The sequence below is a fragment of the Nicotiana tomentosiformis genome, chromosome 8 (assembly GCF_000390325.3).
Source record: "Nicotiana tomentosiformis chromosome 8, ASM39032v3, whole genome shotgun sequence".
In the NCBI taxonomy this organism is placed as follows: Eukaryota; Viridiplantae; Streptophyta; class Magnoliopsida; order Solanales; family Solanaceae; genus Nicotiana; species Nicotiana tomentosiformis.
Genome location: NC_090819.1, coordinates 52074822 through 52146910, shown reverse-complemented (window position 1 = coordinate 52146910; position 72089 = coordinate 52074822). Strand labels below are relative to the sequence as shown.

The window sequence follows — 72089 nt, the reverse complement described above, 5'->3', positions numbered from 1 at the left end:
TAAATTATACTTTATTTGCGAATAATGAAATCTATTTTATGTGTAGGTGAATTGGAGATGAAAGTAGAGCAAAAGGGATACTTAAACGTTGAAAGTGTGCTCGAGAACAGTGAAAAGGAGAGACTTGGCGAGGCCAGCCAAAAGCCAGGATGAACCAGGCTTTAGCCTGGCGAGGCCAGCCAAAGGCCAGGCTGAACCAGGCTTTAGCCTGGCGAGGCCAGCCAAACTTCAGGCGTTAGGCTGGCGATGCCAGGTCTGAGGCCAGGTCCAATCCGAGTTTTAAAGACTTAATTCATTTTTGGGTTTGACTAGGACTTGGCTTACACGTTTAGGGTTTCTTCTACACATATAAATAGACCTAAAAACACCACTTGGAGGGACTTTTGCAGCCAGAGGCAAGAAGAGCTGGTGGAATCACCCGTTGGGAGTTAGAATCATCAATTTCTATATCTTTTTATCTTTACTCTGTATTTTAATTATACAAAATATTTGGGATATTGTTACTATGAGTATGAGTAGCTAAATTTCTATATCTAGGGTTTTGATGGAACCTATTGAAGAATGATTTTCTTGTTAAGTTAATATAGATTTGCCGTAGTATTTTCTCTATTTGTTCAACTATATTACTCTTGTGGTTGATTGAAGGGCCCTCAATTAGCTGTACCTATTTAATATGTATTACTCGGGAGAGAGTGCATATTTAGGTAGTTGTTGAACAACATCACTCCTAAACGTATATGAGGGATCAATACGGAGGTTTAAAAGTGGGTTTAGGGATAATGAAACCTTGATGCTATCTGAGTGAGCTGTACTTAATGCCAGCTAGCGTAATTCGGGAGAATATGCCTAGTAAATTATGGTAATTACTCGGGAGAGAGTTACGACAGTTAGAGTGCTCATGGTCGATAGAGAAGACTTAGGCAAATTTATAGGAAACGTAGCGGAAAAGATTCCGACAATAGGGGAAATCACAGCCTTAGATCATTCCAATTCTTGTTTACAACCCATTCGTAGTTAGTTGTTAATTATTACATTTTTATTACGTAATATTTAGTTAATAAAAACCCAATCTGTTACTTAAATATTTCTGAAGATTGATTGTGTGAATTTGTGCGAGTTTAGTAGCTGTGTTTGATAGGTTAATTCCCTATGGGATTCGACTCCGAACTTATTAGCCGGAATATATTTACAACGACCGCTTAGTCCTTTTTATAAGGCATAGTTGGGCGTGATGACAGGTCATCACAAACTTTCATCTTGTAAAAGTTAAAATTGGTAGCATTGATGTTGTATCTTTTGCATGTCCAAACTAAGTTTTTTGTTCATAGGAAAATATTATATTGTTGTCACTTTAGGAATGTGTATTTGTTTCTCATAATCTATCTTTCAAAAAGGAAAAATAATACACTTTTTTTTTGGTTTTTGACCTGCACAACCATGTTATTTAAGACATTCACACCCAAATACAAACAAATATCAAGCCAAACAATCAAGACAAATTCATTAAAAAAACATGCAATTTATTCATGAGACTAACATCGATGTAAAACAACTCGCATAAATCCACCGTTTCTCAAAGTGAAAGAGAAGGAAGAAGACTTTATACTCTTTCCTATTGGATGTATGTATGTTCTTTGAGTTGGCAAGCAAGACTCAATTTCATAGCTGCCCCAAGTTTGCATGTAATTTATATCCTCACCATTTTGTGTATTCTTCACAAGTTTCATTTTCTCTCTACTTGCAACAGCACACAAATCCACTATTGTTTCATGGTAATTAACAATGATGGCGCCTTCTTCTATACGCATACCAATGTGCCATTCTTTTGTGTTCTCTCGTTTTCTTTACTTTAACCACAACCCAAAACCAAACTTCTTCCCGCCCCGAATACCTAATTTCCCCCGTGTCAAAAGTTGCCTCAACCCTCCACCAAAGAACACAAGATAAGCTGTTGATGTTGCCTCGTGTTGGTGGGCAGTTATGATGGCTATTGATGTTGCTCTTTTGCAAGTTTAATTATTTCTATTATTCCAATAGTTGTAACCGTTGCATTATTTCAATTGTAGCAACGTTTCCTTAAGAGATTTTAAGTTATCGATTTTCTTCAAACAACTCCTAAATCACTCTATTACAACTTAAAAATACTCAATTTAAGTTTCTACCAATGGAAGGAAGAATAACTTTTACGAAAATATCATATTCTACTCTTAGAAATAAGTCATGTTTACCATTCATTTAACTTTTTTAAGATTTAGGGGCCTACCATTAATTGTACATTAAGCTATGTGCCCCTTACACAGGTAAAAAGTCCGGTCTCAGCTTATAAAATACGGACTCAATTTTAAACACCCACCCCATTTCAATGAAATCTTCCTAACCCATCTACCCACCCTCATTTTAACCGCCCCTCTCATCAAGATACCACCAATTATGAAGCCCGATAATGAACCCAACTAAAACAAAACAAACATACATTGGCCACAAATACCCTCATCCAAATTTCAACCAAAACCTCCACTTTAATCGCAATCTTTCAACTATTCAGACACAAAATTAGTCATATACTCAAACGCAAAACCAAAATTACTCATAAATTTATTCATAACATATCGATTCATACGCCTCATAACCCAAAAAGAATCCATCACAAATACGTATGAGTTATAAATTAACCATACAAGAAATGTGAAGAACTTAATCATCAAACTAACAAAAGTTATCAATAGATTCACTTGGAAAGTTGTCATCTTTGTATACGATCAAAATCGAGCTCGCCTGCGACATGGTAGATCAAGCTCAAAACGTGGCAGTAAAGGACTGAAGATCGACCCCAAGTCCCACCGGGTTAGAACCCGGGGGCAGAACGCCTGCCTTCGAAGAATATCAAGCCCGTGATCCCGGAATCGGTCCTAGCCTCGAACGAGTTCGAAGAAACATTGTTAGCATAGCCAACAGAAGGCCGAAATATCCGTGACCGGTCGGATATTATGGCGGAAATCACGACACACATCGATAAGGGATTGTCAATCAGTAAATCAAGAGATTTATTTACCGTTTATAGAATTGTACCTAGAGTAGGGCTCCTCTACTATATAAAGGGAGTCTGATAATTCATAAGACACATTGTAACACGCACTCAAACGCAATACATTATTATTTTTCTTTAAGCTATTATTCATTTGTATCTTAAGACCGATCGAAGTACATCCGGTTCGAGGGTGACTGGTCTTCCAAGACTGAAATTGTCCAATTCTTGTGGTTTGAACTTACTTTGTCGTTATTTATTTCAGTTGCAACTTAATTTATCACTTTGTATCAAGTTAATATGCATATCCTTAAAGTCACTTATAAATTCAGTTGTTATCCGATTTTGAGGGCAAACAATCTTATAGTTATACCACTAAACTAGCTAAGGATAATAGTGGTTATTTGATATAAATTTTTATAACACACACTACTTTACACTTGTTCTTTGAAGTGTATCTAATTGCAAGTTAAAGCTCAAAATGTCAAACTCTCAGTCAGCACCCTTACATGTTAACAATGAGTCCGGTCATCACGGTGAAAATAACAATATAGTGCCCAGTGATGAGGTACCGCTCGTTGATCCCATCGGAATTCCGGTCGCGGACCCGATTGATGCTAACTCACTTGTGGCCATCAATCGAAAATCAGGGTCAAAGATGATCAGCTTGGGGCCCCTTCCGGGTCTGTGTATCCCGTCAGAACCATCGACAGAGTCAAGAGAGACATCGATCGTGAATCAAAATCAAACAGGAATCGGTATCAGCCGTACAATAGAGACCGAAGAAGTAGTGGATCTTGGCGGAACCCTATAAGAAATGAAAGGAGAAATGACCGAGGTCAGAGCAACCGGGGACTCATGAGCAAAAATAGCTTCGACAAGCCCGTCAGACCTAAAGAAGCGCCAAGATTATCAGAGTACAACTTCAACGCCGATGTCGCCGCTATCGTATCTACCATCGGACGCATCAAAGATACCAAATAGCCTAGACCTTTATAGTCCGATCCAACCCAAAGGGATTCCAACCTAATGTACAAATATCATGGCACTCATGGCCACAGAACAGAAGACTGCCGACAATTAAGAGAAGAGGTGGCCCAGCTATTTAACAACGGGCATCTCCGAGAGTTCTTGAGTGATCGGGCCAAGAACCACTTCAGGAACAGGGATTCTAATAAGCAGACCGAGCAGGGGGAACCTCCGCACGTCATTAACATGATCATCAGTGGAGTCGACATTCCCTAGGGGCCGATGCTGAAGCGCACCAAAGTATCCATCACAAGGGAAAAATGAACTCGGGATTACGAACCGGAAGGAACCTTGTCTTTCAACGACGAAGACACTGAGGGGATCGTGCAGCCGCATAATGATGCACTGGTAATATCGGTACTCGTAAATAAATCTCAAATTAAGCGGGTGTTAATTGATCCAGGTAGCTCACCCAACATCATCAGATCGAGGGTCGTGGAACAACTCGGCCTACAAGATCAGATCGTACCTGCGGTTCGAGTCCTGAACGGGTTCAACATGGCATGCGAGACCACTAAAAGGAGATAACATTATCGGTTAACGTCGCCAGAACCCTACAGGAAGCCAAGTTCTATGTAATCAAAGGGGATATGAGATACAACGCTTTGTTCGAGAGGCCATGGATTCACAACATGAGAGAAATACCCTCGACACTACACCAGGTGCTGAAATTCCCAACACCCGAAGGAATCAAAACAATTTATGGGGAACAACCGGCCGCCAAGGAGATGTTCACGGTCGATGAGGTGATCCCGGCACCCATATTCTCGACATTGGAGGATCCGAATCGGATGGTCAAAGATGGGGCCAAATAGCAATCACCGATACCAGCCTCGACAAAATCGAAGGAACGAGGGGTAGACGAGGACGACGACTATGGAGTCCCCAGATCTTTCATAGCCCTCGACGATTCCGACGCTACAAAATCAATGTATCAGGAACTGGAGCAAGTCATACTAATTAAACACTTTCCCGATCGAAAGGTATGCCTGGGCACAGGGTTAAACTCCGAGCTTAGGAAAAAATGCATTCAATTTCTTATAGCTAACGATATTGTTTCGCTTGGTCCCATCTTGATATGACAAGGATCCCGCCGGAAATAACCACTCATAAGCATAGCCCGGACCCGAAGTTCCACCCGGTCAAGCAGAAGAGGAGACCCAGTTCGAGGTCAAACATGCTTTCATTAAGGACGAGGTATCTAAACTCCTTAAAATAGGGTCCATTCGGGAGGTTAAATACCCGGATTGGTTGGCGAACGTAGTGGTAGTCCCTAAAAAAGGGAATAAATTAAGAATGTGTGTAGACTATTAGGATTTGAATAAGGCATGTCCCAAGGACTCCCCTTTGCCCAACATCGATCGCATGATTGATGCCACGGCCGACCACGAGATTCTCAGTTTTCTCGACGCCTACTCCGGGTACAACCAAATACGGATGAACCCGGGCAATTAGGAAAAAACCTCCTTCATCACTAAGTACGACACTTACTGCTATAACGTGATACCATTTGGATTAAAAAATGCCAGTGCCACTTACCAACGCCTAGTAAACCGGATGTTCGATGAACAAACAGGAAAATCAATGGAGGTTTACATTGATGATATGTTGGTTAAGTCCCTGCGAGTAGAGGACCATTTGAAACATTTGCAGGAAACCTTCAGCATATTGAAGAAGTACAATATGAAGCTGAACCCGAAGAAATGTGCATTTGGAGTTGGATCCGATAAATTTCTCGGATTCATGGTATCCAACCGGGGAATCGAGATCAATCCTGATAAGATCAAAGCCATCGAAGATATCACAGTTGTGGACAATGTGAAGGTCGTGCAAAGATAACCGGACGCATAGCCGCCCTGGGGTGATTCATCTCGAGGTTCTCTAACAAGAGCCATCGATTCTTCTCACTATTGAAGAAGAAGAATAACTTTTCATGGACACCGGAGTGCCAACGGGCCTTGGAGCAACTCAAGCGGTATCTATCGAGCCCACCTCTGCTTCATACTCCGAATACGGACGAGCAGTTATACCTGTACTTAGCGGTATCGAAAGTAGCAGTAAGTGGAGTCCTAGTCCAGGAAGAGAAAGGTACGCAATGTCCAATTTACTATGTTAGTAGGACTTTAGGCGAGGCCGAAACTAGATACCCTCACCTAGAGAAATTGGCGCTCGCTTTGCTAAGCGCCTCTAGAAAGATGAAACCGTTCTTTCAATGTCACCCCATATGTGTTGTGACTACTTACCCATTAAGGAATATAATGCATAAGCCCGGGCTCTCGAGACGGTTGCCAAATGGGCCGTGGAAATCAGTGGATATGATATTGAATATCGGCCCCAGACAACCATGAAATCTCAAATTTTGGCAGACTTTGTGGCCGACTGTATGCCGGCCCTAATACCTGAGGTTGAAAAAGAGTTATTGTTGAACTCGGGGACTTCTTCGGGGATCTGGACCCTCTTTACGGACGGCGCCTCGAACGCAAAAGGGTCCGGACTTGGCATCGTATTGAAGCTACCGACATGCAATATAGTTAGACAATCTATTAGGACTGTAAAAGTGACTAACAACGAGGTCGAATATAAGGCCATGATTGCAGGTCTCGAACTAGCCAAAAGCTTAGGGGCGGAGGTGATCGAAGTTAAGTTCGACTCCCTCCTTGTGGTGAACCAAGTTAATGGGACGTTCGAGATCATAGAAGAACGAATGCAAAGGTACCTGGATAAGTTGCAAGTAACATTACATCGATTCAAGGAGTGGACTCTACAACACGTACCTCGAGATCAAAACAGTGAGGCCGATGCCCTTGCTAACCTGGGATCGTTGGTCGAGGACGATGAGTTCAACTTGGGGCGGTCGTACAACTCATGAGATCAGTAGTAGGGGAAGGCCATGCCGAGATAAACTCAACGAGCTTAACTTGGGACTGGATAAACAAATATATAGAATATCTAAAGACCGTAAAACTGCCCTCGGATCCAAAAGAATCGAGGGCCTGCGTACGAAGGCAACCCGATTTAGCTTGTCCGAAAACGGAACCCTGTTCAGAAGAACATTCGATGGAACACTTGCGATATGTCTAGGACCAGGAGATACTGAGTACGTTCTGAGGGAAATTTATGAAGGCACCTGCAGAAATCGTTTAGGCGCCAAATCATTGGTTCGAAGGATAATCAGAGCCGGCTACTACTAGATCGACATGGAAAGGGACGCGAAGGAGTTCGTACGAAAATGTGATGAATGTCAAAGACATGCTCCAATGATTCATCAACCCGGGGAGCTGCTGCATTCGGTTTTGTCACCATGGTCGTTCATGAAATGGGGGATGGACATTGTTGGCCCCCTTCCATGGGCACCCGGTAAGGCTCAATTTATATTATTTGTGATTGACTATTTTTCTAAGTGGGTGGACGCCCAGGAATATGATAAGGTCAGGGAGAAAGAAGTCATCGATTTCATTTGGGACCACATCATATGTCGGTTCGGAATGTCAGCTGAGATCGTGTGCGACAATGGAAAATAATTCATCGGCAGCAAAGTAAGCAAGTTTCTCGAAGACCATAAGATCAAAAGGGTCCTATCAACCCCCTACCACCCTAGTGGGAATGGACAAACAGAATCAACCAACAAAACCATACTCCAAAATCTCAAAAAGAGGTTAACCGACACCAAAGGAAAATGGAAGGAGATCCTGCCTGAAGTCCTATGGGCATACCGCACGACCTTGAAGTCCAGTACCGGTGCCACCCCATTCTTGCTGGTTTACAGTGTCGAAGCTCTAATACCAGTCGAAGTCGGAGAACCAAGTCTCAGGTTTCGATATGCAACCAAGGAATCAAACGACGAGGCCATGAATACGAGCCTGGAGCTATTAGATAAAAGGCGCGAAGCCTCCCTTGTCTGATTGGCCGGCCAAAAATAACGGATCGAGAGGTATTACAATTGAAGGGCCAACCTTCGATACTTCAATGTCGGGGACTTAGTGTTAAGGAAGGTCACACTAAGCATACGGAACCCAAGCGAAGGGAAGCTGGGGCCAAACTGGGAAGGGCCATATCAAATTATCGAGATCACCGGAAAAGGATCGTACAAACTTGGAGCAATGAACGGTGAACGACTACCAAACAACTGGAACGTAATTCATTTAAAGCGATACTACTGCTAAGGTACAACCGCATTCATTCATTTTTGTATTTCGAACTAACACTTGCAGGCAACCGTCAAAGAACGATACAATTTTTAGGCCTGAAAGCACGCATTGCACTCTTTTTTCCTTGAACCGGTTTTGTCCCAAATGGGTTTTCGGGCAAGATTTTTAACGAGGCAACAGTAAATTGTGCTAACTTAGAATTGAAGGCTGGTTACGAACCGGTGTTGAAGAACACAATAGCAGTATTCGAGGCTTCTCTATGGTCGACCTCGAACACTGGGGGGCATCACCCTTGGACAATGACTTTAGCAAGGAAAGAAACTTTGTGACTGAATAGTCTCAACTCAATCGATAGAATTTACTGTAAGGGCCAAAAGGTCGAATGAACCATGCCCACATAGACTACTCGAGCCCTGACATAAAGCTTATACACATGTGTAACCATATATATTACACATAGAAATAAAAAGAAGTCTCTACCTTGCGGATAAATATCTTGTCCCTTAAAAAATTTCTTTTCTTTCTTTTCTCTTAAAGAATTTCCTATGTTCGATCCACCAAAGGTATCGAGTCCAAGGGCCGCCTTTATCCGAGTTCAAAGGATCGCTCTCACTCGGGGACTGCCTTCTAAAGACAAACTCGGACGGCCTGGGCTATCAGAGCCCGGGGGCACAAGACCTATTAAGCAATGCCCGAACTTTAAAGGCTACGACCATCCCCACTCAGGGGTTGTTATCTTAGGCAAGTCCTAATAACTCGGGGTAACAAGCCCACTGGGCAACACCCGAACTAAAAAGGCTACGGTCATACTAAAGCGGCTAGGAGACGTTCGAGACCCGTAATAAAAAACAAGGCCTTCAAAATTTCTAAATCGGTTCTAAAGGCTACCCTCGACAAACTATAATCTAAAATATTATAAGTACTTTGGGGAAAAGTTTCCGGTCATACCGAACACCCATGATGCCTTAAACAAAATAATGTCGAAGGCAAGGCCTATTCGAACCTCCGAACATGATCTAACTATTTCATGCTAAGGCATTTCGATCTTTGCAAACATAAAGAATAAAGCAAAGGAAAACAAACTCAGAAATTGTCGAAGGGAAAAAAGAAGCCTTATATTATATATACATATAGTCTTTACAAAGGCTAAATGGCCTTGACAAAAAGTACAAAAGTACAAAAGCACAAAAAATAAAGGAAAATGTACAAGTCACTTAAATGGCCTGGTCTTCACCGGAGCCCGCTTCTTCGCCAGGGTCTTCGGAGTCTCCTTCACCCTCAGATCCACTCGAACCCTCGGAGTCTTCTTCATCCTCGGTATACGCCAATTTCTTGGCCTCGGCTTCGAGCCCCTTAGCACTCTCAATTTCAGTCGATAAGTCGAAACCTCGAGCATGAATTTCCTTGAGGGTCTCCTTTCGAGATTGCCGCTTCGCGTGCTCGACGATATCCTTCAGTCGATCCTGCGTCGCCTCGGCTTCGGCCTTATATTGGGCCACCATCTCATCGGCATTGGCTTTGACCACCACAACCACCGACTTGGCCATTTTGAGCTCCTTGGAGAGAGTTTCTTGATCAGAGACGGCCGAGCTTAGTTGAGACTAGAGCTCCTCAACCTTTTGGGCCCGCGCCTCGGCTTTCTCCTTTGCCACTCGAAGCTGGACCTCAGTTGAAGTCAGCTGCGGCCGAGCAGTCTCCTTTTTCAAGGCCAGGCGGTCTATCCTGCCTTTCCATTGTTTGGCCTCGGCCTTGACTACATCCAGCTCAGCTCGGAGTTGGTCGATCCGATCGATTTTCTGTTGGACTTGCGGATTCCGACCATTAGTCACCGAGTCTAGCTCATCGTCACTAACTTCAAATATTTTTACCTGTTCAACCAGGTCGGCATGCTCCTTCCGGGCCACCTCCAGCTCAGCTTGGAGACTCTTAGCCTCCCCTTCACGCTGCTCGCTCAGAAGTTTGTAAGTATCTCTCTTCTCAGTGATCTCTCGGACCTCGGCTTCAAGCTATTTCAGCTAGTCCCAATATTAAAGAAAAGTTTCATGATGAAGCACCGAGGCCTACAGACATAAATTTTTAGGGTTATCTATGAATTAGTCTAAGTAAAAGTTAAAGTCATCAAGAAATATCTGAAATTACTCGGTTTAGCGCCTGTTGTGCTTCATTGAACAGGCAGGGCGCATCTACCTCGTTCATCTTGGCTTGGTCTTCCTCGGTCAACCGACACCGAAAGTAATTGGCCACCCCTACGGGGGCGGAGAGGACGGCCCTCCTATTACCGAAGATGGACTCTCTTCGGTACCTCTAAGTCACCCAATCCGATGACGTCCTCTGTGGAGGTAGAATCCACGCCATCAAAATATCTACGGAAGGGGTCATCCGCTCTATGGGCCCCCTAGTTGGGACGTTCTTTCACCGTCTAAGCCTCGATATATATGAACTCAGTGAATGAAGGCAACTTAGTGATGTCTATCACACCGTGTACTTCCTTCGGGGCATTGCCTGCATCCCGGGAAGCCTCAGCCCCGGCCTCCTCGTCGGCCTCCCTAACCTGAGGCAGATCGGCCTCGCCTCTCTCCGGTTCGGAGGCCCCTTGCCCTTCGAGTTGCGACATCACGCGGGCCATCAGATCGAAGGCTTCACCTTCTTCTTCGAATTCGTCCCTCAACCGATAGAGTGAATCTGAAGATGGTGCTCGAGTGCTGGTGCTTTCTTTAGACTTGCGCACCAACCTTCTTCTTGTTTTCTTCTTCTCTGAGCTTGGAGAACTCGGAGCCCTCTTTCTTTTCTTCTCTTCGGCCTTCTTGGAGCAGGGGACTCGGTGGGTAAGTCCTCGCTACCGGCTGGAGGCTTCAGTTTGACATCGTTGGATAAACCCGCGAAAAGAAATAAAACAAGTGAGAACTTAATGACACAAGAGGAACCCAAAAATTACTTACTCAGGAAAGGAATCTCACCACGAGAACGGGCATCCCAGCGGGCCTTCGAAAGCTCGCGCCATGAGCGCTCAGAATAGGGCATTTGTGATACGATTCCCTCGACCCACTCCTTGAGTCGAGGGACTGCGTTCGGGACCCAAGCAACAACTGCACCATCACAAAGCACCGATAAGAAGGAAGGAAAAAAAGCGTAAAATAAAAATTTGAAAGAAAAATTATGCTTACGTGACGTATTCCACTTCTCGGGAAACGGCATACGCTCAGCTGGGATCAAATCCGAAGTCCTCACTCGGACGAAATGGCCTTGCCAGCCTCGATCCCGGTCTTCATCAATACTCAAGAATGGGACTTTGTTGGCCCGGCGCATGAGCTTTATCAGTCCCTCCCCGGAAGATTCGGGGAGTGTATAAGCACATAAGGTGGTTTACGGTGAACGCATCCATCGATCTTGCTCACGAAGAACCGGAGAAGGATCACGATCCTCCACAGTGAAGGGTGAATTTGACCGAGGCATACCTCGTATCTTTTGCAGAAGTCGATGATGATCAGATCCAATGGGCCCAATGTAAAGGGATAAGTGTAAACACTTAAGTATCCCTCGATGTGGGCGGTGATGGCTTCATCGGGGTCGGGAACCACTACGTGCTTGTCAACCCAATTACAATCCTTTTTTACCGTGGGGAGAACATCCCCAGTGATCGAGCAGATGTACTTCGAGACCTCCTTGCACTGGCCTTGTACGGAGGAAGACTTTTCAACCTTAAAATCAACATTGACTGGATACCCTCCCCGGGGATGAATATTTTCAGATGAGGTTCCGATACTGGTTCCTCGACGGCAGTACGCGAAGCGGTCTCCTCGGCCTCGGTAGCCGGCTGCGAGGAGGAAGGAGTTTCTTTTTGGGGAATGATTTTTGAAGTCTTCGCCATTTCTTTGAAAAATTGAGGAAAATGAGGAAAAAAAGGAAGCTAAAGGAATGCACTTGATGGTTTGAGATGAAGACGAACAAGAGTTCTTACAAAAGATCTCAAATAACCGGGATATAAGTGCCAGAAAGTTTTGAAATTTCTAAGGTACGAGGGTAGAAGGCTTGGATGTAAATTTTAAATGAACAAAGCAAGAGGTATTTATAGTTTTTCAGTGGCGGTTCGCATCCAGGAATGGCCGACCGGCGGCTGACAAGCATTTAGTGCCATTAAGACTTGACTGATGAGACGTTTTGTTTGTTTTGTCGTTTCTGTCACGGGGTATCCAAGTAAGAATCAGAAGCTCATGTCGTTTCTCGTCGTCTACTCTCCAAAAAATGATAGGACTATCTGTATACGATCAAAATCGAGCTCGCCTGCGATATGGTAGATCAGGTTCGAAACGTGGCAATAAAGGGCTGAAGATCGACCCCAAGTCCCACCGCGTTAGAACCCGGGGGCAAAACGCCTGCCTTCGAAGAATATTGAGCCTGTGATCCCGGAATCGGTCCTAGCCTCGAACGAGTTCGAAGAAACATTGTTAACATAGCCAACAGAATGTCGAAATATCCGTGACCGGTCAGATATTACGGCGGAAATCACGGCACGTATCGATAAGGGATCCTTAATCAGTAAATCAAGAGATTTATTTACCGTTTATAGAATTGTACCTAAAGTAGAACTCCTCTACTATATAAAGGGGGTCTGATAATTCATAAGACACATTGTAACACGCACTCAAAAATAATACATTATTATTTTTCTTTAAGCTCTTATTCATCTGTATCTTAAGACCGATCGAAGTACATCCGATTCGAGGGTGACTGGTCTTCCAAGACTGAAATTGTCCAATTCGTGTGATTTGAACTTACTTTGTCGTTATTTATTTCAATTGTAATTTAATTTATCACTTTGTATCAAGTTAATCCGCATATCCTTAAAATCACTTACAAATTCAATTGTTATCGATTTTGAGGGTAAACAATCTTATAGTTATACCACTAAACTAGCTAGATCTAATAAAATATTTGAACTTGAATTTTCAGCTTCTCTCAAATGCGAATCAATTTCCTCCAAGTTATCAGTAGTTTTTTGTTAATTAATGATATTTTATAAATGTATATACAGCTCTAAGACAATGGGTTAAAAATTACAAAGTGTGCAAAGCCTCTATCATTTCTAACATGGAATCTACATCATTTACAAAGTCCATGTTGCAACAATAAGCTAGCAAAGAAACACATTTCTGTTTTATGCTATGTATGTTTCTAAGTTTGCCTTCAAAGATTCTATTGTTTCTCTCGGTCTAAATTATCCACCAAATGACCATGGCAATAGTGTTAGGATTTTTACACAATTAGTCAGTCAAATTTATTGTTTACTTGTCTTATTAAATATAAATAGATTATACACTGATTATATACAACTATACATATATGATACATAAATATCTATATCGATTATTTTCAATTTAAGCGTTTGGGTAAGTGGCTATTCAGGTTAAATTTTCAATATTATTCCAAAGCTTGTGTGTCTTTCTATGGAGTTCACCTCTTCTCCAGCTATGTAAGAAATTCTTGGGCTTCAAGAAAGCCTCAAAATCTTTTTCGGTCAAGGATGTAACTGACACCCTTCAAAGAGGAGGAGGAAAAAGAAATTCATCGCATTCAAACACCAAATTAAAAGGATAAAAAGGAACGAAATCAAACAAATAAAAATATAGAGTCGAACAATAAACCACTACTAAAGCATACTAAAGAGTTGCGTCCTATCAGAACATTAATAATGGGCGCGTAGAGGGCTAATAAACAAAGCCACAAATGTAGCTATCTCAAAACAATGAAAACAATAAGATAAAACTGAAATTAAATATGGAGGCATTTTAACCAATTTGGATTATTACCTTTTACATTTCGACCCCTGTTCGAGGAAACATCAAGGTGATAAAATGAGTCGAACTTGACCCAGATAGATGTAGGTCCCATCTGTACAAAATGAATTTAATTTCCTGGACATGCACACGATCCATTCATTATGATTACCATATACAACTACTCTATAACTTCTCCCCAGCATGCCTATGCCTAGCCTTGGATTCATGAAGCAAAACAAACTCTACCAAACTGAAAATACTTATTTCAGACCTTAGCTTTTCTTCAGCTTTTGCTTTAAACTTGTCAACCTGCTCCTTTAATTTGCTGCGTTACTTACTTTCTCCTTTACCGAATGCATATCTTAATTCTCCTTCCTTTTGCCTTCTGCACTGTAGTAATATTGAGCTATCTAGTGTTGGGCTTGAAGCTATATATATATATATATATATATATATATATATATATATATATATCTTTTGCAATTTAAGTAAGGATATGTAAAAAGATAGTTATGTATATTTGTGGAAGGTGCCACGTGTCCTCCATGCAACTTCCCAGTTCTAGTTTGATGAAATATATTCAGTGGCGGATCCAGGATTTTAAGGTCGTGGGTGCTCACTTCCTTTAATATAAAGTTGCTATCAATCGCATAGTATAAGTGCATAACTATTCGAATGCAAGAGCAAAAAGAGTTAATGTGAAAACTACTAATAGTATTATCATTACCAAAAAATACTTTGTCACAAGTCATAATGAACTACTAATAGTATTATCATTACCAAAAAGGACTTATAGTCACAATTCACAACTGTGATCGACGACTTTTCATATGCTGAAAACGATGAATAATGGCATCATTGTTCACAGTTGAGAATATCTTATGCTCTACATAGCACACTAAACAACTATTTAAAAATTCATCACCTATGTTATTGCGAAACTCATGTTTTATGTAGTTCATGGATGAGAAAGCTCGTTCCACAGAAGCAGTAGCAACAGTAAGAATGAGAGTCAACTTGATAAGTAAATACACAAGTGGCCAAGTTTGATGCAGATCTGACTTAACCAACACTTTAGAAATGTCACCAATTCCCTTCATGTTGAAGAACCTCTTGTCACGACTACGAGCATAAACTATAAAACTGTCAAGTTGGCAACTAAGATCCCGGAGCTTGTTGCTGTCAAATTCATTCAGATAATATTCAGCCAATTTCATTATCCTGTTCTTATCAAAATTACCAAATGAATTAAGTGGATTTAAACTAGCCATACTGAGAAGTAAGTCGGTACTCACATCATCGAAATGACTGTTAAGCTCTTGAAGATGCAAATCAATAACATCATTAAATATCTCAAAATGCAAATGATGAGAGTATGTAACATCAAGAGCTCTACGCTTTGACTTCCCAGGAAAATAGCGAGCGTCCATCTTCGGGATCAGTATCTCATGTTTATCACAGAAGGAAGAGACATCAACCATTAATGATTCAAATTCACTATTCCTCGTCGTTTGTAATCTTTGCTTCGTATGAGTGAGGAGTCCCATAGAATTGACAATATCTTGATCCATCCTTTGTAATGAGGAGCTCAAATCATTTGTCATCATTAGAACTTTTCACATCACGTGCAACATAAAAACAAATTCAAATTCCTTAATCTTAGTCATAAGACTTTCAGCAACAAGTCTATCAGCATAATTTGGACCCTCACAAGCAATAAATTCAAGAACATGAATAATTGATGAAAACAGGACAATGAGGTTATCTAACATTCTATAATGAAAACCCCAACGAGTATCACCTGGTCGTTGAAGCCCACGTTCTTGATTTAATCCTCGCCCAGTATACACTTCACCTGATATGAGCAACTCCTCTAATTTTTCAGCTTGATATTGTCGAAGCAAATCCCTGCGCTTAAAAGATGCTCCAACAATATTTAACACATTAGTAACTATACAGAAAAAGTCATTCACATCTGAATGCTTCACTACAAGAGCCACAAGTGTTAATTGCAATTGGTGGGCAAAATAATGAATGCAATGAGCCAATGGAGTTTCATTCATAATCAAAGTCTTAAGACCACGTAGCTCTCCTTGCATGTTACTAGCTCCATCATAATCTTTCCTACGTATTTGGGATGAACTTAATGAGTGATACAAAAGAAAAGAGTCGATTTTCTTCTTCAATGATTGAGCAGATGTATCATTAACATGAATAATACCAACAAATCTCTCAATTACTTCACCTTCTTTGTTAACATATCTCAAAACAAATGTCATTTGTTCCTTGTGTGATATATCCTTTGATTCATCAACTAGTATCCCGAAAAAATTTCCATCTAAGTCTTCAATGATAACTTTGATTGTTTCTTTGGCACAAGCATTAATAATATCTTTTTGAATCATTGGGGAACACATCATTTCATTTTTTGGAGTATTTTCTAATATAATGCGTCCAATATCCCTATCAATATCTCTATATCATTGCAAGAGTTCAAGAAAGATACCTCTATTTGTAGAAGATTAACTCTCATCGTGCCCACGAAATGGCAATCCTAGTCTCAAAAAAAATCTTGCCACATCGATTGAAGCACTCAAGCGACATCGAGACTCGTTTTTTCCTTTCTCGGATTACTTTTCAAAAAAAAAACGCAAATTGATTGTGATTGATTCATTAAATCAATCATCCTATTGAAACACTTGTTGTGGATGTTATTTACCTCGAGCTTTAAATCTTTTCATAGCCTTGTTCCAACCTTTAAAGCCATTTTTTGTAAAAGCATCCCCCATATTTCCATGACTTTCATGTTCATTTTTAAACAAAGAATAACACAAATAATATGCAGCATCTTTTGATATGTTGTACTCCAACCACTTTGAATGTTGACCCTTAAATTAACCAAGATAAAACTGACGCATTGTCTTCTCAAACTTAGTTTTAGGAAAATCATGACTCGCAGGCTGGCAAGGTCCCATTTAAATATAATATCTTCTAACTTCATCTCGTATATTAGGGCTATATTCTGCAATGGACTTCCTATCTCCCTGGTCAATATCAAGAGATCCTAAATTATGATCTGAAAGAGATATATCCCTTTGAATTTCCGAAATTATGGATGAAGCAACAGATGGATGAGTAGAATTAGAACTTGGTTGCCCAACTTTTGATCTTGTGACAAACTTATCCATCTCGACACAAAAGGTTGATGAAAAATTCCTACAAACAAGATTTAATTTTATTTAATTTCACCTGAAATTTACTGCACATAAGTTAATTAATTTCTATTGGGGAAACAATGCCCTTCAATCGACAACACAAACAATACGGCAATAACGATATAACTATTTTATCTTTCGAAAGACGAGATGAAAACTTACAAATTTTTGAAGCAATGACGATCACAATTTCTTCAATCGCACAACCCACCAATATTAATAACCTGCATATATTCTCAAAATTAAGTTTTGGAATCAAATAAGTTGGTAACAAAGACAATATTTTTCATTGAATATGCTTTCAAAGAAAAAACAATAAGCATGAAAAAAATTCAAAATAAAATATTTTTAATCTCTTACTTTAATAAAAATACCAAATCTTATTATCTTGTGATATGTTCTGATTTTGATATTTTTGTGAATGACAGGATAGTTTGCTAATTGTTCCGTCTTAGTTTTTCTCTGCTCTGCGTTTCCAGTGAGAAAAGTCAAGAAGGGTTTAGTTTTTAAAATTTTCTGGAAGATGTCCTTTTTTATTCCTAAATCTAATTAATATACCTAAAGGTGAAAGGAAGAAGGAAAAGGAGAAAATAAAAATCAGAAAAGGAAAATTTAGTTGAAAAACGGAGAAAGGTTAAAAAGTCGGTTGCAGCCTTCACACTAAAACCTAAAGGGAATAGGAAAAGTAAAACTTTTCACAAAAGACAAAAAGCTGACCATTAAAAATATAGAGGTCATTTTGGTGTGGAATACTCGAACCTTGGTCTTTGTCTTTAGTTCAGCTTTAAGCTCCACATCACCCACTAGTCATTTTGTTTCCTGGGTGCTCGCTAAAATATTATATCCGCTTTCTTGTATTTTTATTATAGCTATACAAAATTTACGTCAAGGTTAATGGGTGCTTGAACACCTAAAACTAGCATGTTCATCCGCACCCGCATATATCTACCTAACAGATCATGTCGTAGCGCTTCACTATTTCTTTTCTTCTTTTCCTATAAATTCCTATACATTATTACTATTACTTTACTTTTACTTTTACTACTTTCCTACTATTAATAAGAGGGAGTTTGAGGAGCTTAGGGTTGTCCTGGTTGCTGACCAAAAGGACATCTTTGATATTTTATTTAATTTATTCTTAGTTCATGCTTAAATTGGCGTTGTACATTATTAAGTAGGAGTTGGACCCTTATAGTTGAATTGACATAAATACCCAAGGCCACGGTCACTTGAAGCCGTTTTTCGTAAAGCGTGTAGGGCCTATCCTACAACTTTTGCCCCTGTTCTTCTGATTATTCTATTATGTTTCTTAGCACGTTTTTGTAAATAAGATGAAGTTTAAGGAATTTTACATGCCCATATGTGATGTCATGCAACATACAAATAATTTCTTTAGAAAAAATGTGTAAGGGCTTATTTAACTGACATATGTATGTGGGCCATCATATTTGCTCCAACTCTGCATAGGAATCAGAATAGGTCCATATTCCAGTTACTAATCATATTATCTCAAATTTCCTGATTAAACATAATATACTCTACTAAAACTAAACAGGAGACTTTAAGTAATACATAACGATTAGGAGTAACTTAAATGAAATACTTGGATACATTATTATATCTATTGTATGGGTTAAAAATAGGTTAACTTCTTATTAACTTTACTCATGATTTTTTAATTAAGAAATCGTCTAAAGTAAATTAAAATTTGCTGACATACAAACAATTTTTGACTTATAAAAGTACCATTGGTAAAAAAACATGTCGACTCCATTTTAAAAAAATTTAAGAAAACTTTCTAAACTGCTTCTTAAATTAAATTGGCTAACATATAGTAACAATTTTCAAGAAAATAGAAACATAACAAATTTATAAGAAAGTGCCTGTAGAACTATCTTTTGATTTTTAAAATATTAAGAAAACTTTCTAAATTTCCAGGAGTACTTCTTATAGTGAAAAAAAATATTAACAAATAATTTTTTTACACTTAGCAGAGTCATGAAAATAACTAGTTTATTGGAGAGGCTGTTTTTTTAAATGCAGCAATTGCTAGCACATATTGCAGAAGTAAAAATAGTTTGGAATCAAGTAATCAGGGATATTTTATGAGCTTGTGGCTTATTGGCCTGAAATTTTCATACAAAAGTTGCTATATTTAATAGTGAAACATCTTATCCAAAAATCTCACTCACATAATTACCTGTGTCAATACTAATCATAACCAAAATGGATAAGTTTGCCAAAATGAAAATAAGACATATGAAAAAAGTTTAATTACAAGGTACAACCACATAATTTTTAATTCTGTACTCCGGTGATGATTTGAATCATTACTTTAACGTTATGACTACTCTTGTGTTGTGACTTGAATATGCATCAAAACTTTCATTTTTAGAACAACAATATGGAAAATTCACCACTAAAGCCCCAACTTTTTTTAACATCATCTAACCCTATGAAGATGGTAGCAATCAATTTTGTCGTTGCATACTTCTGTCCAGTTCGACTAAAGCTAATACCTTTCACAACCAGTAATTTTAATTTGTACTCAAATTTCACCATTATTCGTTATTTAGTAGTGTAAATGAGTATCTTGCAGTCATACAGATTCAATATTGCAGTATAGGAACATACACATACTTCAGGCAAATGAGCAAACACCTTACGCCCCTCTCTTTAAACTAAACAAATAACAAATAAATCTTGGTAAAAAACCTATCCCTTTGCACGCATGACCTGTTTTCCAGATTCCACAATCAATAGCAATTTTTTGCGGACAAACACAAAAAATAGTGGACCAACAATTTATCCAATTGAAACATTTTCTACCTAGCAGAGATTCCGAAAATCAGAAAAATAAGAAAGCAAAACTTACCTTATAACTATACAACGAAGCATATAAATTGAGCAACAAGAGAGAAGACTGGAAGCAACAAAGAAAACTAGAAGAGGAGTTGAACAATTATGCGAATCTGGAGGAACACGCGTGCCCCGTTTTTCAGAGTCCACAATCAATCGTAATTTTTTGCGAACAAACACAGAAAATAGTGGATCAATAATTTATCCAATTTAAACAATTTTTACGCAACAGTGATTCCGAAAATTAAAAAATTAAGAAAGCAAAACTCACCTTATAACTATACAACCAAGCACATAAATTGAGTAGGAAGAGAGAAGATCGGAAGGGACAAAGAAAACTGAAAGAGGAGTTGAGCAATTATGAGAATCTAGAGGAAGAAGTTAAAAAGGAAAGTGAAATACATAAAATTTGCAATTAAAATTTGCATTACTATCATACTATTGATATATAAACGATATAAGCGACTTTGTAGATTAATGCAATACTACTCATATGATTAAAAAAAGTTTAGCCTTATTGTGTTGGAGCTCAGCACGAGCCTACAGCCACTAGTACTATATATATATATATATATATATATATATATATATATATATATATATAAGTGAGCAAAGTGTACATTGTAGCGTAGATTGTACGGTAAACTTGGATTTCTCTCATTGGTGACTAAATTGTGCCCCCTCCTCTCATAGACACGTGTTCTTTAGAAAGTTCATCTTCACCCTTTTCAATATCAAACCCCAGTTTCCAACTTCTTTTCTCTGCGGCTGCTTCTTTTCTCGCTCTTTTTAAATGTTGCTTCTCGAATATCGTCAGGTGGTTCTCTGAATTTCACTAATTTCCTCGCCTTTTAGGACTTAGAGAGTGAATCTAATGTATTTATTTTTTTGGAGCCTTGGAGGTCTATTTTGGTGGTTCAACTCTTGCACGTCTTGGCCATCTCTGTTACCATTAATTGAGCAATTATATTCTCAGATCTTGGCAATGATATTCATATTGCACGGGCTACACAAAAATTGTGAATTTAAAATGAATCAGTTTGGGTAAGTTTTTCTTCATTTTGTCTGTTAGTGCTAAAGGAATTTTGGTGGATATCTCTTTCTTTTCTGTTCTCGAATAGCTATTTGTTGGATTTTGTACATAGACATCGTAATTGTATCTGATTTGCACATGCATGTTTGACGATTTATTTTTATATTGTATAGTCTCTGACTTCTGAATCCGCTTTTTGAGATTTGCGATATCCATAAAATGCCTGATAAAATCTTCTTAATTAGGAAAACTTTGCCTAATTCTAAATTGCTGTATTCTGATTTTAATGGATCTATTCAAAATAGTGAAAAACATGTCTTATTAGACAGTAATAATGAAATTCTGTATCTTTCTACGTGTATATATATGTTATCTTTATTCGATGCTTTTGATGAGTTTGTAACTTTAACAGTTAGTAGGTGATATGATTTTTTCTTTCATGTGCTGGAATTAGACTTTTTTGAGTTTAGAGTTTAAAGATCACGATTTTAGAATTCAGGTTCAAGGTTATGATTGTTTTCTTTATCGATACCTATTATATTTCGTTGTTGCCTATTTTGTCTTATATGAGATTCATACAGATGATCCTCGATCACTATTATAGCACCGCGCGTGCACATTCATTCACCCAACATCATGTGCACATTTATTCACCTAAGGTGTTTGATGGCAAGATTCCGTAGACTTCCTGTAACATACTCATCTATCATAGCTGAACAATAACATTTGCCTTATCACCCAAAAAGAAAATCATAGTTGAACAATAAGCTTGCTTCCTTTTTGTACTTCTGTTACTCAGTCTTCTTATTCTTACCCTGTTTCATACATTGTTTTTGTTGGCTAATGTGTTTACCCGAAAAATGGATAGAGTTGAATTTATACGTAGTTCCAAGGATATGTGGCGTAACTTAATATAAATTACAAGGATAAATAGAAATATAAATATGGATTGCAAAGAATGCGAAATAGATAAGGTTGTAAGGAAAAACGAATCTTAGGATTCAACAAGTAGAATCAATTTTAGAAACCTGAAAGAACGATTCTTTATTGTGGGGGAATATAGCGTTTTTATTACAATGTATGCCTGAAAAAACTTGCCATTTCATAAATGATAACCCTGCCCTTTATAATAGAGAGACCTTGCTCTAAGCATAATAAAACAATACTCAGTGGGAGACCCATGATAAATCAGCTTTTCCATAATTTTTGCCAAGATTCTTGCTAATGGGATTGCAATGGCTTTTGTCTGTGAGCTCGATCTTGCCTCGAGCCCTCGATCTTGGTTTGAGTTCGATTCTGACTTGAGCTCTCGATCTTGGCTCGAGCTCGATTCTGACTCGAGCTCTCGAATTGATTTGGGGTAAATGTTAGTTGGTCTCTAGATCATAAACATGATAGCTTTACTCTGCGCCATAGTTCGATTTGGATTCGAGCTCGAAAACGATGTCTAACTCGACATGGATCGGCCCCTCGGGTTTGAGGCTTGTTTGTTCCATCTTCGGAGTCAGTTCGATCGATCATCGTTCGGAGTCAGTTCGATCGATCGGACGTGCGAAGACCGAATTGTATTTCGACCGTATACAGATAGTCCCCTCGTTTTTCAGGAAGAATGTGGTGATAAACGATATGATTTTTTAATGGCTCGATCGGATTATAACCTGACGTCCCCATCGGGCTCGATCATGACGCATGTGATAGCTGTCCCATCGGTTTAGTCTTTTAAGGCATTTAATGTATGTCAGACGGTGGTCGGCCACCGCTGATACTGAACCGCCATCGCTTAAGCCTATAAATAACCCTTCCTCTTACCATTTAACACTTTTACATCTTCAATCTTCCAAATTTCCCAAGTCCCTTTTCGTATTTTCTGATTTACCCGCAAATCTGTGATTTCCCAAAAGCTCCTCTTCAATTCTAACAAATCTTTGTTACTTTCTTCTATTCCTCACCTTTGAATTCGAAAATGGCGAAAACATCACATACCATTCCTCAGAAAGAGAAGGCTTTATCTTTACAGTGTGCCGCCGATGAGACACCGGCAGAACCACGGCCTGAGGAGTGCGTTCCTGGGGCGTGTGTTCTTACTTCTGATTTAAAGGTCGATAAAGGTTCATCGGTCCCTGGCCGGTGTGAGCCGGTATCTAGGTACATGTGTTCGATAACCGAGAAGCACCTCAAACAGCTAAAGAAGGATTGCAATTGGGGTGAAAAAGAAATAATAGTTCCTACTCCTAACGAAGATATCACTTCTTACGTGAAAGGGTTTTTGAATGTGTATATTTACCCTTTCACTTTAGGTCCCCTCGATTCCGTTATTATTGACTTTTGTCGTCAATACCAGGTAACCCTAGGTAAGGTCCATCCTTCTTTGTGGCGAATCGTTATCCTGATCCGATATTTTGTGAGCAAAATCGAGGGGATGCCGTTCACCCTCGACCATTTTATCTGATTGTACCGTCCTTGACTTTTTCGAGGAGGGTTAATAAAACTTCAACGCCGGGCTACCAAGGCTCTGTTCTCGAGCATTGACGAGGACAGGGATCGGGGTTGGATGGGCAGGTTCGTTCGAGTGAGGACTTCGGACCTGATTCCGACTGAAAAGATGCCCTTTCCCGAGGAGTGGAATATGAAACGTAAGTGTGATCCTGCTGTTACTTCTACTTTGTTCTTTCATTTCTTCTCTCATCGACACTCCTCCTTTTGTGATGTAGCGGTTCCCTGGATGCCCGGAGCAGTTCCCGATCTCAAGAACTGGGCACGAGCTCTTGTTTCGACCTCCACAAACGCCGAGCGCTCATGGCGTGATTTGTCACAGGGTCAGTGGGAGGCCAAAAATCTTGGTAAGCCCATTTCTCGTACTCTTTGATAATTCGAACGAGGTGATTTTCAAATATTTTATTAAGATTTTCCATATGAAGGTTTGGGTAAAGACGCGGTTTTGAGGCCCTTGTCCAACGAGGAAGAAATCTTGGCCTCTGTCCCAAAACCGGTGAAGGGAAATAAAAGGAAAAGAGCCTCCGTTCCCGAAGATCCAAAACCGAAGAAGTGGACGGCTCGTAAGCCGAACAAGAATGCCATTCCTTTGACCGTGGAATCAGTTCTGCGTCTAAGGGATGAAGATGAAGATGATGAAGAAGAAGAAAATGATAGGTCCGCGTTGGTGGCCCGAACGAAGAGAACCACCGATGCCCCATCGGCAGCTGGATCGATGATGCTACATGAGGCTCTGCCTCGAACTGAGGATATACCGGAGAAATATTCGGGTGGAGTCCCCGAATTATCGGAGATCAGAGACGCATCTTATCGGAGCCAACGGATGGAGGATATGACTGAAGGGGCCCTCGAATCCCTTCGAACCGAAGAGAATGATCCAGGTGATTCATTTGGGGCAGCAGCAATCGAAGATTCACCTGCCTTTCCCGCTTTTTCCGCAGGGGTGATTCGGGAAGCCCAAGCTCTAGGGGCCCTCGATCTAGACATGCCTCACGATGGAGAGGATCCCTTTCTTGACCTGTTTACCGGTATCGAGGACGTTGCCGGTACTGATGATGAATCGCATCTTTTTCACGGAGTGCGGCAGGCTTTGAATCAGGTAAGCTTTTAAAATTATTTTGTCGGTACTACCTTTATGTTTACTTTTCGTTAACTTCGTTTTTTGTTTCTTTGTAGGCAGCGACAGTTCATCGGGAAGCATGTTCTCGGTCCCAAAACGAGCTGCGTCGATACGAGGCCGACCTTCAACGGGTTACTGATGAGAGGAACTCCCTAAGACTTCTCTTAGGTCAGAGAGAAAAGGAAATAAAAGACCTCCGAGCTAAGTTGGCCAAGGATTACCAAGATCAGACCGATTTGTCTGAGCTGGTAATGATACTTTTGAAAGTCTATAGGCTTGATACCGGAACGATGGCTAACTTTTCGGTCTCACAGCTACAGCAAAAAATCGAGATGATCGGGAAGCTTCGTGAGGAGGTCGATGTAATAAAAGCGGAGTCTTTGCAGTGGAAAGAAGATATGGACCTCTTTGCTGTAGAAAAAGAAACTGCTCGAGCCCAGTTATCATCGGCCGAAACCCAACTTCAGAAAATGAAGGAAAAAGGCCTGGTTCAAGCGAGAAGAATAGAGCTTGAGGCTCGGTTGGCCTTTGTACTTGCCAAGGCCGAAACTGATGCCGAAAAGGCAAAGGCCGATGCGGATGCACTCGTGGCAGTCTATCGGGTCAATGCTGAAGCTGCCTAGGTCCAAGCAAGAGAGGCAGCCGAGACCGCCGATACTCGAGCACATCGGGTAGCCGAACTAATTAAGTGCCGATCCCGAAGGGAAACCCTCGAGGAGATCTATGCTGGTGGTTTTGATCTCCCTGAAGAGATAAAAAGGGCCAAAGAGCTCGAAGCTGATGCTGAAGCTCTGGTTTCCGATGACGATGATGATGACGATGGTGATGATGGGAGCAAGAGCAGATCCGAGAACGGGGGGGAGCCCGATAAAGAAGAGACCGCTCCTGAGGATGACCAAGAAGTTTAGTCCTTAGTTTTTACGGTGTAATCAACCATGTAGATAATTTTGTATATTGATAATTCTGCCGACTTGCTTCTGTTTCGTGAAGACTTTATTCACGCCTTTATGAATGTTTTCACAAGGATCTAAACAACTTAATCAAATTTGGACTTCGTAGTCTCTATGATCGATCGAGTATTTTTTTAGACTTGAAGTGATGTAGCCCTTAGGCTTATTACTTGAGTCAATGATTCGAACTCGAAGAAATATAGCCCGTAGGCGTAATAGTCGAGTGAGTGCTTGCTCGAACTCGAAATGAAAGTAGCCTGTAGGCTTATTAGTCGAGTGAATGATTCGAACTCGAATTAATGTAGCCCGTAGGCGTAATGGTCGAGTGAGTGCTTGCTCGAACTCGAAATAAAAGTAGCCCGTAGGCTTAGTCGTCGAGTGAATGATTCGAACTCGAAGTAATGTAGCCCATAGGCGTAATGGTCGAGTGAGTGCTTGCTCGAAATCAAAATAAAAATAGCCCGTAGGCTTGGTCGTCGAGTGAATAATTCGAACTCGAAGTAATGTAGCCCGTAGGCTTAATGGTCGAGTGTATGTTTGCTCGAACTCGAAATGAAAGCAGCCCGTAGGCTTAGTCGTCGAGTGAATGATTCGAACTTGAAGTAATGTAGCCCGTAGGCGTAATGGTCGAGTGAGTGCTTGCTCGAACTCGAAATAAAAGTAGCCCGTAGGCTTAGTCGTCGAGTGAATGATTCGAACTCGAAGTAATGTAGCCCGTAGGCGTAATGGTCGAGTGAGTGCTTGCTCGAAATCGAAATAAAAGTAGCCCGTAGGCTTAGTCGTCGGGTGAATGATTCGAACTCGAAGTAATGTAGCCCGTAGGCGTAATGGTCGAATTTATCTTAATTATATTTGCGTAATAAATCTCCAAATAGAGGAATTTTTCTTGGGTATAAGATGTCGGTAAAGAGGAGAACTTTCTTTGCAAGTCACTACACATGTGTTCATGTTTCGCCCCTGGGTTTGGGCCAATCTACATAAGCATGGTTCGTTTTGACCATTTGGCTCTTACAACTTTTCCTATTGGAACCCTATTGTTGCGAAATAACTTTTTTGCATTTGAACTTGATATATTTGAGGGCCTAATGCCCCCCCAGTATTCGAGGTCGATTGTAAAGAGGCCTCAGATACTGTTGTAAGTGCATCACGATCATTGGTTGCCTCGTTAAAAACCTTGCCGAAAAACTCATTTGGGATAAAACCGGTCTAAGGGGAAAAGAGTGCAACGCGTGCTTTCAGATCTATGGCTTCGTATCGAAGGATCCATCTTAGCTCCTGATCGGACTTCTGCAAGGGTCATTTTTGAAATGTAAATGAATATGGAGGGGTCGTACCTTAGCAGTAGTATCGTTTTAGATGTGACACATTCCAATTGCTTGATAGTTGTTTGCCGTTTATAATACCGAGCATGTATGATCCCTTTCCGACGTTCTCGAGAACCTGATATGGTCCTTCCCAGTTCGGTCCTAGTTTTCCTTTGTTTGGATTTCGGGTATTGAGGGTGACTTTCCTTAGCACTAAGTCCCCGGGTTTGAAATAGCAGAGCTTGGTTCTTCGATTATAATATCTTTCAATTCATTGCTTTTGAGCGGCCAATTGGACGAGAGCAGCTTCTCGTTTTTCATCCGATAATTCGAGGCTAGTATTCATAGCCTCGTTATTTGATTCTTCTGTTGTGTATCGAAATCTGGCACTGGGTTCGCCGACTTCGACTTGTATCAATGCTTCGGACCCATATACTAAGGAGAACGGGGTTGCCCCCGTACTGGATTTTGACGTCGTTCGATATGCCCAAAGGACTTCAGGTAGGATTTCTCTCCACATTCCTTTAGCGTCGTTCAGCCTTTTCTTTATGATCTGAATGATGGTTTTGTTCGTTGATTCGACCTGTCCGTTCCCACTGGGGTGATACGGTGTTGATAATATCCTTCTTATTTTGTGATCTTTGAAGAATTTCGTCACTTTGCTGCCCACAAATTATTTCCCATTGTCACATACTATTTCGGCGGGTATCCCGAATCGACATACGATATGATCCCAGATGAAGTCTATAACTTCTCTCTCTCTTACTTTCTCGAACACCTGTGCTTCGACCCATTTAGAGAAATAGTCAGTCATAAATAAAATGAATTTAGCTTTACTTGGTGTCGATGGCAGAGGGCCGACGATATCCATTTCCCATTTCATGAATGGCCATGGGGATAGGACTGAGTGAAGTTGCTCTCCGGGTTGATGGATCATTGGTGCAAACCTTTGACATTTGTCACATTTTCGAACAAATTCCTTCGCATCTTTGCCCATATCGATCCAATAATACCCTGCTCTGATTATTTTTCGGACTAATGGATCGGCACAGGAGTGATTCCCACAAGTGCCCTTGTGCACCTCACGTAGGATGTAATCGGTATCTCCTGGACCCAAGCATACTGCTAATGGTCTATCGAATATCCTTCGGTATAGCGTTCCATCTGAAGCCAACGTGAATCGAGCAGCTTTGGTCCGTAGGGTCCTTGAATCTTTAGTGTCCGATGGGAGCTTTCTGCTCTTTAAGTATTCAATGTACTTATTTCTCCAATCCCAGGTTAAGCTTGTAGAATTTATCTCGGCGTGACCATCTTCGACCACGGATCTCGAGAGTTGAACGACAGTCCCCGAGCTCAAGTCACCTTCCTCGACCGACGATCCCAAATTCGCAAGTGCATCCCAAATCCCAAATTCCTACATAATTTCCATGCTTAAATCCGTATAATACACCATGTATTTAACTTACAATAGGTGGGAATAACTTACCTTGACATAGATGATGAAAACCCCCCACTTGAAGCTCTCCAAAAATTGCCCAACCAAGAGAGAATGGAAGAAAATGGGTCAAAACCCCGTTTTAAAGAAACCTCACTGCCCAGCACGAATTCTGCTTCTAAGGTGCGAAGGCCGCTTCTACGACAGCCGCTTCTGCGACTCCAAGTCTCGCACCTGCGAGAAACCAAGCCAAGGTCGCTGGCCGCTTCTGCGGCCCTCATGCGTATCTGCGCCCACGCTTCTGCGGCTCTTCGTGCTCAGGTGCGGTCCCAGCCTTCCCCAGCCAATTCCGCTTCTGCGCTGCCTCTTGGCCGCTTCTGCGGCTCCGCACCTGCGGCCAAAACCTCGCAGGTGCGGTTACACCAGATACCAGCTGCCTCATCATTCCTTTAGTCCAAAAGTTGATCCGTTAAACATCCGAAAAACACCCGAGGCCCTCGGGACCTCAACCAAATTTACCAACACGTCGCAAAATATGACACGAACTTGCTCGAGGCCTCAAATCACATCAAACAACGCCAAAACCATGAATCGCATCCCAATTCAAGCTTAATGAACTTTAGAACATCAAAGTTCTACATTCGATGCCGAAACCTATCAAATTACGTACGATTGACCTCAAATTTTGCACACAAGTCACATTCGACACTACGAACCTTCTCCAACTTCCGAAAATTGGAATCCGACCCCGATATCAAAAAGTCCACTCTCGGTCAAGCTTCTCAAAAACCTTCAAATTTTTAACTTTCACCAAATGACCCGGAAATGACCTACGAACCTCCAAATCCACATCCGGACGCGCTCTCAATACTAAAATCACCATACGGAGCTATTCCCAGACTCGGAATCCCAAAGGACATCAATAACATTGAAATGCACTTCAACCCAAATTTATGAAATTCTTCCAAAACGCCAACATTCCACAATAGGCGCCGAAACGTTCCCGGGTCATCCGAAACCTGATCCGGACATACGCCCAAGTCCAAAATCATCATACGAACCTGTTGGAACCTTCCAATTCTGATTTCGAGGTCGTTTACTCAAAAATCAAACCTTAGTCAATTCTTCCAACTTAAAGCTTCCGAAATTAAAATTTTCTTCCCAAACTAACTCCGAACTTCCCAAAATTCAATTTCGACCATACGTGTAAGTCATAATACCTGAAGTGAAACTACCCAAGGCCTCAAACCACTAAACGACGCGCTAGAGCTCAAAAATGACCGGTCGGGTCATTATAGTATGAATAAGGCCGGTGATAAAGGACCCCCTTGTTTAACTCCTCTTGTTGAGTGAAAGAAACCTAAAGCTTAGCCATTGATCAACACTGAGTACCAGTTATTAGCAATAAGATTCCACACCATGTTGATGAAACATTAAGCAAATCCCATTCTCCTCAACATATGTATTATATACTTCCAAAACACCCTATCATATGCCTTTGCCGTATCAAGTTTGATAACTACATTGGTAGGTTTACCCCTTAATCTTATGTCAGTGACAATCTCTTGTGTTAACAAGATGTTCTCAAAGATACGTCTCTCCTTAACAAATCCTGATTGATTTGATGATATCAAAGAAGGTAGAATCTTTTCCAACCTATCATGAACCACTCTAGAAATCACCTTGTTTCTAAAGTTGCTCAAAATTATTGGTCTGAGATAAGAGAATGTCTGGACCATGGGGTTTTTTGGCAGCAACACAAGGTTCGTGTGTGTTATAGATTTTGGCAAAGATCTTCCTCCATAGAATAGTTTCAGCATGTTGTGTATATCTTCCCTACTATGTCCCAACATTCTTGAAAGAAAATGCCAGTGAAGCCATCATGACCACTTGCACTCTCACCACTCAGTGCAAAAACAACTCCCTTTACCTCTTCTCTTGTAGGAGTTCTACAAAGCTCTAAGTTCTGCTCAATAGACACCATGGTAGGAACATTGTTTAGAAGTTCAAAGCTTGTAGGATCAAATTCTTGTGTGAACTGCTTCTGGAAAAATTCAACTGCAATCTCAGCCATAAGATCTTGTGAATCAATCCATACACCATCACTATTTTGAATTCTCTTCAATTGTAGCCTCTACCTTTTACCATTGACATGGTTATGAAAAAATCTAGTATTTCTGTCCCCTTCTGCAAACCATGACATACGTGCTTTTTTGTTTCCAATACTTCTCTTCAATGCTCAAATACTTCTTTAGCTCAGCTTGAGCCTTTTGAAGTACTATTCTATTCTCCATAGTTGGCTCTTTCTTAATCATCATTTCCTTCACTTTAACCACATTTTTCCTGATAGCCAATTGCTTGAAGATATCTCATAAGTTACCTTGCTCCATTTAGAAAGTGCAATTTTAACCCTCTGTTGCTTCTACTTGAATATAAGGAAAAGATCTCCAATGAAGTCAGCCATCCAATTCAGCCTAACTACCTCCTTAAAAGTTTCATGTTTAGTCCAAAATTCAAAAACTTGAATGGTTTGACAAATTGCAAAGCCTGATCTCCCCAACTCATCAGAAGTAGAGCATGATCTGAGCTTGTTCTAATGATATGCTCCACTTCTATATTAGGGAACAAAGACTAGAAAGGCAAATTAACAAAAATTCTGTCCAATCGTTTGAAAATACATTCAGCATTTGGCCTCCCATTCCACCAAGTGAAGAGGCAACCTTTATATCCAAGATCAAACAATCCACATGAGTTAACACAAAAAGCAAAATCTTTATATTCTGGGGGGTAGACTGGTAGTCCTTCTATCTTCTCCTCTTCACTAAGAACCATATTAAAATCTTCTCCAACCACCCAACGAAGCTCCATGTCACTAGCAAGATAATACAGATTGTCCCACAATTCTAATCTTTCCAGTGATGAGCATTTTGCATATACAAAACTCATCATAATGTGCTTACCAATATCCTGATGGTACACCTTGATAGTCAGATGCTGCTCAGTATCTATCAACAAATCCCATTCCACCACAATATCAAAGAATAACCATATTTTTCCATTGACATTTGATATTGTAGCTTCCATACCTAGCCTCCTCCTGTAGTTCTGAATATACCTGGGCTTTTGAAAAGGTTCCATAAGAGCTACAATGAAAAAAGCATGTTCCCTTTGCATGTTGACGACTCTCTGAAAAGCCTGTTGAGTCTTAACAGATCGTATATTCCATATTAATGTTTTGATCATCATTTATTCATTGAGGCTGCCCTCTTGGGCAAGATTCTTGTAGGTGGTAGTGGTTCCTTATTTTGTGTTTGCTCCTTCCCTTTCTTTCCCCTTCTAGCAGAAACTCTAGGTAAAAAATCTTCTCCCCTAACTACAACGTTAAAGTTCCCAGTAGTTGACTCATCATCACCTTCATCTTCTAATTGTTGTTGCTCCACTAGTGCATTATGAATGTCCACAGGCAGAACATTGTGTGTGATAATATCATTTAACACCTGATTGGGAGATTTCAATGGCACATTGATCTGAATTTGCATTGAAGATCCAGTGCCTGAAGCACATGCCATAGGTAGTGTCTCAATTACACATGAGTTCCTAGGGACTATAACTTTCTCAATTTCATCATGTGCCCTCATTGTTGCCTCCTTTAACATTTCAGAGTTCTTCTCCATGACCCCCAAATTCTCCTGCATCACTCTAAATTGAAGTTCATATACAGAACCAAGGTTAGGGTTTACTATAGCTGGAAGTATTGGAATTACTGTTCCATTAAGATTAGATGGATTCCCATCGGCTGTCTCATGTTCTGACCTCACTGAATCATGTAGCACCTTAGTATGAATTTCCCCAACCTACACACCACCTGAAACTTCCATCGGATCATCTTTAACAATAGCCAAAACCTCAACAACATCACTAGGGTTTACTGTTGCATTGGCCTTCCTCTTAGCCGAAGCTTCCACAACTGAATTTCCAGTAGTTCTAGCTTCTTTAGATGAACCTTTATCAACTCTAGCTGGTGGAATTGGTTGCTGCTTGTTTGAGCTCAAGCTACCATTAACCCTAGTTTGTAGAACCCTAGGGTTTACTGTAGCACTAGTGTTACTTGTGTTTGTTATTTTTTCCAGTTGTCCTTATTTTCTTTGCCTCCTGTAGTAATTTTTGTGTGTATTTGTGCCTCTATATTATCAACTTCATCACTCCACAAAGATTTCCCAGAATTAACTTCAATATTTGTATCCTTCTGCCCAGGATCCTTATAAGTTTGAGAAGGAATCTCATGACAAGAGTGGTCAACTGTAACATTGGGCTCCCTAAGTTCTTCCTTGCTCGTACCAAATTGCCTATGCACCCAATCTATAGTAGACTCCTTTCTAGCAGCCTCCTCAATCCCTGTAGGAGTAGGATTAGGAGACATTGCCTTAGCCGCATTTTGAACCCAATTCTTTCCTGGACTAGTTATCCCAATTGGTTAACTTTGACTTTAGGGAAATATGACTTTTATGGTCTACCTGCTACGTGAATTCTGTGTGGTGACGACGTATATGCAAGGTGACAAGTGTATATGCGCTGTCATGGGTTCAATAATGCGGGTGGGCTATTTATCATTATGTCATCATTTATTCCATGTTATATCTAGTTGCATGCTTTGATTGCTATATGTCATTACTTGTTATTGTTGCCTTTACTTGTTAACTGCCATTTATTTGTTACATGTTTCTATTTATTCATTCCTTGATTATTAACCGCTTTACCTGCTATATTCTCTCACCTGTATTAAATGAACGTCAATACTGTTTCGTGCCTTTACTTTCCTTTACCTTACTTGTTGCACTTGATTATGTTATACCCGATTATGTGAGCCCGTGGATATTCTTGCGTTAATGACTTGGCGAGGTTCGTGTTGGCTTACGATATGAGGGTACTTTGTGAATTTGAGTTGTTGGTTGTTCTCTGTTTGTACTCGTAGGTCCTTGGTGATTTAAACACCCCAATTCCTTTTTATGTTAGGATTTTGGAATTTGTTGTATTGAGTTGTTAATGTTATTGAAATGATATTGGGATAGGGTTGCTCACCGCAACATATATTGAAATAAAATTGGGATCAGGTTGCTCGCTTGTAATTACCCTACCGGTCATTTTGTGTATTTGAGCCCCATTTTCCCTTTTGATACTTCACACATGTGTATTTGTGGTTTTATGACTTGCGGGGTTGGTTAGTTTTGTTCCGGGAAGGTTTTGGATTGATTTGGACCCTTTGGTTCTTGGTTTAGAAGCTTAAGTTGGAAATGTTGACCGAAGTTTAGCTTTTATAAAAACGACCCCAGAACGGTGTTTAAATTCAGAGGTCCCTAGGTTGATTTGACTTATTTTACCGAAAGTTGGCAATTTGGGGCTTAGAAGTTTCCCTAAGTTTGACTGTAGGTTGAATTTGCGGCTATCGGGTTCGAAATTTGGTTTTGGGACTTGGAATAGGCCCATTTTTCTAGTTGGAACTTATTTGCAAAATTTGTTGTCATTTGAAGTTGGTTTGATAGGATTCAGACGCTTGGTTGTAATTCTAGAGGTTCTTGAGTTTTCTTTTGAATTTCATGCATTTTGATGTTCGATTCGTGGTTCTAGTTTTTATTTTGGTATTTTGATCGCGCGAGCGAGTTCATATGATATTTTTCGACTTGTGTGGATATTTGGTTTGGAGCTCTGAGGGCTCAGGTGAGTTTCAGACGTGTTTCGTAATGGTTTGGACTCAATTCCAGGTTGCTGGTGTGCTGGTGCCTCAGGTGTCGCAATTGCGAGCACCAACATCACAATAGAGATCATAGCAGGGGGGCCTCAGGTGTCGTATTTGCGATACCTAGATCGCAATTGCGAAGAAGTACCTGGGCTGGGTAGGTTCACAATTGCGACTATTTTGTCGCCTTTGCCATGGGAGAAGGCTTCGAAAATGCGAAGCCAGTGTCGCAATTGCGACTTCCCATTAGCCTGACAAGCACCGCAATTGCGAACCCAGTGTGGCAAATGCGACATCTTCGCCTTAACAAAAGGGCTGAGAAAACGGGATTTCGTCTCATTTCTCTTATTTTAGAACCCTAAACTCGATAGGAGGCGATTTGGAGAGGGGATTTTCACCTACAATCATTGGCTAAGTGATTTTGATCAATTTCCAACTATATTACATGATTATATATGAGATTTAACATCAAAGTTATGAGAATCAAAGAGAAATTTTAAAAAATTTTGTCTATATTTTGAAAAAAATGAAAATTTGGGATTTGAGAATCGAATTGGACTTGGTTTGAATACAAAACACATATATGGACTCGTGGGGTTATGGGTATTCAGGATCTACCCTTAGACCCGGGTTTTGATTAGCGAACCTGGGGTTGACTTTTGGGAAATTGTGTAAAGATCTTAGCCTTATTAATCGAAATTGATTTCTCTTGCATTGTTTCATGATATTAAGTCGTTTTTGGTTAGATTTGAGCTGTGCATAGGAAAATTTTAAGGAAAAGCAATTTTTGAGTATTGATCTGGCCTAGTTGAGATAAGCGTCTTGCCTAACTTTGTGTGGGGAAAACTACCCTTAGGATTTGGTTTTTTTTGTACTATTTGAATTGTGTGGAAGACGTGTACATGAGATGACGAGTGTGTACACAGGCTTATATGTGGTATTTGACCAGTTTAGACTCTTAGGTTACTTATAAACACTTAATTGAAGTTATTATTATTCGTTCTATCTTTCGTTGTTACTTTTACTCTCACATGCTTTAGTTGAAATTGTCATTACATGTTCTAGTTTCCATCGTCAAGTTACTCGTATGTGCATTTGCTTGTAGTAGTTGTTACATGCCATTCCTTCCATTGTTGAGTTATTGTCATGCATTTACACTTAGTCGCTATTTCATGCTATCTCTTTCATTGTTAAGCTTATGTCATGTATTTTAATTGAAAGTTTTCATTTCATGAGAATACCTTCATTGTTGAGTTATTGAAGTTGTAGTTGTGAAAGCTATTAACACATTGTGATTGAAGTTGTTAATTGTTGAGATATATTTCCTTGTTGAGTTGTTTCTCATCACTTTTGTTGTTATTGAGATTCTTGTACACATTGTGGTTGAGCCTTGGACCATATGTTGTGGTAACATTGGTATTGTTGATTTTGGCAATGTTATGGCATATGGGCACGTATGGTGCGAGTTGATTATTGTGTTGTGATATTGATGTGCATGTGGCGATATAAGGATATGGTTTGATGTGCATGCGGCGAGATAACGTGGGGTTTATACGCGTGTTTCTAGTAAGGGGATTACTTGAATCCACGTGGTGAGATAAGGGGGCTAAAGCGTGTGTAGCTATTTTGGGAAAAATATTTTTCAAAAATATAAATGCAAGGCTCACGCGGCGATATAAGGAAGATTGTGATCGTGACTTGTGAGGTAACTTAGTATGATTCTTGTTGTACATTCTATATTGGAAAGGCTTGATGATTTGAATGGTTGTTGTTCTTGTTTCCTTATTTCCTTCCATTTGTATTTTTTGATTGTAATTGGTTACTTGTTGTCTTTATCACATGTACTCTCTTATTGTCATTTGTTGCTTTAATTTCATTGTTAGCCTTGTATTGATAAATTGCTTTATTGTCCTTCCATTGCCTTTATTTTCCGTTGTTAGATTATATCAATATCTAACACATGTTTATATGTCTAGTAGATGTCTCGACCTGGCCTCGTCACTACTCTATCGAGGTTAGACGTGATACTTAGTGGTACCATTGTAGTGTACTCATGCTACGCTTTTGTACATTTTTGTGTAGATCCAGGTACATCTGCTATTGTCGGACGCCAGTGAGTGGACCCAGTTACTTTGGAGACTTCAAGGTATACCTGCTTGACACTCGTAGGCCTCAGAGTCACCTTCTTCTTTTGCCTTACGACTGTGTATCTACATTTCAAACAAAGTTGTATTTAGAGATTACTAGTACATTCTCTTTAGAGCTTATGACTGAGTTTCACCGATTTTGGAAACATTGTGATTGTTGTACCCTTTGGGTTTTATTATGATAGGTTACCAGTTTAATTTGATATCTAAATCAATATCTCTTCTAAATTCTCAATGTATGTTAGGCTTACCTAGTCTTAGAGACTAGGTGCCATCATGACATCATAAGGTGAGATTTTGGGGTTGTGATAAGTTGGTATCAGAGCTCTAGGTTCATAGGTCCTACTACTCCTAAGCAAGTTTAGTAGAGTCTTGCGGATCAGTACAGAGACGTCTGTACTTATCTTCGAGAGGCTACAAAACTATTAGGAAATTTCCACTTCCTTGATTCCTTATCATGTAGATTTGTTGATTTCGAAATTTGAGTCTTTGTCTTTTTATTTTATCATAGACGATGAGGACACACACTGCTTGATAAGATGACCAGACACCCGCGTCTCCTGCTAGAGCCGCGAGAGGCTGGGGCCGGGGTAGAGGTCGAGGAGGAGCATGTATTGCAGCCAGAGAACCTGCAAGAGTAGTATTTGATGAGCCAGCAGTAGCTCTGGTTGGGGGACAGGCACCCGAGTTACATGTTGTCACCCCTAGACTCCAGGAGACCCTAGCACACTTCCTGAGTATGTTGAGTACTCTAGCTCAGGCAGGATTGATCTCGGTTTATCCAGCTACATCTTAGGATGGAGGAGGAGCTCAGACTCCTGCGCCCGTACTCTAGAGCAGCGGGTCCATATTGATCAGGTTTCGGGTGTCATGCCAGCACAACCCGTTATTCCGATTCAGCCTGAGGTCAGGCTAGAGGCATCTGAGAAGGAGCAGAGGAGACTTGAGAGGTTTAAGAAGTATGATCCTCCTACTTTCAGTAGCGTAGTTACTGAGGTTGCACAGGGTTTTCTGGACAAGTGCCACCATATTCTCTGCACCATGGGTATTGTGGAGGTGAGCGGAGTTTCCTTTACTACATTTCAGCTGTTAGGAGCAGCGTATCAGTGATGGAAGGCTTACGAGAAGGTAAGCCAGCTGATGCAACCCTACTCACTTGGGCTCAGTTTTCAGAGATGTTTTTGAGGGAGTTTGTTCCCAGACCCTTCGGGATGCGTGGCGCATAGAGTTTAAGCAGCTGTGTAAGGGGACTATGTCAGTGTCAGAGTATGCCATCAGATTCAGTGAGTTGTCCCGACATGCACCTGTCTTGGTTTCTAAAGTCGGAGAGCGAGTTCGTAGATTCATCTAGGGGCTCAGTTATGGTCTTAGATTCAGCATGGATCGAGAGTTGGAGACAGATACTCTGTTTAAGCAGGTTGTAGAGATCGCTTAGAGGATGAATGGTATGCGGGGCCGAGAGAGAGAGAGAGGACAGGGAGGCCAAGAGGCCTCGAGGTTTTGGATGATTTAGTAGTGCCCACGCTGTAGTTTCAACTTGTCATGGCAGAGGGTATGTGAGCTGCCTAGTTCATTCAACACTTTTAGCTACCCATAGTGCTCTGGCTATTCCGAGGTCTCAAGTCGCCCATTATGCACAACCACTTTTCAGTGCACCTCATGCACGGAGTGCGTTCAGCGGTCAGTCTAGCCGACCAGGCTAGAGTTAGTTTCAGTAGCCGCACCCACCGAGAGCTTGTTTCAAGTGTGGTGATACCAGACATATGGTGAGGGACTACCCCAGACTTAAGATGAGTGCACCTCCATAGACTACACAGGCTCTATAGATTCTACAGGGTTCATAGGTCATGGTTACTGCTCCAGTTGCCGCTCTACCTGTGCCGCCAGCTAGGGGTGGAGGTCATGTAGGTAGAGGTCGCCCTAGAGAGAGAGGCCAGGCTTGTTTCTATGCTTTTTCTGGTAGGACGAAGGCAGTTGCATCTGAAGCTATCATCACAGGTATTGTTCCGGTCTGTCATATGGATGTATCAATCTTATTTGATCCAAGTTCCACTATCTGTGTCATCTTACTTAGTATTTTGATATATCTCGTGATTCTTTGAGTACTCATGTATATGTGTCCACGATTATGGGAGATTCTGTTATTGTAGATCGTGTTTATCTGTTGTGTTTAGTCACTATTGGCGGTTATGAGACCAGAGCTGATCTAGTACTACTTAGTATGGCACATTTTAATGTGATCTTGGGCATGGATTGGCTGTCACCCTATCACACTATTTTGGATTGTCATGCCAAGATTGTGACACTGGCTATGGAAGGATTTCCACAGTTGGAGTGGAGGGGTACATTGGATTATATTCCTAGCAGGGTTGTGTCCTTCCTAAAGGCACATCGGATGATTAAGAAGAGGTGTGAAGCGTATGTAGCCTTTGTGAGGGATGTTAGTGATGATACTCCTACCGTTGAGTCAGTTTCGATAGTGAGAGATTTCCCAGATGTGTTTCCAGCTGGGCATGCCGCTCGATAGGGATATCGATTTTGGTATTGACCTGGTGCCAGGAACTCAACCCATTTTTGTTCCACCATATCGTATAGCACTAGTGTATTTGAAAGAATTAATGGAACAACTTCAAGAGTTGCTTGATAAGGGTTTCATCCGATCGAATGTCTCGCCTTGGGGTGATCCAGTTCTATTTTTGAAGAAGAAAGACAGCTCTATGAGGATGTGTATTGATTATAGGCAGCTGAACAAGGTTACAGTGAAGAACAGGTGCCCACTACCATGCATAGATGACTTGTTTGATCAACTTCGGGGTGCTAGAGTATTCTCGAAGATTGATTTGAAGCCAGGGTATCATCAGTTGAAGTTTCGGGATTCAGATATCCCGAAGACTACTTTTAGGACTCGGTATGGTCACTACGAGTTTTTGTTGATGTTATTTGGGCTGACCAATGGCCCAACAACATTTATGCACTTGATGAACAGTGTGTTCCAGCCATATCTTGATTCGTTTGTCATCATATTCATTGGCAACATCTTGGTGTATTCTCGCAGCCGGGAGGATCATGAGAAACACTTGAGGATCGTGCTCCAGATCTTGAGGGAGAAGAAGTTATACGCAAAATTCTCCAAGTGTGAGTTTTGGCTTCATTCAGTGGTGTTTTTGCATCGCGTGGTGTCTAGTGAGGGGATCAAGGTAGATTCAAAGAAGATTGAGGCAGTTTAGAGTTGGCCCAAACCGTCTTCAACTACTGAGCTCCGGAGTTTCCTTGGTTTGGCCGGATATTATTGCCGTTTTGTAAAGGGTTTCTCGTCCATTGCTGCACCTTTGGCTAGATTGACCCAGAAGGGTGCTCCTTTCAGATGGTACGATGAGTGTGAGGTGAGCTTTCAGAAGCTCAAGATTGCATTGACTACGACCACAATGTTTGCGTTGCCTATAGGTTGGGAATCTTACACTGTGTATTGTGATGTGTTGCATATTGGGATTGACACAATGTTGATACAAGACGGTAGGGTGATTGCCTATGCGTCTCGATAGTTGAAGGTTCATGAGAATAATTATCCTGTGCATGACTTAGAATTGGCAGCTATTATTCATGCACTAAAGATTTGGAAGCACTATCTGTACGACATTCTATGTAAGGTCTATACCGAAAATCAGAGTCTCCAGCATCTGTTCAAGCAGATGGAATATGGAGTGATGTGGCTTTAAGTCAGAATTAAGTGGTTCTAGTAACTATGGAATGGTAAAGGAAGAATGCGATAAAATAAATGTGAAAGGAATGAGATTGTACTTATCCTGCAGATATTCTACGATTCCAGAACATTATGCAAACACGATGTCAAGGAAAGGAAGTAAGGGTTCCTACCCGAGATGTTATTGATAAATAAGGAGCCAGTGCAAGACGTAAGTTAAGACAAATGGAGTAACCCAAGAGGGATTGCGCGGAATACAGATATGAAAATGGACCAACGAGCAGTTAGTAGTTGATTCAGGAAGAGTCTAGTTATGGCTAGATAAGAGGTTACAGACAAATCAACAGATCGTGCAAGATAAACATAGTGAACCCCAACATGGGAATTCAGTCTCGCAGATATGACATCGTGATCCTTGAGATATATTCAGATAGGAGTTGGGGTAGTTAAAGGTAAATAAAAGAGAATGCCACTGGGAAGACAGTCCAAACTTCAGTTCATGAGCAACCCTAGAAGCACAAGGGCGTGGAAATAAGTAACTACGGATAATTATAGGCAAGGAAGAACATCAAAAATTTCGTCAAGAATACGATGCAATAAGCTTGCAGCTTTACAAGAGTCAGAGGGCCCTCCCTAAGTACTAAAACAAAAGACTAGATGAGGGAATAAGGAAGAAGGCTTCAGCCTAAGCACAGTGACCTAACGAGGAAATGGTCTTGTAATAACAGTCTTACCACAACATTGCATGCACTCCATAAGAAAGTGGCACCTACCGTGGCTAATGAACGGGAAGTAAAATCAGAAGTGATATTCAAGATCACATGAGTTGTATGGAATTCAATATGTGTTGGCACTAAGGTAAGCTAAGTATGCACACAACAAGGGGGCAAGAAGACCAGGAAAAATAATTGCTTACATTTAAAGAAAGCTGAGAAGGAACAGAAAGAATCATTCGATCAATGATCCAGAGTTAGTTACGTTATGAACACACTTAAGATTTAGGAGTATTATCCAAGAAGCATATATGTTGACAATCATACAACCGTAAAAGACTCCGGTGTAAGTTAAAAGAAAGAATTGAGTCCATGTCATAGACAAAGGATTGAATTGTTAAAAGATTGTATCATGGATATTCCATAGCGCCCATGGAAGGCTAAAGTAATAGGTAATACCAGAAGCCGTAGATCGGAAGATAGCTTAAGCCTACATAAAGGCTGATCAAAAGGAAGAGGAAACTACATCAACTAAGAAAATCGGGAATCTGATTATTGGATCCAGAAAATTATAGAGATCATGATTGAGAACATTGTAGAATCACTCTTAATATCAGAGGTACAAGAGAGATAGTACAACAACCATATTCTATAACGACCCTACGTTAGAGCCAGTTAGTAAAGTACCAGCCTCATAAGAATCAGTATGAAGCTCCCACCGGATTGTGTATGCACCTGAGGTGCAAGTGTTATAATTGAGCTTCAAGTTGTGGATGTGAATTATACCTATGTGGAATGAAGGTCATGAAAGAGATAGAAGATGTGATGCGAGATTTTAAGGTAAGTAAGGTAAAGGTGAACAACGTACGAAATACTCAAATGCAGAAGGGTGTGAATAGTCCATACTTAGGATAGAAGGCTAGAAGCACGGGGATTCAATATCCAGGAATGATAACGGCATCGTCAGTGGCATATCTTCCAACCTGTGGTTTCTAGGTATCGAAAAGCCTGATTAAGAGAGTAACGAAGGGTTAGAGACGATGTGATGTCTCTCTTGATGTCCCAGAATGACACACAAAAATCTATTATGCAAGTAAGTTGAAGGAAGGTTGCGAGTAGTATAAATAGATATGTGTAGGTTGCAAGCTAAAGAATGGTAAAGCGACAAGGTTTTAGGAAGACAGGAGTAAGGAATAGAAAGGGCGAGTGAGAAGGTGATGTGTTTATGCCCACAGGTGCAGATAAACCCGTTGACGTCCCTCCCCAGTAGGGTGTTCGTCCCAGCTGTTGGTCATTGCACTCCACTTCTTCGGAGTAGCTGTTCAGAAGTCAATTGGTACCTCAGTGTATGTTCCAGTTATTTTTGGTACGGTGGGGCGCTGTCCCGACCAAGTCATGTACTACGTTTTAGCACTCTTAGAGGCTTGCAAACTAGTGTTGGGTTGTATGTAATGGTTGCTTATGACCATGTTGGTAATTTTTGTGAAGTTGTACAAATGTTGATGTTTTCTTTCAAATTCAGGTCTATACATTTTAAATTTCTAGTATTGCTGCTTTGAGGCCTCGTTGGCCCAAGTTTTATGGTTAAATAAGTGTAAGCATGGATGACAGTTCCCACGGGCCTTCGGGCATCGTGTGCCGGTTGCACCTCCAGAGGTTGGGGTGTTACACTTTTGTTGTTAGATGTGGTGGATTTTGAGGTTATACTGGGTATGGATGGGCTGTACCCATATCACGCTATCTTGGATTATCAACCAAGACTATGACGTTAGCCATGCTGGGGTTGCCCAGGTTGGAGTGGAGAAGGGACTCTTGGGCACTCCACTAGCAGGGTATTCTCATATTTGAAGGCTTGACGTATGGTCAAGAAGGGGTGATTGGTGTATTTGGCTTATATCCGCAATTCCACTGCGGAGGTTCATTCCATGGATTCAGTTCCAATGGTGAGAGAGTTCCTAGAGGTATTTCCTACAGACTTGCCGGGTATACCGTATGGCTCCAGTTGAGTTGAATGAATTTAAGGACCAATTGTAATATTTGCTTCACAAAGGGTTCATTAGACCTAGTGTCTCGCCTTGGGCTGCACCGGTGTTGTTTGTGAAGAAAAAAGACAGATCGATGAGGATGTGCATAGATTATCGACAGTTGAACAAGGACAGTATCAAGAACATGTATCCGCTTCTGAGGATTGATGATTTATTTGACTAGCTTTAGGGTGCTATGGTGTTTTCCACGATTGATTTGAGGTCTGGCTATCATCAGGTGAAGATTAGGGCATCGCATGTCCCTAAGACAACTTTTCGGATTCGATATGGTCATTACGAATTCTTGGTAATGTTATTTGGCTTGACTAATGCCCCAACAGCCTTTATGGATTTGATGAACTGGGTGTTGAATCAAATGAGCATATAGTCAAAACAAGGCATACAAAATTCGAATTCTACCACGGTCATGACATAAACTCGGGAGGTACATATACGCTCACCATCATGTTTATACACCACCCCCAATATCTTAAACACATAGCTATCAAGTCAAATCCTAGGGGGATTTCCCTCTTAAAAAAGTTAGCCAAGAGACTTACCTCTACCTGGTAGCGTAAAGATCACAAAAATGCAAAATCCTCAAAAATCCAACTCCAAACAGCTCGAATCTAGGCAAATACAACCCAATAACATCAAACAAAGCCATAGAAATCTAACCTAGAAAATAAAGATTGAATCTTTAATCAAATAAATAGAGTCAACCAAAAAGTTAACCCGGGTTCGCTTCCTAGAACCCGATAAAACTCAAAAATCCCTAACTCCCATTCCGATATGAGTGCAAATATACAAGTTTCATCCAAAACTGACTCCAAATCAGGGTTTGAATCGTAATTATGCATTTTCCAAAGGTTTTGACAAACCCCCCAAAATTTCACATTAAAATCCAAGCTTTTAGGTGTAGAAATCCATGAAAAATGATGATATGAAGTTAAATCCAAGTGTAAATTTCTTACCTCCAATGATGTAGTGAATTTTGTCTTCAAAGTCTCCCACTCTTGAAGTCTAGGGCTCAAAATATGATAAAGTGGTTAAAATCCCGAAATTTCAACATAAAGTGGTCTACCCAAGCATACCCTTCGCGAACACGGCACCTTCTCGCGTTCGCGAAGCACACACTGCCTCTGCCCAGAAAACCTTCTTCACGAATGCGATAGGGGTCCCGCAAACGCAAAGGCCAAAAGCCCCTCCTCTTTGCGAATGCGGCCAACTCGTGAACGCGAATGTCTACATCCCAGCTTAGCTTCCTTCTTCGCGAACACGGTTTCCCCTCCGCGAACGCGAAGAGAAAAAACCCCCAGCTCCCAAATCCTTCATCGCGAATGTGGAACCACCCCCCGTGAACACAATGAACATCAGACGCCAGCAAAAATCTGATGCCTCAACTCATGGAAATGATCCGAAACCACACGAAAACACACCCGAGCCCCTTGGAACCCCATCCAATCATACCAACAAGTTCAAAAACCTAATACAAACTTATCCAAATTCTCAAACAAAGTGAATAAAATCAAAACCAAGAATCGACGGTCAAAACATATGCTAAGTTTCTCTTAAGTTCATCAAATTCCAAACTTCAAACCAAGCGTCTGATTCAAGCCTAACCAATTCGGATTACAATCCAAATTTTCCCACAAGTCCCAAATGTCAAAATGAACCCATCCCAACTTCTGTAACAGCAGTCCAAATTCGATTACCTCAAAGTTGACCCACAGTCAAACCTTTGAACTCTCCAATCCTACGAATTGCCAAGTTTCGGCAAATAGAGCCAAAACACCCTAGGAGCCTCGAAATCCAATTTTGAACATATGTCTAAGTCCATAAATACCATATGAACCTATTGGAACTATCAAAATACTAATTCAAGGCCGTTTATACAAAATTCAAACCATAATCAACTCTTACAACTTAAGCTTCTAAAAATGATACTAGGTGTTCCAAATCACTCACAAACCTTCCCGAAGCCAAACCAATCATCCCCGCAAGTCACAAAATAATAAACACGCATACAGGAAGCATCAAATAGGGGTAAGGGGCTCAAGTACAAAAAATGACCGGCCCAGGTCATTACACTAAGTTTCTAACAATGCATTAACAAGTCCCATGCATATATAAAATACATGAATGTGCATATGTCGATGATATGCATGAATGTCTCTACATGAGTTTAGAATATCAGTGCTTGCTCAAGACTCAACCATAACCAATATCCAGTACATCCCATGTGCTCCAACACAATACGCGTGTCAACTACGCTCACAGGGTCCAATATAACATGGGTGATCACGTGACTCCGGAGGGATGGATCTATATCCAAGTACCAGCATGGCTAACAAATCAATATCATAATAACTGCACGGCATAAATCATCGTTCCATAACAATATTAATATCATAATAACCGCATTGCATAAACTATCTTGCCATAAAAATATCAATTGCACGGACAACTCATGTGCTATAATTATCTCAATTGCACGGACAACTCATGTATCATAATCTCAGTCCATATAATAGAACCATATGCGGGAGTATATGCATATGAATAAGATATAAGCATGTATGATGCACATGGAAAAGATATAACCATGTAGGAATGTATGCATATGAACAAGTATGACTACGGCTACAACATGCAATCTAATAATCATGTCCAAATAAAGCTTCAAAAGCCTAGACATGATCACTAATATGAATAAGAAAGCTCCAGTAGTCATACAAACAACTAAATTATCTCACAAGTAGAGCATGTACCAAAATAAGACATAATGAATCCTAAGACCTACCCCAAGCATGTTATAACCTTGGTGCCTGCATATACACTCGTCACTTCACATATACGTCACCCCCAAATACATATCATGTAGCATATAATTCCATTATAGAAAACCATCTCTAAAGCCGAGGTTAAGGAAGATTCTTACCTTCTCCAGGCAAGTCTTCAACCCCAAATCTTGCCTTATCCTTTTCTCTTGACCTCTAATTGTCCACAGCCTAGCCAAATATCTCCCAAGGAAGTCAAATAGGGCTAAAGGAAGAAATCCCACTTAATAAAGCTTCAATATTTAAAGAAATTCCAAAAAGTCAACAAAAGTCAACCAGACCCACTTGGTCAGTACCTGCATCCAAGACCAAATCTCGGTGATTGGTTCTTCCCCACGTCTAAATATATGATTTATTTCAAAATCTTACTTCTAATCAAGGTCCAAATCCCCAAAATTCACTCTCTCAAACTTCAAGTCTAATTAAAATCCAATTTTGACTCTTTAAATCATTGAATTAGGTGTAATAATCCACGAGTATTCATGATATATAATCAAAACCAAGTTAAAAGAACTTACCCTATAGATTTGGGTGAAATCCCTCTTCAAAATTGCCTTCTCCCATTCTCCAAAACTCAAAAATACTGAAAATAAGCAAAAACCGAAATTCTGAACATAAAATACCCTGACAACAATTAACCCTTTGTTGTCATGACCATAACCTCTATGATTGCAATTCACAAACTTCTAGCCTAGGTTTAATCTTCGCGATTGTCACGACCCAAAACCCACCAAGTCGTGATGGCATCTAACTCAACCCCCTAGGTAAGCCAACCAATATATAACACAGATAGAATTGGAAATTGTCAAATAAATAATAAATAAGAATGCAAAAATTAATATAACTATCCCAAGGACTAGTAGTACAAGTCATAAGCTAGTAAAATTAAGAATAGAATAATGATATGCAGAAGAATACATAATTTGTTCGAAATATATATGAACAGAAATATAAGTCCTTAATCTACCATGAACAAAATGGTAGCTCGCAATAGAAACGCCGGTACATCTTTAATGGTAACCGTCGGCTCCACAGCAACTCAGATCCAAAGATGTGCACACAAGGTGTAGAAGTGCAACATGAGTACACCCGACCCCATGTACTTAGTAAGTATCAAGACTAACCTCAACGAAGTAGTGAGGGGGTGTAGTAAGGAGATACTCACTTTAAATAACCTGTGCAGCTCATAAGCATATACAACGACAAAGAAATAGCCAAATAATAGTGGATTTCAACAACAAGGTTCACAATTCCAGAATGAGGTAATAAGCATGCTTTTCAAATAACTAGATCAACGCAAGTACAAATGCACCAAATTTGCATACTTAGGAAATAAATGCGAAGTAACATGAACTCGAAAACTTCTACCTAAATGTAGGGTGTTAATACATGATAAATATCAAATTTCGCATAAATTTTCAAACAACATTTACATGAATGCTTCTACTTGAGTCCAACATGCCAATATATGATAATGCAGTAACGACCCAGTCAGTTATTTTGTGTATTTGATCACCATTTCTCCCCTTTGATGTTTCCCGTATGCTTATTCGATGTGTTGGGACTTGCGGGTATGGTTGGTTAGGCTCCAAGAAGATTTTGGAGTGAATTGGAACACCTAGCTCCTTTGTTGGAGGCTTAAGTTGTACGAGTTGATCAAGATTGTAATTGTGTAAACGACCTCGGATTGGTGAATTGATGATTATGATAAGTCCGTATGGCATTTTTGGACTTAGGCATATGTATGGATTTGGATTTGAAGGTTCCTAGGATGTTTTGGCTTTATTTGTCGAAAGTTGAAAATTTCAAGGTTTGGAGAGTTCAAAGTTTGACCAGGAGTTGACTTTGAGGATATCAGACTCGGTCTATTGTTCCGGAGCTTGGAATAGGTTATTGTTTTCCTTTTTAACTTGTGTGCAAAGTTTGGGTGTAATCCTGATTGGTTGGGCTTGAATCAGACGCTTGGTTGGAAGTTTGAGAGTTCTTGAACTTAAGAGAAGTTCGAATTGTGTTCTGATCTTTGATTCAATGTTGTGACATTATCGCATGAAATTGGAGGCTTTGGATAGAGTGGGTAGTTGACGGGCTCTAAACACACACTTAAATTATGCTCGTTAATCAAATATAGTATAGTATAATATCGTATCCACAAAGATTGGATTTAAACAATATTCTCGTAGTTTCTAGCTTAATTGCTATCTAAGATGATCAACAATTGAGATTTATATGATTTCTAACTAAAATTAACTAAGATCCAAATCTATTGACAAATGACAATTAAAACAAGGATAAGCAAGGAAGTTATCAGTGGGAGAAGATAGGGTTTTGATAGGATAGGTGCAAGATAATTGTTTGGGATCTAACTCTAGATAATTCAATTCTAATGTTTAAGTGAGTCTCTCGAATTCACTCAATTATTAGTTCAAACGTTCAGCAAAAACTCCTCTCTCGGTTAAGTTTTAACCTCACAAGATGAACAAATTTAAGCACGTGAAGATATGCAAGAATGCATAGTGGATTGGTCTTTAGGAGAACCTCTCTCGATTATCCTCCTAACTAGGTTTAATCAATGATTCAACTAACCTCTTTCGATTACTAAGAAGAATTAATGAACTCAACCAACAATATAATGCAAAGATATCACAAGTTATGCCTCTCTCGATTACATGAATAAATTAATATAGATGCAACAATTATCCACAAAAACTTGAATTATAATCCACAAACAATCATCAATACATCAAATCCATCAAACCCTTAAGATAACTACTCTATAGATATGGAGCAATTCATCAAAAATATAATTAAAGTATAGTAAAACATAAATTCAATCCAAGCTCGGCTCTTGAGTGAGGAAGGAATGATGAAATCCTTGTGCTCGTGTTCCTCCAACTCCTCCTTAGGTCAAATATGTGTCAAAAGTTTAGAAAATAACATTTTTAAGTAGGGTCGGCCCCAGACGAAATCACCTTTTCCTAGCCGAAATAGGATATTTACTCTGTAAATAATACACAGGCACGCCACATGCGGCGATACGCCATGCAGAGCATTAGTGGGGAAATCCAGAGAGCTAACTTCTGCCAGAAAATAGGAATTTGCACAAGCGCGCCTCCCCACGCATTGCGGCAGTGGAGATTTCTCAGAGTACGGATCAAATCTCAATTTTTGACGTCCAGACATGGTCCTCGACCCCCGAACACGATCCCGGCTTAATCCCTTCGGCTTTTACTCAGACTTCAAAGCTCCAAATAGCTTGAATTCATTCCATACCATCTACATAACTCAGAATCACTCCTACAAGGCATAAAACACACAATAAGTGCGAAACACTATCAATTAAAGCTCAAACACGACTAAAGTGCAGTAAATTAGAGTGCAATAAGCGACTAAAAAATGAGATTATAGCCTACTATCAGTAGTGTTTATAAACTTGTCGGTATTTTGGATAGGATCCCGAGGGGCACGAGTGTGTTTCAGAATAATTCTTAACTATTTTTGGTGTTGTTGGCCGGTTCGGTGATGGTGTGTCGCACTTACGGAACTTTGGTCGAAAGGTGCGAAGTTTCAGGTGAGCGTTGTGAAGTTGCTGACGAGAAGTGGTTGAGGCTTGGGAGATAGGCCACTTATGCGAAATGATGGGCATAGGTGCGGCCTGTGAGGTTGTGGACCGCACCTGCGAAGGAAGGCCTACAGATGGAAAGGCGCAGGAGCGCATGAGGGCCGCGCATTCGGTGAGCACGCCTGCAGGGTTTTATCGCACCTACGTAGACAAAGATACGAGATGTTATGTTCAGGTGCAAGTGGTTGGTTTTTTAAGTGAAGCTCGCAGATGCGAAACTTTTGTCGCAGAAGCGATATCGCATAGACCATGTTTTCAAGTCAAGGGTTTTAAGTCGCATGTTTTCATACGATATCGCATAGACCGTGCGAGAGGCCGGGTAGAAGGGTTTTAAGTCAATTTTGACTATGTTTTCATTATTTGGTATTTTGGAGCTCAGCTCGAGGCAATATTTTGGAGAGATTTTAATCACCACGGTAACGGCTCGGCTGGTCATTTTTTGTATTTAAGCCGTTTCTCCCTATTTGATGCTTCCCGTATGCTTGATTGTTGTTTTGTGACTTTTAGGGATGGTTGGTTTGGTTACGGGGAGGTTTGATAGTAAATCAAAACAATTAGTTCTATTGGTGGAAGCTTAAGTTGTAAGAGTTGACCAATATTTGACGTTTTTTATAGATGACCTCAAATTGGTGATTTGATGGTTCCTACAAGTTCGCATGGAGATTTTGGACTTAGTCATATGTTCGGATTTTGATTTGGAAGTTCATAGGATGTTTTGGCTCTATTTTCCTAAAGTAGGCACTTTGAATGTCTGGAGAGTTCCTAATTCTGAATGGGAGTTGATTTTGGATGATATCGGGTTCGGATTCTTGTTCCCGAAGTTAAGATAGGTTTGTTTTTTCATTTGGGACTTGTGTGCAAAGTTTTGTTGTAATTCGGATTGGTTAATCTTGAATCGGACGCTTGGCTTGAAGTTGGAAGTTCTTGAACGTAAGAGAACTTCAACTTGTGGTTTGATCCTTATTTCTTGTCGTGATGTTATTGTATGTGTTTGGAGGCTTTGGATAAGTTCAGGTAGTGTTTATGGACTTGTTGGTGTGATTGGCCGGGGTCCTGGGTGGCTCGGCTAAGTTTCGGACCACCCAGAACAAGTTTGGAGTTGGTTGATTCTGTTGGTGTCTGATGTTCATCGCATTCGTGGGTGGAGCCTCGCATTCGCGATGAAAGATATGGTGTTGGGAAGGTTTTGTTCTTCATGTTCGCGACTGGGCTATTGTGTTCGCGAAGGGGACTGGGAGCTAGAAATTTGGCCTTCGCAAATGCGAAGGCTTGGCCGCGTTCGCGTAGGGAGGCATGATTTGTGCATCGCGTTAGCGAGAGACTTTACGTGAATGCGAAGGGTATTTTTGGGGCCATAAGCCGTTGTGCTTCGCAAACGCGTGGTACATGCAACGTTCGCGAAGAATACCCATGGGAAGTGCATTTAAGTGATGAATTTCAGGATTTTAGCCATTCTTTCATATTGTTTAATCCTAGACTTGGGAGAGGTGATTTTGGCTTGGATATTTTCACACAAGACTTTGGGGTAAATGATTTCAACTCATTTTTGGTATTGTTTCAAGAATCTACATTGATTTTTAACACCCAAAACATGAAATTTTGAGGAAATTTTGGGAGTTTTTCCAACAACTTAAGAGAGTAAAATTTGGGGTTTTGAGCTATGATTTGGATTTCATTTTGGAATCTAATGACATATTTATACTCGTGGGGTTATGGGTAGTCGGGATCTACCTCTTGACTTGGGTTTTGACTATATGGGCCCGAGTTGGCTTTTATTGACTCTTGGGGATTTGATTGTCACGCCCCGACCTCGGGGAGCGCGACCGGCACTCAATCGAGATAACCCGGCCAAGCAAGCTTGTACAATGCCTCCTACCCAAACTCACCCATGAATAAAGAGAAGATATATTTCATTTCTTAGGCAACGAGAAGGTTACATGAACAGTCCAAATTTCATTACCGTTAGAACTTCATTCAAGATCTCCCAAAATATTACATTACACATTCATAGTTTAGAAGTGGAAACATATGATACAAATACAACATTACTACTTTGACTTTTCCGACACCAACATACAACCCACACTATGTCTACAGAGCCTCTAATAGATACAAAAGAGTACTATGATACTTGTGAATAAAATTCGGTTTAAACGTGTGTTAATTGATCCAGTTAGCTTGGTCAACATCATTCGATCAAGAGTCGTGGAGCAACTCGGTCTACAAGACCAAGTCGTACTTGCGGTCCGAGTCCTGAATGGTAGTGCCAACAACAAGGCCCCGATTATACCTCAAAACATAATACACGAGGAACAAAAGATATACGACCCCGAGATGAAGTGGGGCTCACCAAGTCAGTTGGGAGGAGGGTGCACTGCTATCACTGATCAAAGCCGCCTGCTATGGAACCACCTGCATCCATTAAAGATGTAGCGCTCCCAGCAAAAAGGAATGTTAGTACATGACGAATAGTACTAGTATGAAAATCAAACACCCCTTTCAAGGATTAGAAGTAAAACATGAATGTGATGAATCATGGAAGCAATAAAAGAGTTTAAATAGCCATTAAAACCACAGCAAATTCAGTTAAAGCTTTCAATAACATTTATGAATTTCAAGTTGGGGATCCTCTATAACAACCTCTACCACAATACCACAATCTCTGCACAAAGCGGCCCTGCCGCCTCACCCCAATGTGTGCGGGTGGTGTAATCACAATGCCACAATCTCTACACAAAGCGGCCCTGCCGCCTCACCCCAATGTGTGCGGGTGGTGTAATCACAATGCCACAATCTCTACACAAAGCGACCCTGCCGCCTCACCCCAATGTGTGCGGGTGGAGGTATAATCACAATGCCACAATCTCTACACAAAGCGGCCCTGCTTCCTCACCCCAATGTATGTGGGTGGAGGTGTAATCACAGTGCCACAATCTCTACACAAAGCGACCCTATCGCCTCACCCCAATGTGTGCGGGTGGAGGTGTAATCACAATGCCACAATTTCTACACAAAGCGGCCCTTCCGCCTCACCCTAATGTATGTGGGTGGATCTGTAATCACAATGCCACAATCTCTACACAAAGTGGCCTTGTCGCCTCACCCCAATGTATGCAGGTAGAGGTGTAATCACAATACCACAATTTGGATTCTTAAAACGATAATAGTTTGTACAAAAGATTTCTTTTCAAATCAAACCCTTTGGAACCTTTGGCCTTAACAAGTAGAAGTTCATAAGATTTCATCATATGAGACGTAAGAATTTGATCACATTGATTTTGTACAAAACTTTCTTTCCGAAAAGGGGTATAACATATTTAAGTCATAATAGAGAATCATTAACACATGAGGGTTCTGACACGTTATGAAATTTGAGAATCAATTTACTAGCTTGAATATCTCACTTCAATGGTGTTTCAAGTTCGAACCACACACGATGGAGCCATCTAAGAATACGGGAATTTCGATACTAGAAGAAGAGTTTAGCCTTCATACCTCGAAAGAGATTTTCGTTGTGTAACGATAACGTCCCGACACTCATAACAATGCCAATCTATAGAATAGGGGATAATTACAAGCGCGATTAGAGGAATTCGTATGGCAAGAGCTACCACAATGACAACCCAACCTTTCCTCAACCAATTCAACAACAAAACCACCCAAGATTGTCCAACAACTTCCCCACAATCCCTATGAGCTCATGCATGTGTTAAGTCTACTCTCATCACCCATAACCAACCCAAATCTGATAAAATTGGAGAATTGGGGGGAAGAAATTCTTACCTTTTAGAAACCCTAGCAAGTTCCTCTTGATAAAATTCCAAGGCTTGATTAGAGTTCAGTAATGAAGTCCTTGAATCCTCCCTTTTCTCTCTCAAGAATAGCTCTCTTCCCTCTCTAAAATATCAGATAATCCCTCAAATATGACCCCTATGGCTATATAAAACGAAATGGGGTCGAGTAATAAAAATAGAAAAATGGACCCTCCGAACTCAACTCTACGGTCGTAGAGTGCATCGCAGATCAGGTCTGCAGCCCGCAAAATGGACCGCAGAAATTGTCCCAAAAAACTGGTCTGGTTTGGTCCAGTCTATGGCCAGATCTGCGGTCTGCGTACCAATTATGCGGCCACAGAATGGACCGTAGAATCTCCCCCAAGAAATCTTCATGCTAGTTCTGTGACGGATGTGCGGCCTACGAAACGACTATGCGGTCTCATAGTTGATTGCAAAACAAACTCCAAAGGTTGCCCATTTCTCTGCTTCACTCTGCGGCAGATCTGCGGTCCGCAGATCAGTTCTACAGTTGTATAATGGACCGCAAAAATGCCCTGTTTTGCAAATTATTTTCTTCAACTCCCCAACGCGTTGTTTAACCCAAAAAGTCCGTACTGTGGCGAGCAAGTTTGCCGCGGATATTTCTAACCATAAAACCCCGGGTTTTAGGTTAAATTTTATGGGGCCTTACATTGATTAAAGATTGAAGCTTTATTGTTTGGTATTGATTCCTATGGATTTGTCGGATGTTATTGAGTTGTTGTTTGCTAGATGACAGCCGGTTGGAGGTGGTTTCTAAGGGGATGGCATTTTTGGAGTATTGATCTGGCCCGTTTGACGTAAGTATATTGCCTAATCTTGTGTGAGTAAATAACCCTTAGGATGAGACTTTATTTGTCTAATTGTAATGTGGGTAAAGCAACGTATATGCGAGGCAACAAGTGTATATGCGGATTCTAGGTTTCTACTATGCGTTAGTTTGACTCTAGGCTTCTACTATACGTTAATTTGACTCTAGGCTTCTACTATGCCTTAATTTGATTGTGTGATCTCTATATTACATGTGTAATCCTATTTATGACTACGTGAGCTTATCCATTCATACTAGAGATCATATCTAGGATTATTATCTCCTAATTATCCAAGATGGGCATTTGTGGAATAATTGCTATATTGATTTAGCCATAGTCATGTTTCACATCTTGAGCACACATCCACACTTAATTATTTTCATGTCCTTGTGCACCTTATTGATGAATTGTGAGCATATATCTCTTTGATGATAAATTTTTACCCTGGATTGATATGATTTTTGGCACATATGGACATGTTGAGCGGATTGGTTTGGTGTTGGCACGAGGTCTCTTCTGTATGGATATTATGGTGTGCTGATGTTGTGGCATGATGTTTTTGCCATGTGATTATGATGATGTTGTTGTTGTTATGGCAAGAGGTATTTGCCGTACGGATTGAAGATAGTGTTATTTTTATGGCATGAGGTCTTTGTTCTGCGGTTAAGATGATATTGTTATTGTTATGTCATGAGGTCTTTGCCGTGCAGCATGTGTATATGGATCCATCCCCCTAGGGTCTCCTTCTCATGTTTCTCTCTTGATGGTGTTCACGCGGATTGTGGTACCTTGACTGATGTTGATTGATTCTGTTGTGGAGGCAGTTGATAATGACTGGAGTGTAAGGGTGGAAGCTTGGCCATGCAAGGGAATCCTTTATGCTTTGTTATGCAATTTTATATACTTTTATGTTAGATTTTAACATGCTACTCTATGCCTCTGTTATTGAATGATAATTCTATTGTCAAGATTGATTTAGCTGTGTTGAGTTGATAACTCTTGTTTTGTTGAGTTGATGATACTACATTCAATTATATTCTCGTTGCAAGTTATTTTGTATATTCCACATGTTCTTTGATTAGTGAGTATCACATGACTTGAACCTTGTCATTACTTTATCGAGGTTAGTCTTGATACTTACTAAGTACATGTTGTCCTGTACACATACTACGCTGCTGTATGTTTTGTGCAGATCCGGGAGTTGGCAGCAGTGGATGTTGAGAGTGAGATTTTGATTGATCGAGAGGATTCACGGTATTGTTGCATGGACGCCACAGACCCTTGGAATCTCCTTCCTTTATCTTATGATATTATTTTTCATTCAAATTGTTTAGTACTATTGAGACATATTATGTATTTGGTTTTAGAGCTCATGACTCTGTACTACCTGATTTTGGGAGTTTGGTTTATGTATTACTGTATTAGCTATTGTTGGAGCTTTATACTACTATTTATGTTAATTCAGTCTTTTAATATCTTTTTTTGCTATTTTATATTATTGTGTGATTGGTTGACCTAGTCTTGGAGGTTAGGTGCCATCATGACCTTTGGTGGGATTTTGGGTCTTGATAAGTTGGTATGAGAGCCCTAGGTTCATAGGTTCTACAAGTCATGAGCAAGTCTAGTGAAGTCTTTCGGATCGGTAAAGAGACGTCTTTACTTATCTTCGATAAGCTACCAGATTATTAGGAAGCTTGACTTTGTTTCATTCTTTATTGTGCGGATTTGTTTATCCTAAAGTTTGAACCTTTACCTTCTATTCTCTCACAGATAGTGAGAACACATTCTACGAGAGCAACTGATAAGGCAATAGTGCCCCCTGTCAAAGCCGTGGGAGGCCGGGGACAGGGTAGAGGCCGTTGTGGAGCCACCAGTAGCTCCAGCTGAGGAGTAGGTGCCTGATCACGTTGAGCAAGTGGGAGCAGCTCAGGCACCAAATGGACCCACTGCTACACCTAGACTTTAGGAGACTTTGGCTCACATTATGAGTATGTTTGAGAGCTTGACTTAGGTAGGATTGATTCCAGTTGCACCGGTACTTCATAGGATGGGGGAGGAGCCCGGACTCTCGTTGCATGTACACCAGAGCAGCTGCCTCATATTTATCAATCCTCGGGTGTTCTACTATTGCAGCCAATGGTTGCAGTTCAGTTCGAGATAAGGATAGTCTTATCTACTGAGGAGCATAAAAGGATGGAGAGGTTTCAGTGACTTCTTCCTCCACATTTTAGTAGAGAGCCTACTGAGGATGCACAGGATTTCTTGGATAAGTTCTATCGTATTCTGTGCACTTTGGGTTTTGTGGAGTCAAACGGGGTTGATTTTACTACCTTCCAACTATCGGGGCAAGCATACAGATGGTGGCAGACTTATGAGTTGAGTAGGCCAGCTGGAACAACACCACTCACATGGTCTCAGTTTTAAGTTCTATTCTTGAAGGAGTTTATCCCACAGACTTGCATGGATGTGTCGCGTAGTGTGTTTGAGCATTCATGCCCGGATGGTATAACTGTGACCGAGTATACTATGAGGTTTACAGAGTTATCGTGCTATGCAACCTTTTGGTTACTACTGAGAAGGAGAGGGTCTGTAGATTTGTTGAGGGACTCACCTGTAGCTTTAGGTTTGGGATGGCCTGTTCTCGAAGATTGATTTGAGGTCGGGGTATCATCAACTGAATATTCGGGATTCTGATACTTTGAAGATAGCTTTCAGGACCCGCTATGGTCACTACGAGTTTCTTGTGATGTCTTTTGGGCTGACCAATGCACCACCTTTATGCACCTAATGAACAGTGTGTTCCAGCCATATCTTGAGTCTTTTGTCATAGTATTCATTGATGATATATTGGTGTACTCACGCAGCTAGGAGGATCCTGAGCGGTATCTGAGGATTGTATTCCAGACCTTGAGGGAGAAGAAGCTATATGCTAAATTTTCCAAGTGTGAGTTTTGGCTTGATTCGGTGGCGTTTCTGGGAAACGTGGTGTCTAGTGAGGGGATCAAGGTTGATCCGAAGAAGATTGAGGTAGTTCAGATGTGGTCCAGACCGTCCTCAACTACTGAGATTCAGAGCTTTCTTGGTTTGGCAGGTTATTATCGCCATTTCGTAGAGGGTTTCTCGTCTATTGCTACACCTTTAACTAGATTGACTCATAAGGGTGCCCCATTCAGGTGGTCTGATGACTGTGAGGAGAGCTTTCAGAAGCTCAAGACTCTCTTGACCATAACTCCGGTTCTAATTTTGCTGTCAGCATCGGGTTCTTATACATTTTATTGTGATGCTTCGCGGATTAGCATCGGGTGTGTCTTGATGCAGGAGGGTAGGGTAATTGTTTATGCTTCACTTCAACTGAAGCCCCATGAGAAGAACTACCCCGTTCATGATTTAGTGTTGGCAGCCATTGTTCACGCATTGAAGATTTGGAGGCACTATCTCTACGGCATGCCTTGTGAGGTATTCAAAGATCATCAGAGTCTACAACACTTGTGTTAGCAAAAAGATCTAAACTTGAGGCAGCAGAGATGGTTAGGTTTGTTAAAAGACTATGATATCACCATTTTGTTTCATCCCGAGAAAGCCAATGTGGTGGCCGATGCCTTGAGTAGAAAGGATGAGAGTATGGGTAGCCTTGCATATATTCAAGTTGGTTAGTGATTTCTAGCATTGGATGTTTTGGCTTTGGCCAATCAATTCATGAGGTTAGATGTTTCGAAGCCTAGTCGGGTTCTTGCTTGCGTAGTTTTTCGGTCTTCTTTGTATGAGCGCATCAAAGGGCGTCAGTATGGCCAACCCCATTATCTTGTCCTTAAGGACACAGTGCAGCATGGTGATGCCAATGAGGTTTCTATTAATGATGATGAGGTATTGCAGATGTAGGTTCAGATTTGCATGCCCAATGTGGATGGGTTGCGGAGCTGATTCTTGAGGAGGCCATAATTCACGGTACTCCATTCATCCGGGTGCCGCTAAGATTTATCAGGATTTGAGGAAATACTATTGGCGGAGACGAATGAAGAATGATATAGCGGAGTATGTGTCTCGGTGCTTGAACTGTCAGCAAGTGAAGTACGAGCATTAGAGGCGGGCGGTTTGCTGTAGAGGCTTGAGATTCCCGAGTGGAAGTGGGAGTGTATTACCATGGATTTCGTTGTTGGGCTCCCACGGACTTTGATGAAATTCGACGGTGTGGGTTATTGTAGATTGACTGACCAAGTCTGCATACTTCATTTCGGTTGTGGTTACCTATTATTCAGAGCAGCTGGCTCAAATCCATGTCTGTGAGATTGTTCGTCTTCATGGTGTGTCAGTGTCAATTATCTCCGATCGAGGCACGTAGTTCACATCGCACCTTTAGAGGGCTATGCAGTGTGAGTTATGTACACATGTTGAGTTGAGTACATCATTTCACCCCCAGATAGACGGGCAATCGAGTGAACCATTAATATATTGGAGGATATACTACTTGTCTGTGTTATGGATTTCAGGGGTTCATGGAATCAGTTCTTACTGCTTGCAGAGTTTGCCTACAACACTAGCTACCAATCGAGTGTTCAGATGGCTCGTTTTGAGGCCTTATTTTGGAGGCGATGTCGTTCTCCAGTTGGTTGGTTTGAGCCAGGAGAGGCTAGGTTGTTGGGCACTGATTTGGTTCGGGATGCCTTGGAGAAAGTCAAGTTGATTCAGGATCGGCTTCGGACAACACAATCCAGGCAGAAGAGTTATGCTGATAGGAAGGTTCGTCATGTTGCATATATGGCTATGGCGGGTGAGAAGTTGTTGCTCAGAGTTTCACCCAAGAAGGGTGTGATGAGGTTCAGGAAGAAGGGCAAGTTGAGCCATCGGTATATTGGTCCTTTTGAAGTGCTTGAGAGAGTGGGAGACGTGGCTTACAGACTTGCATTGCCACCTAGTATATCAGGTGTTCACCTAGTGTTTCATGTTTCTATGCTCCGAAAGTATTATGGTGATCCGTCACATATTTTGGACTTCAGCACGGTATAGCTGGATGGGGATTTGACTTATGATGTGGAGCCGGTGGCCATTTTGGACGTGCAGGTTTGAAAGTTGAGGTTGAAGAATATAGCATAAGTGAAAGTTCGTTGGAGAGCTCAGTCGGTCGAGGAGGCTACTTGGGAGGACAAACGGGAGATGCGGAGCAGATATCCACACCTATTTGAGACACCAGATATGATTCTAGACCCGTTCGAGGACAAACATTTATTTAAGAGGGGGAGAATGTAATGACTTGGTCCGTCATTTTAAGTATTGTAGCCATGTTCCCCTATTTACTACTTCTTTTATGTTCATTTGTAGTTATGTGACTTGTCAGGGTGGTTGGTTTGGTTTCGGGGATGTTTTGGAGTGAATTGGGACACTTAGTCCCAAGGTTGGAAGCTTAAGTTGGAAGAGTTGACCGGAGTTTGACTTTTGTATAGACGACTCCGGAATGGAGTTTTGATGGTTCCGATAGCTCCGTATGGTTATTTGGGACTTAGGTGTATATCCGAAAATTATTTGGAGGTCCGTAGGTTGGTTTGAGGCTTTTTGGAGAAAGTTGGAAAGTTGAAGGTTTGGAAGGTTGAGAGGTTTGACCGAGCGTTGACTTTGTTGATACTGGGTTCGGATTCTGGTTTCGAAAGTTTGAATAGGTCTGTTGTGTCATTTGGTACTTGTGTGCAAATTTTAGGGTCATTCGGAGTTGGTTTGATATGATTCGGCATTAGTTTTAGAAGTTAGAAGTTCAATAATTTTATTAGGCTTGAATTGGGGTGTGATTCGTGATTTTGATATTTTTGATGTGATTTGAGGCTTCGAGCAAGTTTGTATTGTGTTTTAGGACTTGTTGGTAGGTTTGGATGGGGTCACTGGGGCCTCGGGTGTGTTTCGGATGGTTAGCAGATAATTTTGGACTTGGGAAGGATTGCTGAAGGTTTATGGCTTCCGATGTAATCGCACCTGCGGTGGGCTTGGCCGCAGATGCTAATCCGTAGGTGTGGCTGAAGGGTCGCTGAAGCGGATGACGGCCTGGCCAAGGGAGCTTCACTGATGCGCGTAGAGTTCCGCAGAAGCGGAGTGTGGCTGGATGGGCTTTGGACCACAGATGCGAAAGGGTTCCGCAAGTGCGTACGCGCAGAAGCACAAGTTGGACCGCAAAAGTGATTGGATGGGATTTAAGTGAAATGCGCAGGTGTGCGCGGTCCCGTAAAAGCAAAAAGTAGGAGCGCAGGTGCGGGATCGCTGGGCAAGATATTACATCGAAGGGTTTGAGTGTTTTCTCATTTTGGGAGATTTGGAACTCGGCGAAGGGCGACAATTAAAAAGGTAAGTGATGTTTAATCACTTATGTTGATAAATATTGATTACCCATTGATTTTTACACCTAGATTATTTGAATTTGAAGTGAAAATTAGGGATTTTAGACCATGGTATGGAGAGTGAGATTTGGTGATTTGAGGGTCGCTTTGTGGATGGAATTGGATGAAATTAGTATGGTTGGACTCGTAATTGAATGGGTGTTCGGAATTTGTGAATTTTTTCGTGTTCCGAGGTGCAGGCCCGGGGTTGACTTTTTGATTTTGGTTAATGATCTTAGCTTTATCATTTGGATTTGATTCCTATGTCTTTTATTTATTATATTAAGTTATTTTGGCTAGATTCGGGTTATCCGGAGGTTGATTCACGCGGGAAGGGCTTGTTAGAGGAGTGACTTGGCTTGCTTGAGGTAAGTATATTACCTAAACTTGGTTGAGGCACGAGTTGGCTGAATTATTTGTGATAGCTACGTGCTATGGGTGCGCATATGTGTGGGGTTTGAGCCCATGTGCGAGCACCGAGGTATATTTCCATGTTTAGGGTAGTGCTTAGGTTGTGATATGCCTAGATATGTCTGTTAAGCTTTAAGATATGTTGTTTCTCATATTTATAACATTGGTGTGAACTATTTGAGCCATGTTTGAGGTTACAAAGAGGCTAATTCCCTGAATGAACTTGATAATTGTTATTTTTATGATGAAATTGCTGATTTGAGATATGATAGCACACTTTGCACATCCCTACACTTTAACATGTCACTTATACCAGTCCAAGAGCATGAGATCTGTTATTCATTCATCATATACATGTATTCTCATATATTTGCTTCTGTGTGATATGATTTTGACTGGATGCTTGTGACCACGCCGGGCGAATTATGTTGTTATACATGTGACCATGCCGGGAAAATTGTGTTGTTATATATGTGACCATGCTGGGAAAATTGTGTTGTTATGCTTGGGGCCACGCAGGGCGGATTGTGTTGTTATGCATGTGATCACGCCGGGCGGATTCTGTTATTATGCCTATGACCACGCCGGGCGGATAGTGTTGTTATGCCTGTGACCATGCCGGGTGGATTATGTTGTCATACCTGTAACCATGCCAGGCGTATTGTACTGTTATGCCTGTGACCATGCCGGGCAGATTATGATATTGAGCCTGTGACCACGCCGGGCTAGTAGCACATTGAATTGGCCATGCATGCATGTGGATACGGATCCATCCCCCTAGGGTCACCCTCTCATGTTTCTCTCTTGATGGTGTACATGCAGATATTAAGGAAAACTGATCAGTGGTTTGGTACGGATATGGAAAGATTGAGAAAAGTCTAGCCAGTGTTTGTTTTGGATTTACATTTCATCTTTACTTGCAAATTTCATGGTTAATTACCTGATTTATGTGCATATCATCTTTATATGTTGTGTCATTGACTGAATAGAGAACTTGAGTAATTGCACACACACACACACCTAGAGGGTACTTTCTGTGCTTTATGACTTGATCACATTATTGTTCTGTACTTGTAAAATTGATGAAACTGTACAGGTTATAACAAGTATCATTTAGAATTCTTGCTTCTTTTACCTCGCCGAGGTTAGTTATGATACTTGCTGAGTACACTGAGCCGGTTGTACTCATGCTACACTTTGCACTTAATTGTGCAGATCCAGGTGTTGGGACCGGTTATCAGTAACGGAGTTGCTTGTTGAGCCGAGTATCGAGAGACGAGGAAGAGCTGCAATCTCACCCGCAATCTTGATGTCTCTTTTCTTATGTACTGTTGTTTTTAGTTCAGACAATATTGTTGTTTAGCTTATAGACTTGTATTTCGTTGTAGAGCTCATGACTCTGTATTTTCCAATTCTGGGGGATTTATCATGTATTAGCAGTTTCAGACTTATATTATTTCTATAAATTCCGTTATTTTTGTTCTTTAGTGTTATGTCCGGCTTGCCTGGCAAGTGTGTTAGGCGCCATCACAACGGGTTTAGGATTTTGGGTAGTGACAATTGTGCTGAATGGCATTGATTGTTGAGTGTTGATATTGATTGAGAGGTGACGCTTGCGCCAGGACCCATATTGCTTAGAGTGATATTGATTGTTGACTTTTGATCTGATCAGCGGTTGTGCTAGGATCCACTCCTCCGGAGTCAGGTGATAGTTCATGTTACTTTGGGCCTTATAAGTGCATGCACTTGATATGTGCTTAGTGAGGGACTTATGTCAGGCACCCGTACAGTGTTGAGCGTGTGTGAGAGATGATTCAGGGGCATTATGCCAGGCACCGTGATAGTGCTGAGAGCATGATTGAGTTGTACTTGTGCTAGGAACTATCAAAGTGCTGAGACTTTGTATACTTGATGATTAAATTGTGATGTTGTTTACTTTGGCATGTACATAGTACTTCAGGCATATAGTTGTATTTACCTCATGCTAATTGATATTTAATGTCTTTATCTGATGTTTAGATCTTGAAATTGTAGCTTAGTTTGATAAATACTTGTTTAGGTGATTTCTGTGGAAACATTGATGCCTTGACTAATATACTTGAAAAGTATGCGTATTTCTTATCTTATTGTGATAGATTTTAACATGATATTAGTTAAGCTACTTTTCCTTTTTGCCATCACTATGTTGTTATTGTTGTTATTGGTTGTTGAAAGTAAGTATTGGACCTTTCCAAGCTCCTCACTGCTTTTAGCCCAAGGTTAAGCATGCTACTTATTGAGTACATGGGGTCGGTGATATTCATACTACACTCTGCACTTCATGTGGTGTTGCTGATCATGGTGGTTGCTAGTGAGCCATATCTGGACAATATTGTATTTTTTTAGAGATCATGTACTCAGTGACACTAGATTTTGAGGTAGTTTTAGTTGTATCATTACTCGACTTCAATTATTTATGTTCTTTTTCTATTTGGGAGTGTTTCTTATTATTATTGAAGTTTATTTCCACATATATGTTGTTGGCTTGCCAAGCAAGCGATGTTAGGTAACATCACGACTTCTCATGAATTGTGAGTCGTGACAAGTTGGTATTCGAGCACTAGGTTGCTTAGGTCTCACGAGGCATAAACAAGTCTAGTAGAGTCTTGTGGATCGGTACGGAAACGTCTCTACTTATCTTTGAGAGGCTACAGGGTTGTTAAGAAAACTTGTCTTTCTTTCATTATATATTATAAGGATTTGTGTATCCCTATGTCTGAAGCTTTGCTTTTATATTATCTCACATATGGTGAGGACACCTTCTTCCGGTACAGCTGAGTAGGCACCAGTACCTTAGGCCAGGGCCTCGAGGGGCCAGGGCCGAGGCTGAGGCAGGGGTGGAGCACACACTACAGCTAAGGGCTCTGCTCGAGCTCCTATTCTTGAGCCATTAGTAGATCCCATTGAGGAGCAAATTCTAGACCATATGGATCCCAATGGACCAGCTCATGTTCCCTAGGGTTTATTTCCAATACCAGTTGTTCAGGACGCTTTTGTCCGTATGATTGGTTTATTTGAGAGTTTAGCTTATGCTAGGGCATTCTCTACTACATCAGCTACATCTCAGGCAGAGGACAAAGCACAGACTCCAGCTACTCGTGCCCTCAAGAAGATGGCCCATGGTTATCAGACCCTGGGAGTATTACCAGTTGGGGGAGTTCAGCCTAATATTGTCGCGTAGCCTGAGTATAGGCCCGCGATGTCAGCTGATGAGCTGAAAAGGCTGGATAGGTTCACAAAGTTGTATCCTCCTCACATCAGCAGTACACCTTTAGAGGATGCCCAATATTTTTTGGATCATTGTCACGAGATTTTATGCAATTTGGAACTAGTTGAGTCCAATGAAGTTGACTTCACCGCCTTCCAGATGCAAGGTCCAGCCAAGAGGTGGTGGCAGGTTAATGAGCTGGGTAGACCAGCATGATCACCTCCTCTTACTTGGGGTCAGTTCTCCGCGGTCTTTCTGGAGAAATTTGTGCCCCTAACTAGCATATATGAGCTGAGGAGGTAGTTTGAGTACCTTCAGCAAGGTCTAGTGTCAATTACTGAGTATGAGATGAGGTTTACCAAGCTATCTTGTCATGCTACTATTTTTATTACCTTTGAGGAGGAGAGAGTGAGGAGATTCGTTGATAGTCTTAACCATCATATTCGACTTGCATGGCTAGAGAGGTAGAGACCGCAACTTCATTTCATCAGGTTGTGGAGATAGCACATAGTATTGAGTGCATCTTCAATGAGACTAGAGGTTGCATTCTAGCAATTCTAGCAAGCCAGCTTATCATACACCACCACCCAATCGAGGAGCTTCTGTGCAGTCTTTATTCAGTGCACTTTTAGCGCAGAGTTATCATCGTGCTTCATCTTTTCAGGTTTCATCTGTACTAAGTTCTTCTGTGGATATCCTAGTTCACGGGGTCCGACTTAGGCGCCACAGTCATTTTCGTTCAGAGGTTGCAATGAGTGTAGAGACTTGGGGCACGCCAGGAAATACTACCCCCCCATCTTCGCATAGGTTCAGGGCAGCAGGGAAGTTAGACTATGGTTCTTGTGCCTAGTTACTAGACCACCCGCTCAACCAACTTGGGGTGGTGGACATCCAGGACGTGGTCATCCTAGAGGTGGAGCTCATGCTATGCGTTCCTAGGGAGGACCAAGGTTGTCACTTCTGATACAGTTATTCCCGGTTATGTTTGTGTGCCATCATAATTTTCTTCTTGTCTGGATATGCCACGTGATTGGCTTGCCACCTCTGTTCATGTTCCTATACCGGTTGGGGATTCCATTGGGGTGGATCGAGTTTATCGATTCTGTGTGGTCACTATATGTGGTTTTAAGATGAGAACATAGTTGCTATTGTTAGATATGGTAGACTTTGATGTGATATTGGGTATGGACTGGTTATCTCCGTACCATGTTACTCTTGATTGTCAAGCTAAGGCCGCGATGTTGGAAATGCCGGGATTGTCAAGGTTGCAATAAAAGGGCTCTCATGGTCATACTCCTAGCTGAGTGATCTATTTGAAAGCTCGGCGGATGGTAGAGAATGGGGGTTTCACATATCTAAATTTTGTCATAGATGTTAATGTTGATACTTCTACTGTTGAGTTAGTCCCAGTAGTGAGAGAGTTTCCGGATGTATTTCCTACAGACCTACCAAGCATGCAACCCGATAGGCATATTAATTTCGGCATTGATTTGGCACCAGGCACTCAGCCTATCTCTATTCCTCCATATCGTATGGATCCAGCTGAGTTGAAGGAATTGAAAGAACAGTTGCAAGAGTTTCTATATAAGGGGTTCATCAGGCCTAGTATTTTACCTTAGGGTGATCGGTGTTCTTTGTAAGGAAGAAAGATGGGTCTACCAAGTATGTGTATTGATTATAAGCAATTGAACAAGGTTACCATCAAGAACAATTATCTACTACCACACATTGATGATTTACTTGCTCAACTCCAGTGCACTAGGGTGTTCTCAAAGATTGACTTAAGATCGGGGTATCACCAGTTAAAGATTAGGGCTTCAGACATCCCTAAGATGGCTTTTAGGACTCGTTATAGGCATTATGCGTTAGTGATGTCTTTTGGTTTGACCAATGTCCCAATAGCTTTCATGCATTTGATGAACCATGTGTCTCAACCTTATTTGGATTCCTTTGTTATTGTGTTCATTGATGATATCTTGGTATATTGCCATAGCAGGGAGGAGCACGAGTAGCATTTGAGGATTGTGCTTTAGATTTTGAGGGAGACGAAGTTGCATGATAAGTTCTCCAAGTGTGATATTTGGATGGATTCAATGGCATTCTTCGGCCATGTGGTGTCTAGTGATGGGATCAAGGTGGATGCGAAGAAGATTGAGGAAGTTGAAAGTTTCCCAGACCTTCTACCGCTATAGAGATTAGGAGTTTCTTAGGTTTGGCAGGATATTATCGTCACTTTGTAGAGAGATTTTCATCTATTGCAGCTACATGGACCAACCTAACTCAGAAGGGCGCTCCATTCAGATGGTTGGAGAAGTGTGAGGAGATCTTTTAGAAGCTCAAGACTGCTTTGACCGCAACTCTAGTTTTAGTATTGGCCTCAGGAACGGGGTTGTACATTGTCTATTATCATGTTTTTCAAGTTGGCCTTGGGTGTGTGTTGATGCAGAACGGTAGGTATTGGGGGAAAACGCACACGCAAGTATATGTGATTGACAAGTAATAAAGTGATGAGAAAGTATCATCCCACGAGAAGTTATGATTAACTGTTGTCTAAACTAAACTATTTATGAGTTCATTGTTTAAGTAGTTTTGAAGAAGATGGTTGTGACTTTTACTAACCAATATTACTATGGAAATAAGGAACAATCAAACGAATAAGGATGAAAATAGTTCAAACAAACACTTAAGATAAAATTCAATAAGATGGGAATATAACGAGGTTACGGGATTAATGTCTCTCCTATTGCATTTTTTCCGGTTGATTCAATTACTTGTCTATCTAATTTGTTGATTAACAGAGTTCATTATGATCGCGAAGTTCTTTCGATGCTTGCTCGTGTATTCAAGCCAACCTAATGCTATATATCTATATAATCAGGGTTAACAAGAATGCATGTATATCTCCTAAACAAATAACCAAATAAGGCAACCAGAATAGGTCTATCCTAATCGCGAATATATTCTGCGATGCCCGGATTCAAGAACTTAATCTATTCAATCTTATTTGCAATCAATAGTTCCCACTTTCAAATTCAACTATAAATTCATAGATAGTATTCTACTGTTAGCTATACAGTAAAATAATAGAGCGCAAGGTTGAATAAACAAATTGATATGATAAAATCAAGCAATATCGTCAACCGTCAAACAATAATATTCAATAACAACCCATAATGTCACGCCCCAAACCTGGGGAGGCATGGCTGGCACCCGGTGCCGTGCTGGCCCGAGAAAACCACTCTAGAACTCATGATCGTTCGACCAAAACTAGAACATACATAGGTCGAATTAACTGAACTCATTCTTTTTATAACTATCATGGGCCCACATGGCCACCACTCATAATGTACAACTATAAGTGGGCAAACGCTGTATCAATGAACTATCGTTCTTAAAACATGTATACATATGGGCCGTCAAGGCCTCTAACATACTGTACAAAACGAACTTTTGTCCATAAAGCCTCTAAGATTATTTGACATCAAGTGGGACAGGGTACCGGCCTACCCATAAATCTGTAGCAAAACTCTGACAAGATGACTTATAGACTTGGCTGCACTCTGAATGAGGTAGAGTCTTACTGATCCTTCGCTGAATGTTGACCTTGTCTGCTATGAGGGCTTGTTAAACTGATTATCTATACCTGCAGGCATGAATGCAGCATCCCCAACAAAAGGACATCAGTACGAATAATGTACTGAGTATGTAAGGCGGAACTAAAACATAACAATAAGTCAACATTAATTAAAGACATATAAGAATTAACCTGAATCTCTGAAGTGCCATCGTATATACATACTTATTATACTTATATATATAATTCTTCTCTTTCAGACTCTTATCCTTATCGTATGATGCATGACTGCCCAACTGATCAGTGGTAACTACCCGACCGATCGTAGCGCGGTGGTAAATGCATGATTGCCCGACCGACCATAGCTCAGTGGTAAATGTATAACTGCCCAACCGGCCATAGCTCGGTGGTAAATGCATGACTGCCCGACCGGCCGTAGCTCGGTGGTAAATATATAACTGCCCCACCGGCCGTAGCTCGGTAGTAAATGAATATGCATGACTGCCCAACCGGTGGTAAATAATGATACATAACTGCCCAACTGGTGGTAACTGCCCGACCGGCCGTAGCACAGTGGTAAATGCATGAAGATGCATGTATCAATATATTAAAAACATTAACATCTTTATCAAATACCTCAATTGGGAACTAGATACATACTTAGACATGCTTGAATATCATTTTACAGGAATGAATAATGTAGACCTTCTTAGTTACTAAGAGTAGAGCCATTTATGAAATAACATTACGTTTACGTATCGTTACTTGGATCATGCCATAAAGAAAGAAGGGATAACCTTAACATACCTTAATTGCTTATACGAGCTCGTAAAAGGTCGCCTTCTTTAAAGCTTCCCTACACCTTACTTCAATAGAGATAATTTGATAAAAGGAACCTCCAGTTAAGATTACTGTTCTTCTTTGTAAAAATAGAAAGAAGAAACAAGACTTATTTTGTACTTTATTTTTTGAAAAGAAGGAGATGATGCTAACATTAATTATCTTTGGCGGTGAAAACATGACTAGTTAGATAAAGATGGAACTTTTCATGCAAGTTGGGCACGTGTTCACCAAAAGTTAATGCTTACCACATTACTTCATGTAGAAGTATTGGAATATATGTAAGTATATGGTATAAATAATATAAAATATTATACTTTATATTGCACACTAAATTAATAACTTTGAGTCATTAATAAAATAATGTGCATGACTACTTATTGACACCTACTAACTTAAAATGCTTAGCCATTCTAGCTACTACACGTGGATTGATGTCCTCAAATCCTTATCCTAAAGTACTACTATTAAAATATTAAAATAATAAATTATGGTACCATATAAAATCAATGCATACACTATAGTTTTATTAAAATATCCATGTAAAAATACATAAATTTTCTCAACTTCTAATTTTCCTAATCTCATATAAAGAGTACAATTTTCGTACGCTTAATTATTAAAATGGTAAAAAGATAACTTTCTTTTCTTGTGAGAAAATAATTTCTATCTTTACAATAAAGAAAATCTCATAAACTTTCTCATATTATGTGTATAATTTAAAGCATATTTGAAAGTAGTAATATTAATAACTATATAAAATCATATTTTTCAAACCTTTTTTTTACAAGAATGTTCCATTCAAAATACCATATTAAATGTATATAACGGTATCAAGGTTGTCAAACTTACGGGGTCTTACAATAACATAATCACCAATCCTTTATAACCTCGTGAATGGTCTTAATCCCTTCAAATTCATATGTATTACTACAACTCATCCTAGTATTAAAGTACGGGATGTAATACAAAACCCCAGAACAAAGGGGTTTCTGGCCACTTATGTTCATAACAACAATCAAAATATTGCTTTTAAACACAAAAGATTTGAATCCGAGATGAAGGATGGAAGAATCAATTAAATCACTGCTCTGTTGCATTCCTAAGCCCTCTTTGCCTTCAAAAATTGTCCAAACCTTCACTAATCACGTTTAGGAAGTATTTATAGGCCAGGGTTGGAGTCTCCAAGTCCAAAATCGAGTAGGAAACACTTATTTCGCGGACTGGAGGGGGAGGGGCTTTATCCTCGCAAGGTCTTGTCTCTTTTTTTTTTCCCCTTTCAACAATAATTGTTTGTTCTACAATTCCCACAAGTGGTGTATTTCTTATAATGTAAGTGCACCTTTTTTCCTTCATTAGTTCAACTCTAAAGCCACCCAAGTTCCTTGCATACTTCTTCTATGCAAATTTTACACTTCAAGTGCTTTAAGTGGTAAAAGTATCAAAATAATATCAATTAAGAATAAAAGAGGATAGGCTTGTAATATAGGTGCCAAATAAACGTCTATAGGATCAAAAGGCTTAACTAGGGATAATTATATTTCTGATAAGCAACACAACTCAACAAAAGCTAAAAAAAAATCCTAAAATTATTTTGCAAATCGAGCATCACCTAATATTTCGCTTCAACTCACATACCAGACAAGTTCTAGACACATATGAAAAAATATGGACTGTACAAAAATCTCCCCACACATGATGCATGACTCACTAAGGACGGTCCATTCCGACCCTCAAACCAAAGCAAGTATTCACGGAGCCATGAGATATTAAGGATTAAGCACAAAGTGAACACAAGTCAAGAAAAAGAGACATTTGTGTCATAAGACATGCTATCCAATTTATCAAGGCATCATAAACAATTTCAAAACATAGGGAAGATACTTCACATGTCAAAGACTAAATATGCAACTACCAAACAAGTTAAAGGCGCCTAGGAATCTCATCTTTCTTCATCCTTTTATTCCCTAAATACTAATCTACTCTAAAAATAAAAAAACTACTACCCGATTTAAACTACATCCCTTGGAAAAGAATCAAGACACAAAGAAAAATTACGGGTGATTATTGCTACCTAGAAAACAAAAGGACATATTTTTGGATCTTTCTATTTTTCAAAAAAAAATTTTGATTTTTTTGTTAGAAGTTAATCCCTCAAGAAAACTGTCAAGAAGATCCATCGTTGGGAAAAGTCTGATCATTTTGCCAGTTTTTTTTTGCTTTCCGATGTTTTCATTTTTTTAAAATTAAACTACTACTAAGTACTACACTAATACTTTTTTCCTCATTTTTCTCTAATTAATCAATACTAAAATATAAAATAAAAAGCTAATTTAAAACTAGATTACAGGAATGAAAATAAGAAGCTACATGATATTAATATACTATTTACAAACCAACGAGAATCCCCATCCCACACTTAAGTTATGCAATGCATTTAGTGCATATTAAATCAAATAAAATTAGAAAGGGTAATAAACAACTCCCTGGTCACTCCTCCTCGTCCTCCTCAGCATAGAAGGCTCTATCAGTAGCCTCCCAATCATTCTTATCATTAGCGCCCAATCATCACCACTACCCTTCAATGGTTCCTCCTTTGGCTAAACTGACCCAGGCTCCGAGTGCTTAGGGGTGTTAATAACTTCATCATCAGGCAATCGCTGGCCGTCACCAAACCCTACCAACTACTGGGCATGAGCATTGAGTGGATAACGCTCATTCAAGTGTGCTCGCTCCTAGGAAGTAGCTGGCCTCCCACCAATTTGCAGTTGCAAGGTCAGGCATCACATGGAAATGTGCCATACAATTGTCATCTAAAGCTTGATTCTCGGAACCAGTCAAAACGGACCCATCATCATCCTCTTTAGCACGAACGCTAGTAATGTCAGTACCACGGAGTGCTGCAGGAATGATTATATCAAACTCTAGCTCTTCATCAACCTCTTCCTTCCTCAAGTAGTGCGTCAGCATATTGCCAAAGAACAATTGATCTGCCATCTTACTTCTCCTGACTTGCGCCATCTGGTGGCGTATCAACTGACCTACATTCACCTTTTGACCGGTCATCAAAAAGTATAGCAGACAAATCCTTTCTCTCCCAATATAATGTCATGCTCACAAGACAGCAATTGAGCATTAATCAACATTAACCAAATTATTGCCTCCAATTTTAACTTCTTCTTTGGTAATTTGAGGTGGCGGTGGGTCCTTTTGTAATGAACCCAAGCACCATTAGAACTGACACCAGACAAAGTGTGGTGAATCTCCTTATAAGTCAGACGGACAATAAAGATGGCGAACAGAGCATGTGGGACATCAGGCGCCCCCAAGTGGTTATAGAGGGCGGTAGCAGATATATCAATGAGTCTCCCTCGAATCGGCACAAGCTTCTCCTCCTCCTCTAGATCCCATCCAGCATAGAATTCTCTGACTAAGCTCACATTTATATCACCTGGATTCTTGAACAAATAGATCAATCCCAAATCATATATGGACTGCCAAATCTCCGGGTGCTTGGATTTCAACCGGTGCTCCTCCACCGCCAAGTCCAGATGCATGTTCCTTGGATGACAATTTTTATACCACTTTCTAGTTGATGAAGGTACACTCTTCATCCCATATTCCCACTCACCTCTATTCCTAGGTTGGGATGCTACCATAGCTTAAACCTCTTGCCTCCCTGCATTTTGGCTACTAGACGTAGCCTCACCTCTATTCCGCTTCTTTAGTGGCAATGCGGAAGAAGATGTCTTCCCCTTAGTTGGGGCTTTGGCCTTGACCTTACCCTTGGCCTGAGGTTGTGCACTTAGAGTCAGATTCACTATGTGTACCTACAAACTTCACCATTAGTCAACTTGTTGAACCATGAA

At 40.6% G+C, this 72089-nt stretch overlaps 1 protein-coding gene and 1 long non-coding RNA gene across 8 annotated transcripts; one reads left to right on the top strand and one right to left on the bottom strand.

The window, feature by feature from the left end:
• Window positions 1-14722: 14722 nt before the first annotated feature.
• Window positions 14723-17833, bottom strand: LOC104087966 (uncharacterized). 3 transcript variants are annotated; one of them, XR_011410330.1, is made up of 4 exons: window positions 17555-17823; window positions 17357-17418; window positions 15275-15887; window positions 14723-15158 (listed from the first exon to the last, which is right to left on the bottom strand). XR_011410330.1 is itself a non-coding variant. In XM_070182343.1 (4 exons), exons 2-4 carry the CDS (start codon window positions 16397-16399, stop codon window positions 15138-15140), a joined length of 957 nt encoding a protein of 318 aa, XP_070038444.1. In that variant the 5' UTR covers window positions 16400-17418; window positions 17555-17833; the 3' UTR covers window positions 14723-15137. The 3 variants fall into 3 exon arrangements, 2 of the variants coding, with proteins under 2 accessions (XP_070038444.1, XP_070038442.1); XM_070182343.1 differs by having other exon boundaries at window positions 15275-15591; window positions 15781-17418; window positions 17555-17833; XM_070182341.1 differs by having other exon boundaries at window positions 14723-15591; window positions 15781-17418; window positions 17555-17833.
• Window positions 17834-20631: 2798 nt separating this feature from the next.
• LOC117274592 (uncharacterized) lies at window positions 20632-61997 on the top strand. Of its 5 annotated transcripts, none has more exons than XR_011410326.1 (4): window positions 20632-21097; window positions 36205-36268; window positions 53713-53780; window positions 54985-55267. It is a non-coding gene; the product is annotated as an uncharacterized lncRNA (long non-coding RNA). The 5 variants fall into 5 exon arrangements; XR_011410327.1 differs by lacking the exon at window positions 54985-55267 and adding an exon at window positions 54503-54978; XR_011410329.1 differs by lacking the exons at window positions 53713-53780; window positions 54985-55267 and adding an exon at window positions 61775-61997.
• The last annotated feature ends 10092 nt before the right edge of the window (window positions 61998-72089 follow it).

Coding starts and splice junctions, on each gene's coding strand:
- LOC104087966 (XM_070182341.1), bottom strand. CDS start 16,399: ATGATGTGTTCCCCAATGATTCAAAAAGATATTATTAATGCTTGTGCC. Junction 15,592..15,780: donor ACGTGGGCTTCAACGACCAG/GTGATACTCGTT, acceptor TGATGTGAAAAG/TTCTAATGATGACAAATGAT.